The sequence below is a fragment of the Erpetoichthys calabaricus genome, chromosome 5 (genome assembly GCF_900747795.2).
Source record: "Erpetoichthys calabaricus chromosome 5, fErpCal1.3, whole genome shotgun sequence".
In the NCBI taxonomy this organism is placed as follows: domain Eukaryota; kingdom Metazoa; phylum Chordata; class Cladistia; order Polypteriformes; family Polypteridae; genus Erpetoichthys; species Erpetoichthys calabaricus.
In genome coordinates, this window is record NC_041398.2 from 74,957,357 (window position 1) to 75,029,445 (window position 72,089).

The window sequence follows — 72,089 nt, forward strand, 5'->3', positions numbered from 1 at the left end:
TGCTGTAGTGAGAAACTTTTAAGTGCCGGGTCTTAGCTAACATTAAATAAAGCCATGGACATCGCAACATCACACAAGACAGCGGCTCACGTGAACTGACTGAACGCAGCAAGTCGGAAACAAAGCACCGTGTAAACCTAAAGTTTAAATTAAGTTCATAGACCTACAAAAGGTTGCCATTGATTTGAGGCAAGATTGCTTTTCTCATGTACAACTATATGTTGCATTCTCAAGACTGTGCTTGCACGGCTTGGTTATATTACAACCGGAGTGCTGAACTGACAACGTGGTATACAAAGAGAACTATAACAATCGTAATATGTGTAAAATAAATAATAATAAATATATATATACACATATCTAGATCTATATATATATATATATATATATATATATATATATATATATATATATATATATATATATATATATATATATATATATATACATATACATATATACATATACATATATATATATATATATATGTATATATGTATATGTATATATATATATATATATATATATATATATATACATATACATATATACATATACATTTATATATATATATATATGTATATGTATATATATATATATATATACATATACATATATACATATACATATATATATATATATATATATATATCTAGATATGTATATATATATGTGTATATATATATATATATATAGATATGTATATATATATATAGATATGTATATATATGTGTATATATGTGTAGATATGTAAATATATATGTGTGTGTATGTATGTATGTGTATATGTATATATGTATATATATGTTTGTGTGTCTGTGTATGTGTGTATATATATATATATATATATATATATATATGACAGCAACACACATAACAATGACAACACAATTACATTTACAATCATGTTACGTTATTTTTAAAATGTTTCCTTTTCTTTTTCATAACCTCTTTAACACACTACTTCTCCGCTGCGAAGCGCGGGTATTTTGCTAGTGTTATATAATTTTTGACTTAGTTAATTAAGTATGTGGTTTGGTGTAATCTGTTAAACCATCTTTGCAATGTCCTGTTATGGTCTTGAGGTACTGAGAGCTTAAAACTGAATAAATTGTACTTGTAGATGGAATACTTTAAGGGAGCAAGGTGAAACAAACTCTGAGAATAAGCATAATAACACAGTTAATAACACAACCAAGTGAGAAGGTCCAAATTGAGGAACAAGCATCAAAGAAAAAATTCAAAGCCGATAGTTCAGAAACCAAATATCTTTCTCTTAAATAAATTACTATCCGAAAATCACTTTTTAAAAGAGTTTTTACCTGTATAATTAGACATGTTGATAATCATGCTGCCATCTTTTATAGGAGCTGGGCGATGACATTATAGATCATACATCATGTGATTAGTAATTGGATGTCTCAACAAACACCTTGGCAGTGCCCATGCATCCACACTACAAAATGGCAATGCCCAAAATAAATTATCACAAAATGGTGGCCGGATCACATCACTCTTATAATATTAAAAGTATATAATAATGAAAAATAAACAATAATTACAAACAAAACTAGTTCTGATTATATTTGTAAGTATAAAAAAGTTGTAGTAGCACATTGTATTTTATCTTTAATCATTAATTTATCTTTAATAAATAATTCAAAGCAGAGATAGATGGAAGATTGGTGGTGATGATAAATGTATTTAAATCTGTGAAAGGAATGAACATGTTAAACTGATCAAAGATTTTGATTTTGACTGGGATAAAGTTGATGGAAACACATGTCCAGGACAGAGATAACAAAAGGTTCACACTAGGGATTACCAACCAATGCGATTTACTTCTTGAACGAATCATCAGCATAGTCACACCAGACGTTTTAAGGCATAAACTGGATCTATAGGTCTTCTAGATAAGGTGATTAGTTGCTCGTGGACATTGAAACTGATTGAATTTATCCTCTAGCTTGTATAACTTATGAAACTATGAAGATACTATAAAGTAAACAGATCAAATGGTAATGAAAAAGGATGATATTGTCATTAATAATGCAGTTAGGGAAGACATATGCTCTTAGTTTAACATCCCGGCAGAAGCCTTATAAAAAAACTGTTTTGAAAATTACTTCTAGAGGTTCTATGCTGTATCTAGACTTAATACTATAATATTTTTCTAAATTCTTCATTTTAATGTCTATAATTTTTGTGTTGTTAATTGTGGCTTTATGAGTATAATTTATTGTTCTAGCTTTCCACCTAGTGAGTTTTTCATTATTTTTTTTCTTTTGTTTTGCATGATGGCTGCTATACAATGATGACACAGGGTGAGATCATGTGGTCCTGGAAGCCAATGGGAAATTAATGGGAAATCAGCAGTCAGCCATCTTGTAAGACAAGAAAACGTAGCAACAAGATACACAAAAAAGTGCATGGCCAGCTGATACACAACACATTTTTAAGATGAGCTTCTGTAATTTCCATAAGTGCCCCTGTAAGCACGCTAGCTATTACTTTATCTTTGCTACTGCTGCAGTATATAACAAGTTATGCCTTACAATCAGAAACTAAATACACCATAGTATAGTGATCCTTTTGAATAAATGTAGCCAAAAAATAGAATAGATCTAAAAATATACAACATAAACTATATTCACATACCAGTAGTGCTAAGTATACTGCTGAGTACAGTGTATTTTGGTCAACATGTCTTCCAACAAAGCACAGATGATTATAATGACTGAGATACCCAATAAGAAAACATCAGCAGTTACAAACTTTCATATTACTGCCCTTCACCCCAGCCCAGCCCACAGCAAAATGTCAACCCATCTTCTGCCCTCAGTCTGGAAGTTAAGCAAGAGAATGTTGGTTTTCCTCTTACACTGCAAAATTCTGGGTGTTAATTTAACTAGTGATTCTAACCTCCCTGGTGTTTCTGTAAGCAGTACTATAAGTGTGCAGATCAACTATCGAGTTAAAGCAATAATATTTTTTTCTTATATTTTTTCATTTTTCTTTTGATTTTCAGCTTTTCATGGACTAATATTTTATTGCTATGACACTGCATGTTACCAGACATACAAGCCTCATTTTGTGTAACACTGTGGTTGGTAATTGAAATGGGAACATATGTTACATGACATCCAGCCTTGTGCAAGTAAAGGAACGACATAATGGGAGAATTCCGTTCATGAGCAATATAGCAAAAAAATTAAAAAAACAACAGCTTTTGACTAGTGCTTGTTTTATTGCCACAAGTTTTGTTTTGCTCCAGAATTAGTTGGGCAATCTCTTATTTCAGTACACAGATCCATGAATGTCTGACATCTCTCTGAACTTGCCCTTTTAAAGTACTCCCTGCTACTTTCCAAAAATTTCCAACCAATCACATCAACTCAACTGTATTGAAACTGACAGCAATGGACCTTTACCCCACCTAGTTTTATTTACAGCTTTGTACCTAGTGGGGCTTGGATTGGCACTAGGCCACCAGAAACCCTGAATTTGAGAAAGTGGGATTAGAAAAAGATTAATGTATACAGCTAATTACTGTCTCATTGCCAAATACCTATGAATCTGATCCGTGATACCATATAAGCAAAAGAAATTAAGTATTGCTGAATGTAACTAAATGACTAACTTAAATATGTAACAATACTGAATATTTTTTATTTGTGTAATTTTAAAAAATGCTTCATTGTCCTGTTGGAGGACTCCGTTGCATATGAGTAAATATGGCAACAAAAATCTTCATTTCCTTTCAGCTAAAATCATATTGTCCTCACTGTCCAGATATGTTTACTTGTTTTTCTTCTAGCAAAGAGCTAATCTTTTCCCTTAAACATGTTTGAAATTAAAAATTCTTTAAACTTAATTTAGGGAAGCATTCCAGCGTATTACTAGCACTGAGATGTTAATTACTTTTAATTTAATCTTTCATTTCATTCCTATGACTAAACATAGCCTCTAATGTGTGTGATTTACAGGGTGAATTATTTTTTATTTACAGATCACCTGTGCACCTAACATTAAAGGTACCAACTAACCTTTGAGTTTCTTTTGCTTAAATAGGAATAAGAAGAAATGTCAAAAACACCTGTAACCTTTTACTGTTTTTCTGTTCATATTGAACACCATGTATTCAGCCCCAGGGGCTTCTAATGGCAAACTACTTGCTGACTGGGCTGTCTTTGCTTCCAAACCTTTACTTCCACCCAGTTTTACCACCAACAGAGGGCTTCACAAGAGCATCCTCTGTATCCCTTAGAAAAGGAACAGACAATCCAGATTCTTAGCTTGCTAGTAGCAATCAGACAAAAACATTGATTTAAGTTTTCACATAAAAATTATATTTATTTTAATCAAAAATAACAGCAGCAAAAATAAGCAATACAAACAATTATACAATCTGTATGAGCACATTCAGACACAGACACAAATTTCCTGATGGTGCATTTCATTAGTTTCTAGAATATATAAAGATTATTGCCATAGACCAGTGTTTCCCAACTGCGGTCCTGGGGACCCCCTGTGACTGCAGGTTTTTGTTTCAACCAGCTTCCTAATCAGTGACAACACCTAATAGCATTGATCTCATTTAATTAGCTGGTATTATTTTTCTTTTATTCTACATTCAGAAAAGCACAGCAGCATGTTTTTTACATTTATAAGACATTTAGAAATATTTCTGCTTTTGCTATAGATTTAAATGCTTAACTATCTTTTGTTGATTTCATTATATTTTGCCTTTTCTCTGTGCAGTTTTTCCCCTTCGTTGTATCTTATTAATGACAAATAAAAATGAGCAGAGCAGACACGCTGGAAAACAACACTGAATAATCAAAGGCTGCGAGTACTTTAGCATCAGACCCACTAATTAGTAAATAATGGATTAATTAAACAATTACAACACCTAGAAAAGTAGAATGAAAATCGAGATGAAAATATTGTTAAAAAGAAAAAATATATTATTCCCATATAACTGCTTGGTACATTTTAATATATATATATATATTTTTTTTTTTTTGCCAAATTTAGTTTTCTAATTTCTAGATTGTTCCCAAAACACAGAACTTGGGAAATAACACATAACTTTATTAGCCCAGGAGTCCAATTAAAAACAGAAGCTGGTTGGAACAAAAACCTGCAGCCACAGGGGGTCCCCAGGACTGAGGTTGGAAAACACTGCCATAGACAGAGTTCCTTTCCAAGTGTCCAGCAGGTAAGCACCAACAGATAGAAAGCTCAGTAAAAGTGTCCATTTCACTTAAAGAAATACTAATTATAAATGTTCATTTTGCAATTGAGCTAAGCTTTTCACAAAAGTATCAGAAAAGTAACAACTGAACTACAATCTCTATGAGCCTTTGTCAGCAACTGGACTGGTAGAAATCTTTTTGAGAAATGTTTAACAAAAGGAAGCCACTCTCCTACCCTTCTCGCCTAAAATGAAGATTCACTCACACCTTCTCTATTAGCAATGAGCTTACAGTTTCACAAAATACACAAAATATTAGTAATTTATTATCACAAGCACAAGGTTATTTTTTCCAACAAAAGCAGCTATAAGCTGCAAACAGACTAGAGCCTAGCTATACAAAACTAAGGAGCTGATTCACCTTCTAACTATGTAAATACATTAAATCCTGCTTTGCCATTTAGCTTTCCCAGAATACATTGCATTTCTGTTCTGTGTGAGGCAGCTTTCAGAGTAAGGCCTATTACATGAAATCTGTCAGCTGAAAAGGTTAAGGTATCTCATATACAAATGAACGGGTTGATTGTTTTTGTAGGTTGTTAGTGTTCTTCACCTAGAAATTCTTAATATCTTCTGACGACAACCCTTTGTTGGTAAGAACTGCCTGCTTCAAGCCAAGAATGAACATTGAAAGTGATCAAAACAACAGTTAATCTTTTTAAACACTTTCAGAATACACTGGTTCAAAAAATGATTGGACTTCATGCTGATAATCCAGCATATCACATTGAATTAATTAAATTCAGGATAGTCATTATTTAATATTGCTTTTAACAATAACATTAACCCCCATCCCTACAACCATGACACACCATTATTTATTTACAATAATATGTTGTTGAAACCTACATGCAAAATAATCTTTATTCATGCCTATTTTGGCCACAATTACAGAGAGCCCTGGCTGAATGAAGCAGTACTGGGCACAAAACAGTGGCTCAACAACAAAACAATTTTCATCTCAAAAAATGCCACTTCTTTTCTGTGATTAGTCGTTAGCAAATCTCTAATCAAAACAGAGTGTAAAACAGAAAACAACATGCGGCACACAGCTATTTGTTATTGTTACAAATTAATTGCTTTACTTTTCATTAGAGTACTTCACAGTCATTTATAGTATTTCCAGTGAAGTTCAAGAAAAAAAAGCCTACTAAACATATGTCCCACCATGAAATTGCCATATGGGAAATTATACTTTTGATTTACAAAAGCTGTTTATAACTGGAAATAGAAGAGTCCTCAGCTGCTGTTGTAGACAATTGTCTGAATTAAATGCTAGGCTCATTTGGAGTGAGTTTCTTAAACTGACAGTCCCAGTTCTTACACTTGGAAATGGATCTACACCTAATATCAAGCCATGGTCCAAACCAATAAGATTTATTATTTCATTTTTGCTAAAGACTTTGGAACTTAACTGCCACAAATTGTGCCTTTGATCATTTCCTAATTTATGTTCCATCTATTAAATCTGTCATTTTAGTAAGTGGGCTTCTGTGTTTTGAAAAGAAAAGTAAACTTTAGGAAACATTTTTTTTTATATTATAACAATAAAAGTCATGCTACCTATCAAAAATTGATAAAAGAATAAATGTAAAAATATTTGACATCTGTTGTCCTATGTGTACCTTCAATGCCTTTCCTTGGTATCCTTCTGTGTCTGAACCTCTCTTGACCGTCACTCCCTCTGTCAGGAGCGTTCCTGTAAAACCTGCTTCTCAGACTCTGTCATTTCAAGGCGTCTTGCTCATCTCCACTATGCTCTTATACTGCCCATCTTTGAAGGTAAATCTCAGTGTGCCTCCTATGCCTTTACTCCTCCTTTCATTTCTCAAAATCACACTTCCTCTTTTGATTGCATCACAAAAGCCAAACTGACCAATCAAATTGCTCTGAGAAATTGGACACAACCACAAACCTTGGCATTTTACTATACAGTAGATAATAGAGGCAAACAACCAAAGATCCAAAATGGAAGACCAGCAGGTGTTTTTTAAATGCAAATCAGTTGGTAAAGGAAATACAAAATGTCATTAAAATAAGAACATTATATAGTGTCCTGTTATTCATGACTAAGGAGATAAAACAATTACACTTTGAAACTACTTCAGGTTTCATGCGGAAATGTTGAGAAGTGTGCATGCCACCAAAATGACAATCCATCATACAAGTACAGGTATCAGTCTTTTATTTTTTTTCATCCTTCACGTATGACTGAAATGTATTGGAATGTTGTAATTTCCATTTGACAAGGATGTGCTGTTGAAAAAAAACTCTCAAACCGGATGTGAGGCAAGCGTGACAAGTCCGTATTGTAAAAGAACCTACACTGGGAAGTGGATGGGGTGATGTATCAAAAGTGCCCTTGAAGTAATTTATTTTATGGACATCAAAGTGAGGGAAAGGTTGTGAGGGAGGAGGCTGGGAAAGTTCCCATAAAATCCATTAGGTGGCAGCTGCTGTGGAATATGTTGGGTATTCCTATATACTTTAGAAGGTGGGCACTAATAGGACTACCTAGGTAACCTCATCCTTTACCTGTGCATTTGGGTTCATGGATGTAGGGGTATGAGTACGAAGGGATTTTTTTCATGGACTTTTTTTGTTGTTTATCGTGGTCCAGTGTTGGTCACCATACAGTACATTACCATTTTTTATTCTCTATTCTCCATGAAAATGTAAGAAAAATATTTCTGATAACACTACAATTCATGTGGGGTAAGCAACATATAAAAAACATCATTTGGGGTGGAGGATTCTTTTAAGTAGGCAAATAATATAAAGAGGAAGCACACATTTACAAATAACTGGTCATGGATACATTTAATGACAGCTGTTTTAACTTTTCAGTATTTCAAGTTACCCAATAATGTTTTTAATTATACAGGTTTTAAAATATGCTACTAACACAAATGATCAGATTCGTTCAGACTATATACATATCCATACATGTTATACTGTAGGTTAAGAGGAAATGATTGATGAATATCAAAAGCTTAATTTTAGAATAAAAAGTGACTTAGAGCATGCTTGTTGAGCAAGATAATTAATACAGTACACTATAATGTCAATTGTAAATGCAATGGCATCAAATAACAACACCAGAATCTCTGGGAAAATGGGGCAAAAGGCCTAGGGTAATGGCAGATAAAATGAATGTGTTAGAAGGTCTAAAATGAATGATTAAATGTTTCAACAGTGCACATTGCTAAATAAATAATGTACTGTACCCCAAATCTTCAGGAAGAAGACTATGAAATTCAGCTAAAATGCTGACAAATTGCCTTAACATAAAATGTAATTATTTTTACATGAACATTGGATAAAACAAATGGTTATTTTTGCTCAAATCCTTTTTTCAAATTTCTAGTGTTGACAATGAGTCATATCCAGCTGAATGTTCTGTGTAATCAATAACCATATTAGTTTTGTCATTTACAATTGCATATAACAGTTTCAATATGCACTTGTTCTATACATTGGAATGATTTTCTGTTAACAAATCAGCTTTCTTTGTTCCCGATGGGGCTTACTCAAAGCACCTGGAGTGGGCAGCCTGTTGTTGACTGTAATCATATATGAGACTATTATCCATTTTCTCTGTTAGTTTGAGAGCAAAGTGCACATTTCACATGGTGTAGCTGCCTTTCTGAGACTTTCACTGGCAATTTGTAGGCTACAGTAGAATTTATTGCATGACTTCATAAATCCTGGAGTTATAATATACCTCGCATTCAAAAACGGTAAATGGCCAAATTAAACTTTGTTGGGGAACCAACTGGCCTATAAAGGCTCCATCATCTTATTGGGATGGAGACTTCCTTTTTGCCATTATCCAGTCTGATCATAGAGATATGCTTTTATTCAAAAAGACGAGCAAGGTATAACTTAATATACATGGAGGAAGTTAAAAAGAAAGGATATATTCCTATCAACCTGCTTGTAAATAGAACTGTTGTAAGGTATTTTAGCTTAATCAGCAAGCCTACTTCATGAAATAATCCCGGGGAATGTTGTTTTGCTGAACTATTTACAATTCTCTTTTGAGATGCAGATAGGAGCTGGCAAATTAGTTGACATTTGGTGGAGTTAGAGTTTACTCATGATTGATGAGAAAAAAAGGATTGGAGTGAGATTAACCAAACAACTCTGCCCCTCTGGTGTCCTTGCAATCCTTCCCGAGTGGCATGTGCCACTGGTGATATCTCTGACAAAGTGGACAGCTTAAAAATGTTTAAACTCTTGACACTTTGGGTACAAAGAGTATTGGGGGTTTAAACCTTTCCAAGTTAACTTTAGTTTTAAAAAATAATTGATTTTTTGAATCTTAAAAAGATATCAAAATTTATTACATTCCCTTTTGTGTTTTACTATACTGCATTTTGTTTAATTTGGATTTATTCTCTCCTTGATTCATTCTATCACAGCACTTTTAGTGCATTAAATTGACCCTTTAAAGCTTGCAACATTAGTAGACAATAGTTCTATTACTTATCTTCCTTTTCCTTCTGTGTACCTTTACATTTTAAACATCAAACAACAAAAACATCGATAGGCCAAAACAGCACAGATAACCATTTTGTCATTTTATATAGAACCATTTACAGCATGCAACATTATAACATGCTTTACAATGTTACATCTTAGTATCAGAATGACTCATAAATAGAAGAACATTTTAAAATAATTATGAAAAAGTTGCTAGGAGAAGCTCTGGTGAGAATTGACATGAAGAACAAAAGTAATGCACTATGGAAACAGAAATATCCATAGAAATAGGAGCAAGTATAACACAATAGTTTAACAAGAGCACATTAAATCACAATAGCATAAATTACTGCTAGAATATTGGCACTTCAATTTTATCACAATAAAAACAATACATTTACAGCATATATTTTGAAATGTATTTAATCAGGTCAACAGACTGCCTTCTATAACTGAATTAAACCTAAACATTTTCTCCAATGTTTCTGGACAAGCTCAAGCACACCATATTTTGGATTATAATTGGATCAGAAGATAATAAAGAGAGCTGTCAAAGTAAACATGTTAACATACAGTATGTGATTAATTTTTGAAAGATATAAATTTTTTTCTTAATCGTTTTAATCGGCACTCCTTGCTATTCTAAGCTAATGATTTTTAAACTGAGGGCTACAGGACCCAGAAAGGTTAATATTATTAGATAGATAGATAGATAGATAGATAGATAGATAGATAGATAGATAGATAGATAGATAGATAGATAGATAGATAGATAGATAGATAGATACTTTATTAATCCCAATGGGAAATTTAAAAACACCAATTCCAATTTTAAAGATTGTCTTTAAATTGCCCAGTTTTTAAATAAATATGTAGGTAACTGAAGAGGTTCTTCAATTGTTACATAAATATAGTAATATATCAGTGTATCTCTCCTCGAAAGCAGTGCAATACATAAACAGAAGGAAACTTAAAAGGACTCACAGGGGCTGAACATGAATCTCCTTGCTCAGGTGTGGTTCGACCCCACCACTCTGTCCGACAGTGCTCTTGCTGTGACCCTCAAGTTCTATCTTTTAACACTGAAGTCTGTCAATGCTGACAATTGGTTGGGAGCAGGTGCCTCTTGTTTTCATACCCCACACAAAGACTGATGGATTTCTATGAAAGCGAGGGTCTCAGATATACAGAAAAATATTGGAATGCTCCATTTGTTAAAGGGCTGGTGAGTAAAACACAAAAAATGTTAGCTGGTGACATTTATAAGTGTTATGCACACATATCAGCCTGACGGATCTGCCTCCAGGAACACCAGACTGCCGAGTGAAGATTGTAGACAGTTGACAACTGAGTGGACCATTGATGGGAATTAAATGCCTGCATCCAGTTGTAAAGCATTATCCTTATCCCTGGAATAAGAAAACAGTGGTATTTTTGATTCCTGGTTGAAAGCTCCTAATCTGACTGTTTGTAAAAACTGTTGAGAAAGAGTCAACAGGCAGTCATTTGTTATGCAATAAAACAAAATAAAATTCCTCATTTCAAGTGATTTGGCATTTTTTGCACTGCTATTAAGAGTAAGGGACTCTAGGAATACAGAACTGGTCCCTTATTACACAGGCTTGGATAATCTGGCCTTGGTTAATAAAGAAATATCTGTTGAATTGTTTTAAATTAACTTGTCCTACACAATAAAGCCTTTGTAAATATGAAGGGCATTAAGTTCCCTGTACCACTAACAATTTTTGTTCATGCTGTTACCCGACGCTCTAATTTTAGTTGTCTGGTGGGAGATCTGAAGTGACCTTCTAAGAACTTTATTAGCAATGACATTACCATGGTAACATTTATTTTAACTTCTGTTGCATATCTCAGCCCAGTAAGTGGCACACAGGCAATCAAGAGCAATTAGTGATTATTAGACAGCTCAGGTGTGTGTGTGTTTCTGAGTTTGTGTTGAAACAAGAGAACCTGAAGAAACAAAGAAGAAAAGCCATAAAAATATGACCCTGAAGGAGGTCGCCAGACTGAGTTGAGTGCCACAAATATTGTGAATTCCAGTGAAGACACCTCATAGAAATTTGTAAAAGTTAAGCATAAAACAGGCAGAAAGCATAAAGTCCAGAATTTAATTTATTTATACTGAGTGTCTGCAGACCTGTGAATATATAGTTATGTGAATTCTGCACCTGCCAATGAATTTTATAAAATTTCTTGTCTATGTGGTATAGTGGGTCCATGGCTCAGAAAAAGGCTTGCAGTTTTTAAATGAATAAATAACTGAATGGCTGTCTCAATCTCCGTGGGTGTGCGTGTTCGCTCAGCTGTGGGAGGTTGGTGACGTAACTGGGGTGAGACACACCTGCACATGAGGGTACGGTCTCTCTCAATTCCTTCATCGGCTTTCTGGGGTGCACTATTGAGGCACTGCATCCATGGAGACACATACGGGAAAAGCAGCATGGGAAAAAGGGGGAAAGGAAAAACGAAAGAAAAAAGTACAGAGGTTAAAGAGAGGATTGGAGAGAGAAAGGCAGTAAGCGGAAGAAGCCAGTGCAGGTGAATGACAGCGAGAGAAGGCAGGCAGCTGGGTGGAAGTCCCTTAGGGAATGTGCAACCGCCGCTCAGGGGCTGAAGGAGGTCACTCCAGCTGTGCAATCTGGGAGGTGGAGAGTGATGCACTACTCAGTTGGAGAAACTTGCCACATAAGGCTGGAGAGAGGCTGCGTGGCTGCAGGGGAATTGGAAGGCTCTGCAGGCGAGTCATGAACAACATGGGTGCAAGCCTGCCAGCGGGAGTCAGATGCTTGGCATAGTGCCCTGCCAGAGCCACAAAATGCTGCAGGGGTCCAAGCCTAGGAGCAGGCACAGAAGGTGGGCTGAACTGCCGGTTAGTCATCCCCTCAGCTGCAATGACCCACTTAGGGTTAGCTGAGGAGATGTACTGTACATTTTCAATGAGATGCACCAGGGACTTCATTTTAAAGGATAAATTCCTGATATGTTTTAATCTTGCATATAAAGGAGTATTTATTTGAACAATTTTAACCTCCACTGAACACCTTCATTTTATTGGATTAATTATTTATTGGACTGGAGCCCTGCACTATATATTTGGACAATGTTTTTGACTGTTTTAATAAAAGCACCAAGGCACTTTTACACCTACTACTTGCTATGTTTGTGTGTTTTGTCCTCATCCACTGGCTTACAGTATCTTCAGGAACATTATCATTGGTTTCAGATTCAAAGTATAACAGTTGGGACAATAGAAGCATATTTCTTTATGTGCTTTTCTTAAAATATTTTTTCTGTTGCTTTCACATTAGAGGGTAGAAAATCAGTGCTTGATCTACCTGATCAAGTCTGGATTGGGTTAATGTAGGCTACCACAGTGCAAAAGTTACTGAGTTTTCTCCACATTTCCCCTGCCATGAACATTGATAGTTGCTGCATTGTGAACAGTGCTTAGGGTCTAATGTCTTTTTTGTCCTTCCACTTGATCACACTCATTTTATCTTTTGCTAAGCTGAAGCTTCATGTGACTGAATTTACCAAGCTTATCGTGGTTCGTTCATACGGTGCCATATGTATCAGTTTCACTATCTGTGGCAACATCCGATGACCAATTCACATTATCGCCATTATTGGTTGTATTCAGTTAATGGTTAATTTTCAGTTTGTTCTAAAACTTTCTTTACATTTTTACATTTACATGGTTTTGTGTGTGTTGGTTGAAGGCTCCACCCGATTCATAAATATTGATGAGTTATAATAGAGTGGCAAAACATATAGAAATATTAATGATTTTTTTTTCAGCATGATGTTATTTTATCTGTTAGATGGCAGCAGAATACTATCCTGAGTACTATTTTGTCTTAACACTGTACATGCCAATATTACAGTTATTGCTGAGAGACTCCTTCAGATTGTCATGTATTAGCAACTCAGAAGGTAACTGCCAACAAATAGCACTCTGAGCCAGAACAGGCATAATTAAACAGAATAGCATAATAAAATAATGACTTGAAATATAATCAATTAACCAAAATGAACCTGAAGGTACAAAGAAACTGCATGATCCAAAATCTCCAGATACACAATGAACAAATAAATTAATGTAAAGATAAATGTTAAATAAACATAAATTGTTTAAAATGACTTGATGAGATGTTGATATGGCACTCGATGGCACTCGATGATAGGTCTGTCATTAACATTACGGCACACAAAGAACCACAGGCAGATGAAATAAATGACTAAGCAATGAGGTAAAGAGTGGTACTTTAGGGATCTTCAGATAATGGCTTGATGATATTTTGGAGAAACTGAGTTTGTTCATTTAAATAGATTCATTTTTTCAAAAACTGTTCTAATGTTGTAACCTACAAAATGCAGATATCAAAGGGACAGTGTGATTGTTGTAGTTGTAGAATAGGCTTAAGAAATGAAAATACCAGAGTTTATTGTAAAGTAGAGGCAGTAATTGCCCCAACTTTCCTGGCTCTCCCTCCCTGTTACTTAGGTTTTTACATTTTTTTTCCTTTAAATGAAAATAGTATAAACTGCATTCATGCATTTTAATACACATATTCCTTGATTTAAACACCAGCTGATCTTACACAACAAAATCACTCGTGTTAACTTTATGACTAGAAAAGTTAATTTATCTCTTTAAAAATATTTGGAAATCAAATATACAGATGGTAATTATACAGTGTGCATCCCCAAAATAAGGTATAGAAAACAAGATTGATTTGAAATGTTACCAAACACAGGCACTCAAAACACGTGACTTTTAACAGGAGGCTATCAACTAATAACTTACTGAAGTTGCTTTGCACTCCTGTTGAGCTGCATTGAATTGATTCGAATAAGTTACTGAAAACAGTCGCTCAAAAAGAATGAATCATTCGCTAATCACACATCACTGCTGTTGGGCTGTGTCTTGGAGGGAAATGTGAAGAATGCCTCGATAAACAGTTGTTTTAGGTTTCATTAGCAAGAAGAACAGAAGTGCAAAATGTGCCATAGTCTGATGTTGGCACTGAAAATTTTGGTTATGCCCCAATGGCAAATGGAAACCCTGCTGTTAAATGTGTCCACTTTAATGATGACTTTGCTTCCAACGCTGTTACTGAGTGTAATAATCTAATTGAGGACAGATTCACTCATGTATTTCAGACTGGAAACATGAGTATAAGGTAAGCATACACAAACTGCAAGGAATGGCAAAAAGGTAATTTAACTGTTTGCTGTTATATAATGCTATACTGGTCAATTAGCTGTTTGTGCCATCCTGATGCCATCACTTCTGGTCTCATCCTGATGACGTCACTTCCGATCACATCATGATAATGTCACTTCCAGTCCCATCCCGATGATGTCACTTCCGTCTTTCTGTTATGACGTCACTTCCAACTATACTTCCTTCTGGTCGCCATTTTCTATAAAAAGCCACAACCAACCTCTGTATTTTGTCAGCTTCTTGTGTTTTTGATAACTTTCACATTTATTTTTTCACAAGGCCACTGGAGGTTATAAGGGGACAATTCCCCAACTCTTCTTGAGTTTCTTTGTCGATTCCTTTTTACTACAATAGATAGATAGATAGATAGATAGATAGATAGATAGATAGATAGATAGATAGATAGATAGATAGATAGATAGATAGATAGATAGATAGATAGATAGATAGATAGATAGATAGATAGATAGAATTTTATTGTATTTAATAGACTAGTTAAAAAAGGGCTGCCTATAGTCAGCAGTAAGCTTACGTAATTAGCATTATATAAAGAATGTTATTTGACTTTATGTTTGTATTTAGTCATATCAGTACATTTGTTAAGAAAATCCAAGGAAATGGTTAATCAGAAATAATGGTACATCACAGCTGCAAAAGCTCATTTCTCTCAAAAGCCAGTGTCTATGACTTTCATGCCATTTGAAGCTCTTACAATATTAAATAATATCATTATGTACTCCATTCTCTGTGGCATAAATATTTAACAACTGTGTCTAATTTTTGAGTACAATGAATTTTTAGATAAGCCACAATTTTCTCCTTAACAGATGTTTTTTGCATTATTCTTTAGTCTGTTTCTAAATCTTCCAATTTTGCTTCTGTTTCTTTTCTTTCTTCTTCCTTTTTTATTACACCATGTTTAAGGCCAACTGTTACATAGATGGTTAGCTGTTCTGACATGCACCAGTTTATCTGGCTTTTACATTTATGCTTTAACTTTATCAATACCAGCAAATGATTTTTTTTTCTCTTTCTCACTATGAAAATTCATTAAAAAATATAAGAAACAGATAAAAGCAATACCAATTTATCTAATGTTGAACATGTATAGTTACTTAAAGATGCACTGAACTGCAAGTCAATTAAAACTAACTAAGGTGTTCACGCATAACCATCTAACACTGTCACTGTTTAATGCACACTGTAAACAGACTCACAAGAGTGGAAATCATTTTGTACTAAGTCCTTAGCATCCCATATAATTTAACACAAGCAACTCTATTAACTCAAAGAACCCAGTAATGTAACATACATTTGATTTGAGTCTCTAACGAATCAACAAAACAAGTATGATTTTGTTCAAGAATAAAACTGAATAAAAACCAAATTTAAAAAATCTCACAATTTCCATTTTTGCAACTAAACTGAGCTCTTTATCAAAAGTTTTAGAAAAAGAGTAACTGAATTAAAAGCTTCATGAGTCAGTTTCAGGTGAATTTAGAGAACTCTTTTTGAAAAAAAAAGAAAAAAAATGTTATCATAAAAGGCAATTACTCTCCTCTCTTTGTGCTCAAAATGCTCCTCAGTATCTCCAATCCTTGGTCTCTCCTTATGTCCCTTCAAGAATTCTCTGTTCTGCCACAGCCTGTCTGCTGACCGTCCCTAATCTTGTTAGACTTGCCAAGACTGGACAATGTTTCTCCATTCATGCTACAAGACCATGGTATGATATCTCTTTATCTATTTAAACTTCACCCAATTTACTTGTGTTTAGGACTCTTTTGAAAATGCACCTTTTCATTAAATATTTTGGAACTGCTAAGTTTCTTTACTACAAGATAGCTGCGGTTGCACTGACAAAGTGTTTAAGATACTGCTTTTTGTGTTACTCTGGCTATAGGTATAATTATGTAGTAGTTCAACTCCCTTGTGCTTACTTTTTAATCTTGTTTTCTTTTGCTTTTGATGTTTCATTCTTGTATGTATTATAAGTTGCTTTGTAAGTTGCCCTGGATAAAGGCATCTGCCAAATAAATAATAATAATAATAATTCAAACTTATAGTCAATTTCCAAGGGAATCAAAAGCTGCACTTTCTAACTAAGTAAAATACCCAGCTATAACTTTCAGTTTTTTCAGCTTGTGTTCACCATGACAAAAATTTCAGGGCTCTTAACTGAAATCAATCAGTTGCAAAGTATTATAAAAACCATCCACATGAATAGTGTCTTCCTTCACAGTCTCAGGAAAGGTGAGCACTGACCCTGCAAGAAGCCCACTTTTAACACATAATATGGTAAGTGTATTCTGTAATGCACCATTTTTTTTTACAGTTATATGCAGTAACATAACAACAACAATTTATTTCTTACATAGCCCAAATCACACAAGGAATGCCTCAATGGCCTTTAACACTAGAATTACCAGAGCCTACAAAAAAACTCGTAGATCTGGCCCACCTTAAATCCGTTCACACCTCTCCCTCAGCGTCTTTTGTCCTGTAAATGTGCTGATTAAGACAAGCAGCCAGCAGCCTGCTATTCCATCCCCCACCGCCGCAGAACGTGCACAATGTTCTCCCAGCTCATGCCTTGATTGATTATCTGGGATTATCTGGAGTTTTAGAGTGGAAATAATAGATCGTTATTTGGAACACAAGCATTTCATGTGTGTACCATTTCTACAATAATCTGTGTAAACGCATTGTTAAAATAGAAACGTTTGTCATATTTTAGTAGTAAATGACAAAATGTTGGCATAAACTATATGATGTGTGAAGCCTAAAGTCCAAAGATCAAATAAACACTTTCACAAAAGGTTCAAGGAGGATACAACAGCTTCTGTGGCGTAGCGGTAAGATTTGCTGACTTGTAATCAAGAGTCCTTGGTTTGATCCCGTCTGCCTCCTGTATTTGCTGTTTTTAGTAGTGAGCTGCTCTTATTGTTAATATTATACAGTACACACATACATTTGGTTTGCGTCTATAACAGACGGTGTACATTTATAGGACTTGTGAAAGTTACAGTTTTTTTTTTTCACTTTTATTCTCTCAGTCATGATCACAATATATACTACCACCCTAGGGATCTGATGCTATTAGTTTTTATTCTAAACTGGGAGTAACTGTAGATGTGAGTGGTAGTGCTAAACTGAAGTAGTGAATCTTCAGTTGGGAGTTAAAAGCTGAGACTGAAGGGGCTCCTCTTATAGTAGCAGACAGACCACTTCACAGCATCAGGGCTCTGTAGCTAAAAGCTTGAACTCCCACTGTTATTTTGTTAGTCCTTGAGATCATAATCATACTGGCATCTTGTGATCATAATGTGTGCTCAGGCTTGTAAGTAATGATAAGTTCAGATAAGTAACCAGGGCCTTAGCCATTTAAGGCTTTATATATTAAAAAGAGAATTTTGAAATCTGCTCTAAACTTAACTAGGAGCCACTGTAAAGACTTGAGAACAGGAGTTATGTGTGTGTATTTTCAGGTTCTTGTAATAATTCTTTCAGCAGCATTTTGAAATAACTGCAAAGTGTATAAAGTATGATTTGAACAGCCAGTGAACCCTGCATTGCAGCGGTCAATCCTACTAGAAATTAATACAGGAATTAATTTCTCAGTATCCTACATATTTAGAAAACACCTATATTTTCCTACATTTTTAAGATATATTTGCAAAAGCTTGAAATGTTAATTAAATTAGTATATTGAAATGTATGCATTCATTAGAAAAATATTTTTACAAGTGATTTGATCAGAAAGATATGTAAATTGAAGATAATAATACTAATAAGACTCTTAACAGTTTCCGGACTAATGGAAAATATTATTTATTTATTTTTTAAATTTGATTTTTTATTCCTACTGTTCCTTCGATCAGTGAGTGGTGAAAACAGTATAACAATCCTGAAAATACAGATCAACAATTCTGACTCACAGTGGGTACACAGAACCCAGTAGGATGTCTGTTGATGCTGAAAATAAAGTAATGATAAATGATGACTCTGTATTTGCAAATAAAAACCCAGCAGTACAAATAAATTGCTTTCTATGTGTCTGGGTATGAGACATCAAAACAAAATTTACTGGACTTCTAGTCTGATTTTGCTAATTGAATACAAGACTATGTAGTACAATACTAGCAAGGGATGATCCGCAAGTCCAACTGTTGTTGCAGTAAACAAAAGAAGACTTGAACTAAGTTTAACTAGTCTACTTATTGTCTTCAAGGAAGTGTTTTTTATTTTACCCTCCTTAGAAATCAACTTGGCCTTTGCTTCTGTGAACCTGTTGCTTCCTGTATTCCTACATTTTGGTTTATTTACAAGCAAGACATTTTCTAATATAACCCTCTGATTCCCAAAAATTAGTCAGTCAGTCATTTTCCAACCCGCTATATCCTAATACAGGGTCATATATATCTTATATAATTTTCACTGAAGTGTTGCTGCTTACAAAAGTGTTTCTCAACTAATGGTTTGCTGTCATTGGGTTACGGCGGGACACTAAAGCGGGAGCATTGCATAACTGCACTTGTTTTAATAAGTTGGATCCCCCTTCCTTTACCAAAGGGGGCACTCGCCAACTACCCACCTTGCTCTTGCAAATGCACTCATTTCACCAATGAGGACAAACCAAACCCGGTTCTCAATTGCTGCTTGTGGGTTATAAATCAAATTAAAAAGATAAAACAGGGTTGCAAGTCAATTAAGTGTGAGATGTATTGGTTTATAATATCTTGTAACAGATGAAAGGGTTTTAATTTCAGCCTATATTTACTTTAACAAAAGTTGAGGTGCCTATTAGAATGTGTAGACTCTTAATATTTATTGAATATATAAATGTTCCATGACTTCATAATTTCTTTTACTATTTAATATTTGTAAAAATGTATAAGTGGAATACTGTCTTAACTATAAATTAATATATTTAAAATATTACTTAATTAAAACAGATTGTTATAACGCAGATAGCCATAATCTTACAATTTCACATTAATAATAATTAAAAGTTTAGTCATGTCTAAAGCTTCCAAACGATTTTAGTGTTACTTTGTTGCTGTAGTGCCAGTTAATTCAGTTTCTACTTCTGCAGTATGACAAAAGCATACAGTATTTGAAGAATTTGATTTGTTAAATCACACTTGCAAGTTCATAATCATTAATGGTATTGTATTGTTTCACTCCAGTATGTTTTACAAACTCTCACATGCTATTTCTGCTCTTTATGTTAAAGAGTTGAATAGACAGAAAGGGTTAGGTTCAGTGCTTATAAAATTTTCATTTTTTCAACAGCATAAAAACCTCTCAACACTTTTTACAACATTGTTTCAGTAGAGTTCATTGAATACTATGAGTAAGCATAAGTGCATCTTTTCTGTAGTGTAATTAGTCGATACTTGAAGCCATGGTAATTTCTAATTTTAACTATCAAGAATGGACTTGTACGAGAATGATTACAAGAAATTGGGTAAAAAGGCTTTACTTGTTATTGGTTCAGAAAATATTCTTTTCATGCTGAAAAATGTGGCTTTTGTTTTCCAGATGAAAACACATTAAGTGTCTTGATGTCACATATGTAAAATTGAAATTCTGAAAGCTTTGCTTTGCTGTTATATTTTGGTGTAAAGGGCAGACTTAATGTAACATTTAAAAGTGAATACTAGATGTGATCCTTTTAATGTGAAAATATAGTCATTATTTAGGCCTGGTAAGGTAATAAAGTAAAATTAAGCAAGGTAGCTTTGAGTTTTTGAAAGAGATTATCAAACTGAATCACAACATGGCATTGTCTGGCAGTCCAAAAATAAAGTTTAACTAAATAAAGTTTAAAAAATTAAAGTTTCAGAAAGTGTGGAGTTTTGAAGATATTTTTAATACATATCTGGAACATACTGTAGAGGTGCATTATAAAAAAGGATTCGAGTTATCATAGAAAATGTAAAATTTAACGCCTGTAGGTGTCTCTAATTCAGATACTCTGGGCTTCACAAGGTTTTTCCCAATAACAAACAAGCTTGAATGCTCTCTAGAAATATCTTTATGTTCTTTCTTTAATCTCACAGAAGGACTTTCTGTTATGCCCACTTGGGCTGATTGCTTCATAATTTTTTTAACTATTTTCCTTCCACTAAACCTGGCCATATTAGAATTTCTACATAATCCTTTTATCCATACATGTATTTTTAAACCATGTTTGGCCAGCATCCATTTATGATACGGATTAAATCTTTATTTTGAGATATATATTGCCTTCTTGAACCCTATTAATGCTCTTTTGGATGTTCAAGTGTAAGTAATGCTCTTTTTGACATTTCTATTTTAGCTTAATACTTAATCCATATATAAAGCACAATTGCCTGTTTGTAACATCTCCAACCTTTCTTAGAAACAGCGCACTACTGCAGAACCTCCTCTCCACTTTCCTATTTCCAGTTATTCATGTACATTTTCCAGAAAATACGTATCTTCTCACTCTCAAGCCAAATTCCAGTAGTGGATGGTATTGTATATAAAACTCAATTATGACAGAATATTTGGTGTTCAGATATTTTACACTTACACATTAACACGATGTGAACTAATTAAATTATTCAACAGGTCATCCCTCAGCTGTGTGTACACAAAAACCTCCCAACCTCTTCTTTTTGTTTTGTGTCTTATATTGCATACACTTGAAAACCTATCCAACAGACTACAAACATTTTTAGTGGTGATACGGTTTTATGAATTTCTTGTATTCCTTTAAATCTTTGTCTTCAACCTAGTGTAATAGTTCTTTATTTTTACTCATCAGGTGGTTAATATGCTACAGATTTTTCTAATAAAACTCTTTGCAATTGTATAATAGGCTCGATTATTAACTGTTACAGAGGTGTACATCAAAGAGTAAGATACCTATTTAAAGTCATAATAATAATAATTCTTTGCATTTATATAGCGCTTTTCTCACTACTCAAAGCGCTCTGCAATTGCAGGTTAAGAGCCTTGCTCAAGTAGTGATAGGTCATAATTATGCTGTTTCAACCCTCAAATAGATAGATAGATAGATAGATAGATAGATAGATAGATAGATAGATAGATAGATAGATAGATAGATAGATAGATAGATAGATAGATAGATAGATAGATTCTTAGCTGCCACTCTGTCTGGAGATGATACTGTTTAGTGGATGCAGTGGATTCTCCATGATTGACAGGAGCCTGCTGAGCGCCCGTCGCTCTGCCACAGATGTCAAACTGTCCAGCTCCATGCCTACAATAGATCCTGCCTTCCTCACCAGTTTGTCCAGGTGTGAGGTGTCCTTCTTCTTTATGCTGCCTCCCCAGCACACCACTGTGTAGAAGAGGGCACTCGCCACAAACGTCTGATAGAACATCTGCAGCATCTTATTGCAGATGTTGGAGGAAGTATAGTCAGCTCTGTCCTCTCTTGCACAGAGCATCAGTATTGGCAGTCCAGTCTAATTTATCATCCAGCTGCACTCCCAGGCATTTATAGGTCTGAACCCTCTGCACACAGTCACCTCTGATGATCACGGGGTCCAGGAGGGGCTCCTTGGTTTTGCTGGTGTTCAGGTGTAGGTGGTTTGAGTCGCACCATTTAACAAAGTCCTTGATTAGGTTCCTATACTCCTCCTCCTGCCCACTCCTGATGCAGCCCACGATAGCAATGTCGTCAGCGAACTTTTGCATGTGGCAGGACTCTGAGTTGTATTGGAAGTCCGATGTATATAGTCTGAACAGGACCGGAGAAAGTACAGTCCCCTGCGGCGCTCCTGTGTTGCTGACCATAATGTCAGACCTGCAGTTCCCGAGATGCACATACTGAGGTCTCTCTGTAAGATAGTCCACGATCCATGCCACCAGGTATGAATCTACTCCCATCTCTGTCAGCTTGTCCCTAAGGAACAGAGGTTGGATGGTGTTGAAGGCGCTAGAAAAGTCTAGAAACATAATTCTTACAGCACCACTGCCTCTGTCCAAGTGGGAGAGGGATCGGTGTAACATATAGATGGCATCCTCCACTCCCACCTTCCCCTGGTTTGCAAACTGCAGAGGGTCGAGGGCGTGGTGGACCTGTGGCCTCAGGTGGTGAAGCAGCAGCCGCTCCATGGTCTTCATCACATGTGACATCACTGCGACAGGCCGGAAGTCATTCAACTCACCAGGACGTGATACCTTTGGGACTGGGGTGATGGAAGATGTTTTCTAAAGCCTCGGGACTCTCCCCTCTTCCAGGCTGAGGTTGAAGATGCGCTGTAGAGGACTCCCCAGCTCCAGCACACAGGCCTTCAGCAGTCGTGGCGATACTCCATCTGGACCCGCAGCTTTGCAGTCTTCTCAGCTCTCTGCTTACCTGGGCTGCTGTAATTGTGGGTGGGGGGAAATTCTCTCCTATGCTGGTATTAGTAGAACGATGGGTGGAGGGTGCAGTACTCCGAGGTGAGAGTGGGTTAGGGTGGTCAAACCTGTTAAAGAAGTTGTTTATCTGGTTTGCTCCCTCCACATCTCTCTCGATGGTGGCACCCCGCTTCAAGCTGCAGCCAGTGATGATCTTCATCCCATCCCACACTTCCTTCATGCTGTTATTCTGCAACCTCTGCTCCAGTTTTCTCCTGTACTGCTCCTTTGCCACCCTGAGCTGGACTCGGAGTTCCTTCTGCACGCACTTGAGCTCATGTTGATCACCGCCTTTAAAAGCCCTTTTCTTCTGGTTCAAAAGGCCCTTGATGTCACTTGTAATCCATGACTTGTTGTTAGCATAGCAGCGTACTATTCTTACTGGAACTACAATGTCCATACAGAAGTTGATGTAGTCAGTAGTGCAGTCAACAACCTCCTCAATGTTCTCACTATGTGATCCCTGCAGGATATCCCAGTCTGTAGTTCCAAAGCAGTCTCTCAGAGCCTGCTCTGCCTCAGGGGACCACTTCCTGAATAAGCGTGTGGTTGTATGTAGCTCCCTCACTCTGGGTGTGTAGTGAGGCTGAAGCAGGTTATGATCTGCTTTCCCAAGCACAGGCAGCAGGGTGGCGCTGTATGCGTCTTTAACGTTTGCATACAGTAGGTCAATAGTCCTATTTCCCTGGGTGTTACAATCCACATACTGGGAGAAGGCAGGTAATGTTTTGTACAGTGTCACATGGTTAAAGTCTCCAGCGATTAGCACAAGCACCTCGGGGTGTTGCATTTGTAACTTAGCAACAGCAGAATGGATGATGTCACTCACTGTCTCCACGTCTGCCCGAGGAGGGATGTACACAATAACAACAATGACATGTCCAAACTCTCTGGGCAAGTAATAGGGTCGGAAATTTACGACCAACAGTTCAATGTCCCTGCAGCAAGTGAAGATTTTGACATTTACATGTCCAGAGTGGCACCACCTTGTATTCACATAGAGAGCAAGTCCTCCTCCTTCCCGCAGATATTTGTGTCTCTGTCCGTTCTAACTGTGCTAAACCCGGGTAGCTCCACATTAGCATCTGGGATGGTAGTTGTTAGCCACGTTTCACAAAAACAAAACAAACTGCATTCTCTGTAGGTCCTGACATTTTTCACCAGCACGGCCAGTTCATCAATCTTATTTGGTAGTGAGTTCACATTTCCCAGGATCACAGAAGGCACCGAAGGCTTGTATCGCCACTTTCTCGCAAGCCACTTCACCTTTAGCTTAGCTCCGACTCTGCTGCCATGATCCCACCTTCTTACCTTGTCAGGTAAATAGGGAACCACACCAGCGCGGGCATTTGTTCTCAGCGCTTGAAGTTGACTACCTGAATAGACAAGTCTCGGCGTGTAAAAATCCATGTCCAAGTAGTAAAAAGTGTCCAGGGAACGAGTCCATATAAAAGAAAGTGGTAGGAGTGATCAGTGAAATAGATAAAATAGATAATAGAAACAGATAAAAAGGTAAAAAGATAAAGTAGTACACAGAGCTGCTAGAAAGGCTGCCACTTGCGGCGGCACCTGAGTCATCTAAAATTGTACTATTACAGGATACTACAATCAATCAATCAAACCTTTTGAAGAAATATTGCCTTTGATCTTCTTTGTAAACTCATCCCAATATCTTCTGTATATTGTCAATCCCAGTTTGCCTCTCTTTTAGAAAACTGGCATAAAATAAAAACATCTTCATTAATCTGTAGATTTAGAAGTCTTCTTTCTTATTAGACTTTTTCTGGTGGATCTAGGAACCATAGTAGAATAATCTCTGTTTATATCATGATTGTGCACAGAAGCAATCAAGAAATCTAATTGGATTTCAGGTTATATAGTGTATCATAATGTGTGCAGTAAAAATCACGAGAGATTATATTTAAGTTATATAATGAGGCCTCATCTAGAGTACAATGTTGTGTTGGTCTCCATATTACTAAAAAGATGCTGCATGAGCAGAGAGAGTCCAGAGAAGTACAATTTGGCCAACACCTGAACTGAGAGGTATGACCTATTAGGAAAGATTGAAGAAGGTGAAACTTTTCAGTTTAAGCAAACAGAGATTACTATATGATATGATTGAAGAGTTTAAAACTATAAGGGGAATTACTTCAATGGTTCCAAGCAGTTGCTTTGAAATGCATTCTTCAACAAGAGCAAGGGAACATGGTTGGACACTTATTAGGTTATTCTTCACAAACTAAGCCATAGATAGATGAATAGCATCAGCATGTTTACTGGGCTGTATAGCTTGCTCTCATCATGATTGTTCTAATGTCCTGTCTGTATTGCATCAGCTGATACTCAGGCTGCTGCCATTGTTATTTTTTAACTCAACATGAGGTATAACTTCTACAGTCATTTTTCTTGTCTTAATATAGAAAAAGTATGTATTCTTTCACAGTATCCTTCCGTTACTTAGTCAAGACAATAGATAGACCAATATGACCTTGCATATTTCTGTAAAAACGATTTAAACAATAACCTTCTCTCTTCTGGACAATAAAACACATCTTTATGACCTTCTAAATACAAATTCCTGGCTATTCTAAAGGAATAAAAAAGAAAAAAGTACTGATTGATGGAAAAAAATATGTAGCAAATATTTGATTTTGGACTGTTTCCATTTCCACTAATGTTAACAGCAATGAAGACTGTCATTTGTCAAATAATATTCTGACCATGAAAAATAAGTATACCATAAAACAACATTTATTCCATAAAACACATGTATCATATTTTTTATAAAATCACATTTAACATGAATATATGATATATAAATATTTACAAAGTGAGCATGATCTTAACAGCAAATACACAATCACAATATTCTGAAAGAGAAGCAGTAGTTTAACTTATTAACCACCCAGGCACAAAGTAACTTAACAACAAACACAGTTTCAGGCCTGAGTGATTCTCAGGTTCATTGTGTCTTATAAACTAAAACAAATACTGCCTGTTTCACTTGTTCAAACCATAAAAAATAAGTCTAAGGAAGCAAAACATAAAAAATGTCCATCCATAAATATTTGCTAAAAATTCTCCTATTTCATAGACTCTTTCCCTCATTGAAACACAAGTACCCTTTGTCTCTCCAGATGAAACAGATTCTTATTTCATAACAGCATACATTTCCTGCCACCTTCATAATTGACTAGTCAAATCAAAGTCAAAGTGAACTTTATTGTCATCTCAACCATGGTCCACAGTGTAACAACATGAAGTGCACATAAAAAAAATTAAAATTAGACTTAAAATTAAAAATCCATCCATTTTCTAACCCACTGAATCTGAACACAGGGTCACGGGGGTCTGCTGGAGCCTGTCCCAGCCAACAAGGCAGGAACCAATCCCAGGCAGGGTGCCAACCCACCACAGGACACACACAAACACACCCACTAGGGGCAATTTAGAATTGCCAATCCACCATGTCTTTGGACTGTGGGAGGAAACCAGAGCACCCGGAGGAAACCCACGCAGACACGGGGAGAATATGCAAACTCCACGCAGGGAGGACCCAGGAAGCAAACCCAGGTACCCAGATCTCCCAACTGCGAGGCAGCAGCGCTACCCACTGCGCCACCGTGCCGCCCTAAAATTAAAAATGTAAAATTAAAATTAAGATTTAAAATTAAAACACAAACAAGACAAGACATTGTGCAAAGACAAAACAAAGAAGTAGAAGCAATATTGATGTGTAATAAGCAATATGAATATTGATGCAATGTATGGTATTTGCAATCTAGATACATAAATATAGTCAATAGATATGTAATATAATAAATAAATAAATAATCAATATAGATAATACAGAAATTATCAGTGTATGGTAATAATTGTTGAAGACATGTGTAAACAATGACAGGTCAGAATGTTTCACAGCAGAATGATATCAAGAACATCAAAATCCTTCAAGGTCAGAATGAGATTTTCAGTTCTTTTTTACCTGCACACTCGTCTTCACAGGAAAGTGGTTTTCATGTATAAAAGTTCTGTTTTTAGAGCTGGTTGGGGCCGTGTGAAAGATCCCAGGTGGCAGCATGGTGTTAAGGAGTCTAACAACTTGGGGGTAAAAACTCTCCTGCAGCCTGGCAGATCTGGCTTTGATGCTGCAGTATCGTCTCTTGAACGGCAGAAATGTGAAAAGTCCATGTGAGGGGTGTAAGGGGTCCTGCACAATGCTGCAGGCCTTGCGGACACTGCGTTTGTAAAATATGTCCTGTAGTGAAGGGAGAGGCACCCCAATAATGTTCTCTGCTGTCTTCACTATCCTTTGCAGGTGCTTGCGGTCGGATATGTTGCAGTTGCCATACCAGACAGTGATGCAGCTGGTCAGAACACTCTCAATGGCGCCTCTGTAGAACATGGTGAGGATGGAAGGGGGAAGACTTGCTCGCTTCAGCCGCCTCAGCAATTACTACTATATCCCTCCAAATGCAATCTCTGAATACTAGAATTCAGTGGTCGGTGACCTGTTGCATGTATGCCATGAATGGACTGAGGCTCTACTCCTAGTTCTGCCATTAATTGTATTTCAGACAGGGTGCCATTCCTGTTCCCTTTTATTGATGGTCATTATTCCCTAGCCCCTTTTGTTAAGCAATATCTATTATTTTCCCCGTGATGCTGAAGGGCAACTAAGAATGAGATGCTTAGAGTAGTTGTTGTCTTGAAAAATTTGTGTTGTTAAGCTGTGAACCAGCCATCACTTGAGTTTTAATAGTTTTATAAGTGATTTTTGGTATTTTTGGACATTTGTTTTGAGTTTTGGGGTTTTTTTTCTCAAATTCTTTTGTCTTTCTTTTTATTTATTTATGAACATCTGATTTATCTCTTTACCCTTTTGAATTTGTAGCTGTTCTCTTGGCTTTAGTTAACCATCATTTCATGTATGTCTTTCAGATCTGCAGTTGGGTTTGCACAGCTTGTTGTAATTTGCATGATGATAAGCCATACAATTTGCAAGAAGTACTTGCTTGCTTACAACCCATACAAAATGTGTACCTCTGCCCACACACCTCCTCGACAGTTAATACTCTTTAAGTCAGCATGCTGTTAAATCTCTAATATCGTCTAGATGTGTGGAGCTAATAGATACTCTGGTGACTCCTATGTTTCTCTAGCATCACGTTGTCATCTCTCTCAGGATAAATAGCCTATGACTGGAAGCAATATCATGCTAGATCATTCCATGGCTTTCATGATAGCTTCTGCATGTCCCTCCTGTAACATGCAGATATTCCTGTCCATCACTTAGCTGCTGACTCTCCATATTTCCCTTTCTCTCTACAGGACTCTCTGAAATCACTTTTGTGACAAGACTTGCTTAATGTTCCTTTGTATTTCCCTGAAGTTTCTCCAAGAACTACCCAAACTGAGTTTGCAGCTCTTCTATAAAGCTCCTCTGTTAAACAAAACTTTAAATCTTCCACTCACACTTACTTACTATTTTCACATCCACCTTAACCATAGATGCAGTAAGTAAAACCAAAAAAAGACAGAAATTGAAAACTTGACTGATGAGTTAATTAAACAATGTAGGTACTGTTTGGTGTATACTTCACTTCTAAATTTTAAAACACTCTAACTAGATGTAAAGTCAAACTAAGAGATAAAGTTTGAAGAAAAATTTAAGGTAATCTACAAAGATTTTTTTTAATAATGCAAAGAATGCCTTGCGGGGATTACAATCAATCACTGATTATAAGCTCAAGAGATACAACATGACGGTTGCTAATGAACTTCATTTTGCAAATTACCTGAATAATTTATACTGCGAGTTTGATTTCAATGAATAGATAATGGCTATCAACAAAGTAAGAGATATTTCAGCTGATGATGATTTTGAAATAATATTGATATAATTGTTGATGCTGTTATGTTACAATTTTAATATATCAAACTAACAAAAGTTAATGACCCAGTTGGACTCAAGTGTAGAACTTTTTTATGATACAGAGACTTTATAATCAATGTTTCAAGATCAACAGATAATGGAGATAAAGAGTAATAACCAAAGAGCAGTGAGTAATCCATGTATAGCAAGTTTACCTTAAGTCCATCCATCCATCATCCAACCCACTATATCCTAACTACAGGGTCACAGGGGTCTGCTGGAGCCAATCCCAGCCAACACAGGGTGCAAGGCAGGAAACAAACCCCGGGACGGGCGCCAGCCCACCGCAGGGCACACTCACACACTAGGGACAATTTAGGATCGCCACTGCACCTAACCTGCATGTCTTTGGACTGTGGGAGGAAACAGGAGTACCTGAAGGAAACCCATGCAGACACAGGGAGAACATGCAAACTTCCCACAGGGAGGACCCGGGAAGCGAACCCATGTCTCCTAACCGCCCCTACCTTAAGTCTAAATTTAATATTTTGACAAACTAAATTTAAATTACTTTCTTCTGGAACTAAACACCTTTCAGAAGTAAACCATTACATTGAGCACCGAATTGTGTAAATGACATTCTTTAAATTATGCTAATCTATGTGTTTCCTTTTATCTAAATCTTGGTGTCACATTGCAGAACTTCTTTTGAAACACTTTGATGTATTATTATTTAATATGTTTTATTTTTAACGTTTCTTTGTCTGTTTTTTCATTGCCATTTTCTTTAAAAGTTCTTGCTCTGGGATCCACAATTTGTAATTTTTTTGTGGCACAGTTTTCCACCACATGACACAGCAAGTGGCAGTTGTGTGATGTCTTGTCCTGACAGAATAAAACATGACAGTGCCCTATCCTCCTTGTTTACACTTCTGGATTATTTTCTAAAAAAATGTACATGTGTTTAGCTATTTAATATAATTACTAGGGAGTCAGGAGTTTGCATGTTTTTCGACTTTGATTTTGGTTTTGCAAATGGCGGACTGGTAATTGGATAAAGACTTTTGGTTTTGACCTTGGCTGTTTATTTTGAGTTTTATAACTCTCTTCTCCTGGTCATGTTATTTTGTGGTCTGCCTTTCTAGCCTTCTAGAAAAATCTACAATCTGTACAATGCCAAAAATATGCATAGATATTTTATCAGGTCATTTAATACTACTGCATTGGCTGATTGTAGCAGGAGTCAGAACTACTGGATAGTCAATAGAACATTAATCGAATTGTCTAAGTCAGTAGATAAGTTAACACTTCTATAGTGGCTGTATATGCAAATTAAGTAAGTTGTCATCTTTAAAAACTGTATTTTATTCCTTTTTTGGATTAACTGCTGATGATGAATTTTATACACTTTATAAAGGTAAATTCATAGTAGTATGCTAACTATAAACCTATTCCAAACACACAGTGACTAAATTAACACACTGTATTACAGATATGGCTAAGAAAGTTCTATCTCATGTTAACTTACAGGGGGTGAAAGGCTACACCATAATCTATAGCTATAAGAGAAAATTATATTCTATTTAAATTAAGCAAACACTAATATGAGTTTAACTTAAAGCATTAACTTTCTAAGATTGGCTCTTACAGTATACACTCAGAAATACTCTAAACGTCTTATGTTTATGCTTTCATATCAGATTTGATTTGTTTCAATACACCTGTATATAGGGAAAAATAGTAATTTTGATTTAATTATCCAATTGAATAGTGGCCTAAATTTCCAGACTAACTCTGAAATAAACAGTGTGTCATGGAAAAAATTACAATGATTTTTCCTTATTGTTTAATATATTTTAATAGGATAAGCAAACAACAAACAATTCTTTATATGTTTAACTTTTAACACTTTTCTAGCTTTTTATTTCAATTGAATTCAACCATTTCTTGTGCTGCACAGTAAATCACAATCTGGGTGATTACATTATTTTGATTCCTTGGCCCTGGCTATTGCCCGTGTTATGAAGCCAAAAATAACCTGTACTTATTTTGACCAGCTAACATTCTTCTTGTTTCCACCTGTGTCTGGTTCTTCTCTGTGCCACTTCATAATTTAGCAACTAATCAATCAGCAGTAATTAACATTCCCATTCCAAACCAGAAAACAGACTTCAAATTCCCAGCAGAGAGGCTGTCATTAAAAATCCTTTTCCAAGCAAATGGCAGTCACAGCAAGAAAAGAGACTTTCTACAGTATATAATGACCTTCTCTTTTCTTCTGATTATGGTCCATTTCCTCTGTATATACTTGTGAGCATTTCAGCAGCCACTGACAGCGGTTCTCAGGAATATTAAATAATGCCTTACTGTACTGTCTAACAAAGCTGCTTTATGGTTTAAGATTACTTCCTTTGCTGATAAGAGTTTTCACACATCTCTGACTCTTACTTCCTTAGTCTCCTGTTAACACTCACAATCTCTAAATTACAATAAGCAATTTATTGTGATTATCGATGCCATAATGATTCAAAATTATGAAAGTTTATTATGACATATATTGTCACTACAATGACCAAAAGGAAGAGTGTTTTAGTTTCCTACATAAAGAAAATAGTATATTCAAAGTAAATAAAGAATGTTAATCCTTCTTTGAATTATTATTTTTGTACTTATTCAGATAATGATTGTGGATCATCCAGATTCTTTTTAAATCCTTACAATAATCTCAACTGCTTTCCTGTTCAGTCCATAATCTGACTCTTCCTGTGAGCTCTTCAGTTATTTATTGATTATGATCATGACCACAATGGTTTCCAGGGTTCAGTTACCAGGACAGAATTGGTGGTTACCTAAAGTCGTCCTTTGTTCAGAATTGTTCTTCCGAGATGCGCCCAGGCTTTAGTGCCTAAATCACTTCCATTCTGATTCTGTTCTAGTTAAGGCGAGTCCTCACAACCATGATTAAACAATCTTATACACTCTTTCTATTCTGTTTTTGCTTTCTAAAAGCTTCTGCCACTGTCAGTGTGGAGTTTATATGTTTTTACCATCTCTCTGCGTGTTATTTGAATAATTCCCTAATAGGAAATCTAAAACTACAAAACCCTCCCAAAACACATTGCTAATGAATATTTGGTCCTTATTTATTAAGAAATAATAAAATTAACACAAAAAGAACGAGAAAAAAGAGACAAAAATTACTTTTAACAATGAAATAAGCAAGATGTTGGGTAATCTCGTGTTAATAACAGCTGAGAGTCCCTTGCAGTGATTCCAGTAAGTATTCTTTATTCAACAGATTTAAGGAGCCCTGCCACATGAATTGTCTGAGTTCAATATGACAAATGTTATCAAATATGAAAATGCTTGCACTTATTAAGACTGAAATAATTTGCATAACATAGCTGTAAATTAAGAGAATGGTTTGGTCCATCTCACACTCTGGATCTTGTATTGATATGAAAGGTACTAAAATATCTGAATGTTAAGATTCTTTGGTTAATATCTTACCATTGAACACTGCTGTTAATGAAATATATAATATGATCTTATAACCTGCATTGTGGAAAGTGTTTATTACACAGAAAAGTATTCAGACTAATGCATAAAGATAAAATAATTAAACTTTTCGTCATATTAACTAAGAACACGGGTAGAAAAAAAACTAACAGAACCCAAAAAAAAAACTTAAATTAAAAAAGCAAATAGATTCAATTGGGAAAAGAAGTAAGAAAAAACTAAAACACAAAGTATGTAAAATGAAATAATCTAAAGTGCAAGCAATAATATGCTAGACTCTAACCTAGACCAAAAGAGAAAAAGTAAGAATCAAATCTTCAACACCAAAAAAGGCAAACCAGAATCAAAAATGTAAACAAAAATTAAAAAAATAAAAACTAAAACCAAGAAAATTAATACTAAAAATTATATTTGTAACTACGAAGAGACTTACTCAGAAGATTTAGCAAAACTTCTCAGTACAGAATTGTGGCCAAGGCCAGAAATTTCTTTCTGGTGACTGCATTCCTAATTACCTGGATGGGCCACCAAAGGGCTCATTGATTTCCAGTTCCATGCCACGCTAAAATTAGTCTTCATTTCATTTGACTTAATGTGGTGTAAGCCACTAAGGGGCGTACTGCCGCCCTAACCCCATGACACAGACAGGCAGGACACAGGTTCAACTCAACACCTGTGTTTATTTACAGTTTATACACCAATCACTAACACCACAATATACAGTCCATTCCCTACCTTGCCGCCAGTCCTTCCACCTCCACTCTTCCTCGGGCTTTGTCCACTCCTTCCTCCTGATTTTGGCCCCTGAACGGTGGGCTGGCCCCTTTTTATAGAGCACCTGGAAGGATTCCGGGTGTGGCGGAAGTGTGGCCAAATAAGGCCCTGAAAAGGTCTGTGTGCCCCCTGGTGGTGGCCTAGGGTTCCAACAGGGTTGAGCTCCCATGCTCATAACCCGTGGCCCCACTGGAAACCAAGGGGGCTGCCCTCTATCGGGCTGGGGGAGAAACTATCCCACAAATACTCTCTCCACTGGTTCTTAAACATTCTGGACATCCTGGCTGGGTAAGGATTCCGGCCACCTGCCACAGTGGGTTTAAAAAAAAACTGGACTATTCATGGAAAATACAAGTGAACTCTGTTTTCAATTAAAACATTCTCAAACCTGACTATTTAAGTTCGGGGTTGTACTGCGTGTGAGTCAATATTAGACATAAGAAAGGTTAAGGTGAAAAAAAAAACAGAAATTATAGCTATAAAATGAGTAGAAGAGCAAGAAATGAAAAAATACTAATTGTATGGAGCAATTGCGTTGTAAACAGTGGCAGTAAGTGGGTATAGTAGAGTTGTAGAGAGGGGGCTGGGCGGTCTCATGGTCTGGAACCCCTGCAGATTTTATTTTTTTCTCTCCAGCCGTCTGGAGTTTTTTTTGTTTTTTCTGTCCTCCCTGGCCATCGGACCTTTCTCTTATTCTATGTTAATTAGTGTTGTCTTATTTTAATTCTTACTTTGTCTTTTTTTTCTTTTCTTCATCATGTAAAACACTTTGAGCTGCATTATTTGTATGAAAATGTGCTATATAAATAAATGTTGTTGTTGTTGTTGTGTCTGACGAATCACGTATCTCTATCCGTTTGACTCATTTGTATTGAGAATCTGTTCTGGTATAAAGAGTGGCTGTCAGACATGTAAAATATACAAGAGTGAAATATACAAAACATACAAGTTGAAGCTACCCCTCTCAAGTTAAATTTGAAGAGGTAAGTAATACGTAATCTATAATAAGATAAACAAGTCTGAAATTTGACAGTGGTTTTCAATGGGAAGTTTTAAAATTTCAAAACTATGTACAGCGTGCTGTATTTGAGATATCTCAAAGAAAATGGAACCAAATTTCAACAAATCCGTTCACTGAGAGCCAATTTGTTTCTTTGCAGACTAACAGACAGACAGTCATGGTAATCACAATAATTGCTTTTTGCATTATGTTCAAATGCAACAAAAAATCAATTAAGAACAGATACTGGGTAAAAGCCTGAACCTGATTTATATTTTTAAATGCTCAAAAATGTTTTCTTTCACAAGACAGTCATTTCCTTTATTTTAGACAACCTCCTGACATATAGGTTGGGAGCATGCACTGATTTTACAGAACATTGCTACACTTAACACACGATGAACTACCCAGATTGGGATCTGAGTGCAGCCATGCAATGGGTGACACCTCGGCACCACAATGGAAGAGTGTGAGGTTTTTTTTCGGTGGCTTCAGTGCCAATCCTGCCACCAACCCCTAAGTTTTCCTTTCTAGTTGTAGGACCTGCTTGCAGGGCTGGATGCAGTTTAACATCATACCAAGGATGAAGCAATTATAGGTTAAGGGCTTTGCTCAACGGCCAAATAGTGCAGAGTCATTTGTGGTGTTTACAGGATTTGCAATGGCAACCTTCCGATTGCCGGTGCAGAACCTTAACCTTAGAGCCACCATAGAATGGCAACTGTGGTATCACATGCCAACTCATGCACAATCAAACAAGTTGATGATTATAACAATACATACTACAAACAGATAACTTGGCAAAATTGACAAAAGACTTGAAAATATGAACAGAACTGCTGGAAAAATTATATTTCTAAATACCAACTGTATAGTATTTAAAGATGACAAAACAAAAATCACATTATATCCAGACACAACTAAAATGCAGTATTTCTTAAAAAAGCAAAGGTCCAAAAATATACAGAATTCAAGAATATATGAAAAAAAGTAGATTTTGAAAAGTGCAAACATACACAATGCTAGAGTACTAACAAAGGATACTTAGTCAATACCTGGGCTGGTATATGAACGTAGAGGTGCTAAAAATCAATAGTTTCTTTCTGTTTTTCTAGCCTTCCCATCAAGTGACTGAAGAATAATTCAAGGTTTGGACCTTACAATTATAGTTATTGTCTCACACAAATGAGAAATTTTCTAGAATAAGCAACAGCCTTAAAATTGCTTGTTTAACTGAAGGTATTTGTCAACAAAAGTCGACATACGGTGTAGAAACCAGTTAACATTGGTACAGAGGTTTGTTTTGATTTTGTCTGATAAATCACAGTTCAGACCGCAAGATAAAATGAATCCTGCACACTTCAGGCATCAGTTCTCTTTACAGCATATCATTAGATACTAGCTCACTCTTGTCAAAAAAAAAATACTTTGCAGATGATGTTTTCATGTTGTTGATGATGCTGCAATATCAGATGATGATTTTGAGCTGCGAGAAAAAAGTGACAGTGAGCATGGTCCTGAAACTTCTATTAGTGATAGTACCTGTGATATAACTGCAAAAAAAATTTACTGCAACTGTTGTGTTGAAGGACTATCTAGTGATTGACCCCTTGGAGCCCCCTTAGTGGACAGTATTGACTATAAGCCAGTTGAAAATTTAAAGATACTTTGAGTACATACGTATATTAAAAAAAGAGATGGAGGGTTATGTGGCACTGTAAATTGAAATGGAACTTGACTTGGTTTAGTATATAGTAAAATATAATTTGTGTCTTTTTTTCATCAGCTCTCTCACAGCTGAGGTTCATTGGTTTTATTACAAGTGAATGAAAATGAGGGGCATGTGTCCTATATGGTAATTTTTGTATACAAAACCTGATTTTTTTCTTGAGTTGCAGCCCAAAGGAATGAGTGCTTAAGGCACGACTAGGTAAAACTGTAAAAATGTGCCACTGCAACTGAAACCAAACAACCTGAAACTAATGTGGCAGTTTTTCTACATCCATATAACATGGGGAGACTTATGTGGCAGAATGTAAAAGGAGTAACATGTTTCACCACAAAGTGTTTCACCAGAAAGTAATATGTCAAAAAGGTGTTGAATACCCTGTGACAAGTGAAGAATCCAGTGGAAAGTTTTCTGGATCAAAGGTTAGGGCAAATACTTTTTCCCACAAGTGGAACATACTGTCTGTTACCAAGTGCCTAAAGTTGTTCTGAAGAATGAATTCACAATTTACAAAGAAAATGACTGAAGTTTGCCAGATTTCAAAAGAAAATTGTGGATGATTTGCTTTCTGGGCATATACTCAAGTTGAAATTGCATAAGGTTGTGGACCATCTGTAAGAGATGGTCTGTAACTTTCGGAGGATTTTAAATAAATAATCACGGCCCACAATGTGCAGGCTTCAATCAGGGGAGGGTATGCACAATCGCACTCCGCTCCATGGATGATGGAGGTGCCTGGATGATTGAGTATACCTGGGCAAGTGCGAGCATCAGTCAAGTGCCTCAGAGCACCATCTCACACCTGCACCCCATTAGGAGAGACAGTATGGGAGGAGCCGGCACAGGACAGAAGGGGGTCAGAAAAAGAAAAGAAAAGAAAAGAGAGGTTGAAGAAAGAGAGCCGTGAGAACAGCATTGGGCGGAGAGGCAGGACAAGCCAGCTACCCAGCAAGTGTGGGAGAGGCAGTGAAGTCATTTGGCCATGCGGAGGAGTGAAGGTTCTGTGCTCTAGGGGTGGTTTGTCCTCACTGATTATTTGTAGAGGAGTGAATGTGATCGAGGTGGAACCCTACCCCAGAGATCCATGGTACGAGAGGGGAGTGTGAAGGATGACAGGAGGACAACCGACCCCAAGCAGTCTGGCCAGCGCCGCTTGAGGCAGCTAAGATGGTGGTCAGGTGGTGAGGACCGTGGATGCTGGAGTCTCTGCTGCCTGAGTGAGTAATGGGTAAGCCAGGAAAACGAAGAGGAAGTTGTGCTGATCAGAAGGGACACTAAGGATCTGATGACTGTGTTGGTTTTACTTTCGTTTTAATTCTGGAGTTTAACTCACTGACTGCCACTGTTTTTATTGGATTATTTAGTTGTGAAGGTGCGCTGCACTATTTTGGACACCTTGTTTTTGACTTTGTTTTAAATAAAAGCACTGAGTACTTGTACACCTACCCCTTGATGTATGTGGGTGTCCTCATTTGCACTGCTCATTCTTGGTTACATTATTAACGGTGGCAAGTTAAAGAGGTCCCTGGATGGAAAAAGGTGTGTGGAGCCAACCTGGATCATCACACCATCCCAGAAAGTATTGTCAAGCAGGTGTGGAAGGATACGTGTAAGCAAGATTTATCGCATTGTGCAGCCTTTCCCTTAGATCTTCAAAAGGCTTTCTAAACTTGCTTTGGCTGCTACTGATTTTTATCACTTTTATTGGTCAGTTATTTACTGTCCTCCTCAAGACACACCCTGTGGGCTTAGAGACAAATTTACCTTTTATTATTATTTATTTTTGTAGGAGAATCCTTTATCCAAGGCCACTTACAAAGCAAGTTATAAAACATACATGAATGAAGTTGTCTTCTTCATTTTTGATTATAGTTATTAATTGTTGAGACACTATACTGGAAATGAGTAATAATACATAAACAATACTCATGCATATTTCAGCAAATGCCTTTAGTGTCTCCTGAAGTCAGTTTTTCACTGCATTATTTTAAAAGAAGTTCTGTTATGCAGCTCATTTAATCCCACACTCCCAATATATTTCATTTCTTCACTCATGCTTTGAAAGGTACTTATTCACTGTTTACCCTCTGAGCTACCACCCTGCATGTGAGAGACAACTTCAAAGTGGGCCGGGGAGCAGACAGCACACCTGGAGGGTGTGGCTGAGCAGCATGAGGACAGCCATAATAGTGCAGTAGCAGCATCTAAATGACTCAGACAAGCTATGCATGTGCCTTATTTTATTCTATAAAGCCCATTCCTGCTTGCCAATTCACAGTATACTAAATATTTGTAGCACAATTCATTGCTGTTTTATTTGCTTTGCTATTATGTTTGCTGGTAAGTTGCTGTTTTTGAATATAAAGCATTCAATTCTTCCACCTACAAGCACTACTGTTTTCAGATTGTTGACATTTCAGTTTTGTCAGTATGAAGTTGTAGAATTCGAATTTTACAAACACCTATTTATTTATGCTTTTTACTTTAGATTTCTTATCAAGACAAAAAAATCTACATATCTTATTTTTTTTAAAGATATGGCATCTGCAGTCATTTATCTTGTCTTATCTTTCATTTGCTGTTATATGAAAAGCACTGAAAATCTAATAGACTCAGTGTCAATCTGTAATAGAATTTTGAAAAAGGACAAACTGACTAATAAAGGGTAGAGAGTTAGGTTATAAATAAATTTAAAAATTTTAAGTATTCTTTTATAGTATTTAAATAGCTGCATAAACTGAATATGCAGTGGTGTAGCTAGAGTTTGTGCCGCTTGGGGCAGGGTGGTGCTTCAATTTGCCGCCCTCCAAGATATCTGAATATGTTAACCCATTTAATTAGAAAATGAAAATGACATATAGAGAAAAATTAGAAATTTTGCATAGATTTATTCACATATAGAGAAACAGCAATAATTTTTCACATATAATTATTTATAAGCATCAACTAGACAAGGATATAGTAAAGACACACTGATAAGCCGTGTTCTAATCATTAGTTTAATATAATTACGCTGCGAAAACCACAACCAGTGTAGTGTACAAGTGATAGGTGGGGATGTTTTCTGCGCAGAGCAAGAACGCATTCGGAGTGATAATGAAACAAAATTATAAGTCAGTTCTTTATCTTCCTAGAAATTATTATTGGTGTAATGTTTATGTTTATTTTTGTTATTGCCTCATAAATTGAAACAGCTGTGTCTGATGCTGTCACAAAAGGACAGTCTGAAAATTATTTTTGAAGTATTTGTGGGTAAAAAAATCATAGAATTTTACTTTTTTTATTCATGAGTGATATTTTTCCGAACCCTGCTGCTTACACATGAATTGTACTGAGACTTCTGGCCAATAATGCCGCCCCCAAAAATGTGCTGCCCGGGGCGGACAGCTCCATCTGCCCACCCCTAGCTACACCACTGTGAATATGAAACAAGATCAGAAGCTCAAAAGAGTTCTGACCATGCCATTGACTGATTACATTTTTTTCCAGAGAGCATATAACCTGGTATAACAGGAGGGTAAAACATTAAAAAGTTGTGTTATTTTACTTTATGACCACTGGCCAAAGCTCATATAGATAAATCATTAGTGTAAACACAAAAGATCATGCTGCTCGCATTGTGAAGGGGGGGTCTGAGCGCACGCTAAAGAGATGCAGGGGGGGAGCTGAACGCACGCTAAGGAGAAGTGCTCGGATCATCTGCTGGCTTGCTGCAGCTGCTGCTGGAAAGCTGTGTGTTCTGCTTGTCATTGTTTTAAGAGCTGGGAGCACCTGAAGTTTGCCTGCCAAAAGCATTCCAACAACTGCTAGGTTAGATGTCAGTGAACTTGTTTTAAATTGTTTGTAAGTAGGGCGTGACGTGCAAAAGTCACTGTCTCACGGGTTTTGCTTCCTAAGGTTGTAATGTCTAGTCTTGCGTGTCGTCAAAGTGTCTCTCCGAGATGATCTAGTCTCGATCGCTTCGCTCAACCCCCCTGGAGGCGTGCTATGCTCCTGCCACTTCGCGTCTCACCCACTCGCGTTGTGAAGGGGGGGAGCTGAATGCACGCTAAGGAGAAGTGGATGAATCAGCTACCAGCTTTGTGCTGCTTCTGCCAAGATGCCTGTTCTGCTTGTCGCTCTGCGCGTCGATCATTTAAAAGCCTGTACAGCAGCTGTTCTTCTGTCTCACTGCCTTGTCTTGCGTGACATTAAAATGTTTTATAATAGAGAGATGTTACTCATATCCTTAGCCTGACATCCACATATCATGTGTTTAAAGTATGTGGGAGGGGTATTTTAAGGCTTAAACTATAAAAAACAATATGGTCTTTCTATAGCGTGGATTTTCACCTATCGCTGATGAGTCTGGAACGTAACTTCCGCGACAGGCGGGGGATCACTGTAGTTACTTAAAAACAATTTCAGTTAGTTCAGAAGACTCTTTAAAAATTATGTTCATGCATATCACAGCTCTGTTTATAAAATCCTGGTTTTGAGCTGAACCATTTCTTGGATAAAAGGAAAGAGAACAGAGGATATGCTCACTGTGATAGGTCAGATAAAAGCTTAATTGCACACAAGCTTTCATTCTGAATAAAGAATGTGACTCTGCAGTACACATCACTTTTTGTCCCTGGCCACTGAGATATTGGTATATCATAAAGCGATGGAGAAGGTCAAAATATTTTCAATAAAAGGTCAGAACAAATGGACCATTGCTTTCTGTGGCACTCTGAATATCTGTGACTAGATCAGAAAGTACGAGCTTTAATGACCTTAACGGATGAGATGACCTCCCATGTTAGACTGTTAAAAATGATTGTTCAGGAAAATTAAATTCTCCACTACCTCTAAAATTGGCCATTGATGAATAATAGTGGAAGTAATCTTTGGTCTCATTTATAGCTTTCTGCCTGTCTGGTTGTTTAACTGACATGGAATCACAGATTATTTAGGCTTATCATTTATCCAGCTCATTTACCATGTTCTTGTACTCAGGCTCATAATTTGAGAGGATACACACGAGTGTGGTGTTGGCAGAAAGCTTGACCTCTGTTATAGAGTCTGCATGTGCTGAGGAGATTAGAGATGATATTCTTCCCACTTCATGGACTTCTTATTTTCAGGAGCGCACAAGGGAGGAAAACACACGGTGGAATGCAAAGTACCAGAAGGCAAGAAAAAGTGACTGAATGTACCAGTAGTTATTGGAGTCTTCTGACAGTTCTATCGAGGCACTCTCCTTTCTCGACTCTTTTCTATTTCTGTCTCCCTACTCCTCTCACTCATTTTGACAGCAGGTTGACTTCCATCAAATCACTTTTGGGATCAAAGGTGGATCACTGTCTGTCTATCTTAAGATGTGAAAATGTGCAATTTTTAGCCAAGTTAGGGACTTTGTGCTGCCATCTAAACACCTGGTTGCCTTTATGCTAGTGATCCCTGTCCTGCTGGTTTATGTTCATTTGCTGCCCATCTTCCATAATTTCACTGTGGCCTCACAGCCAGCTTTGGTGCGTTTGCATTTATAGTTCCTAGGGAAAATTTGGCATGTGCATGGTATACCTGTTATGAGTCTGTACATTTTTTGATTAATGGTTACTTCTCTATTATGTTTTGTAAGGTGATGAATCCTATTTTTGCATTTATTTTTATCATAGAAATTGTTATCAATTTTTAGAAATTATATTGTGGCATTTTCATTGCCATGTTGTTTTTTTTCCTGGCAGACACAATTTTGTGTACCTATTGTCATGATTTGTGGCCCCTGAATTTATGTGATTAATGTCATCCAATACATTGCTACAAGAACTGGAGTGCCAGATACGTTATTAACCAAATTATGTATATCAAAGAAAAAACATTTCTTTGTGCTTGTCTTAGTATTGCTATTAAGATTTTCTGGTTCCTGACTTTTTCCTTGATTTCTGTTACTACCATTATTGGTTTAAGGTTTGGGTATTGGCACTCGATAGGAGTGATCATTGGTTTTGACTTTCTGCTCTTTTTTATGTTTTCTCTCTTAGTCACCACTTTAAACTTGGTAGCTTTCCCTGCCTAAAGATAACGATACCATGCTCAAACTAGACAGTTCTTTATGCATTGACATATAGATATGCACACCCACTGGCATGGCAAGATTTCATCTTTCTCTTTCTCAGGGCTGTGCTAAGCTCTGTCACTGTCTTGCGCCATTCCTGTTTCCCTGAAAAACACTTGCAAAACATGCACCCAATTCTAGCAGTATAATTTTGTGCATTTTAAAAAAAGTATTGCCTGTGAGTGCCACAGGAGATTGATGGGTGTCCCAGAGGGTGATTGCTTGCATGATAAAAGAAACTGAAAGGATAGGTTCTGAGCAGATGGGACCAAGAATCCTTACCAGGTGGAAGACCAGTATGTTGGAAGGACCCTTTGATTCAGGTCCCCTTTGGACACCCACAGGGGATTGTGGGAGTTGGAGTTCTGAAATATAGCCCTATTGAATTCCATGGGTGCCACCAACGGGCGCATCAGGGGGACATGATTCCTATTTTGTGGGACTTCTGTCAGACCTGGGAGTGCTTCTGACGAACCATGTCTTAGCCCTGGAAGTTCTCCTGGGTTAAAGATAAAAGGAATTGCTTCACCTTGACCCGGCAGTTAAAGTTGGAGCTGGGTGAAAGAGGACAAAGCTTGCATGGCGGAGTGGAAGGAAAAAGAAAAAGAGAGAAGAAGAGAACTGTGTCTGTGTTTATAATTACAAAAAGCCTTTAGTAAGGTATTTGTATAAATGAACCTGTAGTTGAACCCAGGACTTGAGTCTGTGAGATTGTGTTTGGGGTACTTCAATGCAAGATGTGATGAAGTATGTTTTATTTTGAACACATCAGTTAAACTCCTTGTGTTTCAGCTGTTAAAATAATTATATATAATTATATATTATATACAGTATACACACACACACACACACACACACACACACACACACACACACACACATATGTAATATGGATGTACACTTACAATATGCTTTGAGCAAAGGAAAGGCAATCGGTAAATAAATGTATTACATTTTTATTTTAATTTTAATATAGTACTGTTTGTGTCAATACATAGCTTAGGGCACAGATCTGATCTCTAAACACAAGACACCAGTTCTTCTATATAAAGTCATTCGCACATAAATAGATGGCCTAAGGCCTGAAAGCAGTGGAGCTGAAAAAAATAAGGTACACTTTATATTTATATATATATATATATAAATATATATATAAAAATACACATATATATATATATATATATACACACACATATATATTATAGTCTACTAAAGTTCTTATTATCTTTTAAAGAGGCTTTAAAGAATTTTTGGGTTTTGTTCACCTCTTTTAAAAATGTTCCCAATGATGTTTAGTAGAATTCAGTAGGCATATTTTACTTAGAAAAGACAAACGGTAACTAAATTGAAGCGCCAGAGTACGGAAGGATGAACCTAACTGAGAATCTACTTATTTTGAAGTCAATTCTTTAAAAGCTGCCAGTGCCTTTTTTTTAATGCTTTATACTCTGCACACGTACTGCCTCACAGTTTTAACTGACTCATTTCAGAAAGAATCTGAGTAGTTGCTAGGAAACCTTTTTGTGTTCTTTTACTTTCTTACATAGCATTAGCTTTTTAGCTGATGAGGCTGTGAATCCAGGTACAGGGGGATTTAGGTTGAATCGGGCAATGACAGTGAGTCTGCTGCATAGATAAGCAAAAAAAAAAGCTACATTCTTTATGTAGGTAATAATAAGGATTAAAAGGAAAGAAAGGACACATCTGGTACTCTTACTGAATAGCTGACTATTTTTTTTTACTAATGTAAAGTAAAACGTATGAGTTATAATGTGGACTTACTTCTTCCATATTCATATGTGCAAGGTGTGTGTGTGCCTCTGTCTTGACAGAGACAGAGGGAGTGAAAAAGATGGAGAGAGATAGAGAGAGTTAGATTGATTAGTTTGTATAGTTTAAGTGTATTATTTTGGAAGTTGGAGTCAGGATGCAGAAATGACTGAAGGAAATTGAACTTTTTCTCAAAAATGACCATCTGATATACATAAACGTCAGATCTGAATGCCTAAGCAAACGTGTTATGTGACCTTCAACATCATAATCATATGCTCCACCTATAAATGTGACACTTTACCCTTGTCATGGATTACTAAAATACAACCACAACCAAAATGACAGGTCATTGAATATTTTGATATAAACATGAATTACGTTTTTTGGATTGCATTATCTAAATCATTTTTAGCTAATCATACATCAATTTTTTATCTTCTTTTTTTCATTTTTCAAAATTTGATAGAAATTGCAGCCTATCATGGAAGCAATATACAGCCGGTAGAAACCAACCTCAGAGATTAAAACAGTCATTAACAGCATATACTGTGATGGGATATGTGAGTTTTCGGAGTTAGCACTTAAGACTTCTCAATTTCACACTTTGTTGTATTCACATGAATTTTCAATTAGTGTTTTGAGAGACATGGAAGGTCACTGCTGATTTGTCAAAAGGTCTGCACAAAAAGAGGTTAACAATTAGTGTTCTTTGGGAAAAACATATTGCCCATTTATTTCATCATTCTAAGTACAGTTTGACTCAAAAAGAGCTATTTTTGGCTAATTTAGCTCTTTGTTGTGTTTTTTTTTATTTTATACCTACCAACATTTTGTAAAAAAAAAAGTATTATTTTATTTTGATCTGGTAAGTCACTCTGGAAAATGGCAAAATATAAAATAAAGACAAATATAAAATAATTGTAATTCTTTGCAAGGTAGCTTACAGAGACATGGCAATATTGCAAACTTTATTCTTGGGGTTTGGAATGTTGCTTCTGATGGCCATGCTGTCAGTGTGCAAATTGTTTCCAAGTGATGAACATGGCTGTGCATCATCAGTGTGCACTAAATAAGAAGAGAGAAGTGCTGTGGAGCTTAAATTCACAGCAGTATACACACTCAGCATGAAGACAATGGCTTGTTTCATAGGTATGTGTATGACTAGATAGAGCTTTTTAATTATTGTCAAACAGATGGGACAAATGCAGAGATCTTGGAACAACAAAAGATGTTAACATCAACCACAGGTGAGAAATGGGAAGAATTTAGGGCCTTCATCTCACTGACTGAGGAGTAACCATTGAGGGAATTGCATTTTAACTAGAAGAGGGTGTCACTTTGCAATAGATGATGAGGGAGCAGAAGCCATGCATGCCTGGCTTAACGTGTAACCAAAAAAGAAGCCTGTAGACTTCCTGGTATAATAGTAAGGAGAAACTTTACACTTCATTTGACAAATAATGACATTGACATTTCCCTAATATAAATAAACAAGTGCAGAAGAAATATCTGAAATGCATACTAGGCCAGTTCAGAGCTACCTATCTGTGGCTGGAATGCAGATGAAATCCACAGAAGAAGTACGCATGAACATGAGAACACAAACAGACTCTTCAGAAAAGTGTCAAATCAGGATCCAAAGGCTGTGAGCCTGCAAAAGTGTTTGTTTTGTCAGCTTGCTGCATTATTTACTTTGTGATCTTTGTTTTTTTTCTTTGTTACTTATTCTTTAATACTATTGTCTAATCTTATTTGTTTTTCTTTTCTTGTATCTTTCTCTTTGACATCTTGTAAAGCACTTTGAGCTACACTGCTTGTATGAAAACATGCTATATAAATTAATGTTGTTGTTTGCTTTAATCTATTCATCCATTTTCTAAATGGTTATTGGTTGCAGAAGGCAGCACCTATCTTGGCAGCATTGTATAAAAGGCAGATACCAGCACCATCTTGCAAATTTGGATGAAACATTAAAAGCCTTTAATTTCTGAATTCATTGTTTCAGATTAGGGATTCGGCAAAATGTTGGTAAAGAGGTCAATGCTGCTGTCTTTACGAGAATAGGTTCTAAATCCAGTCTGGCTACTTTCTGTCTGGAGTCTGCACATTTTCCCAATGTTTGTACATTTCTTTAATAATAGAATCTCACTTAAATGTCCCAAATATTAACTGCCAGAATGTGAGAAACTCTGGGTGTGTGTATAAATGTACACTACAGTGAGCTTATGCTTCATGCTTAGGGTTTATTCCTTTCTTACTAAAACTGCTGCTGACACCCTGTCCATAAACTAGGAAAAAAGGTTTAGTCAATGGATGGATCATTGGTTGGTATCAATCATGCAAAAATTGGTGCTGTGTGAAATGATATGCTTGTTGTGCGCTCTGTTTTAACGAATGACCTAAGAATTATCTGATGTTCCCTGTAGCCTGTCTGTACAAAAACAGCATAGCGTCAGCGTAAGCAGATGGCACCTCAGTTAGGCTGTGCCTTTGCCTTTGTCTTGCCCCGTTCATTGCGTTTATTGAATATTTTTTTGTTTTTTGTTTATTTTGTGACACTAGTTGTACGCAATTTTCCAGCCATGTTAGTGTACGATCGCATGTCATTGATCAACATTAGATCAGCAATGGAAACATTTTCCCAGCATTACAACTATACCTTTTCTCGTCCCCTGTTTGTGAATGCTGCGTTGTTCAGTGGCTTTTCCCTGATGTTGGTTAACAGCGCCCGTGTCAACCTGCGGGCCCGTCGGAAGAAGTGTGGAAAAAGGACAGGTGTGCATGCAAGGTTTCGGCATCTATGGCGCTGTGCTTTTGGTGTGGATTCACAATCTCTGTTTGAGGATTACCGGACCAGGCCGGCGTGCTTGAGACCTGTTCTGCCTGGATTACCTGACGTGTTGCGTCACTCCCCCTGTCCGAGACTCCAAGTTCGCCGAGGTAGTAATCCCGGACTGCTCTGCACTATCTCTCATATTCCAGGAAATGCTACTTTGACGGCTGCTCTTTTTATGACTCTACCATCTAAAAGGTAGCAATGATTAATGCACGCTCTATCACAAACAAGTTGTTTAGTTTGAATGACTTTTTTAATAGACATAAGTTGGATTTCATGTTCCTGACGAAGACTTGGCAGTGTGATTGTGATTTTATTAAATGGATGGATTGATGATAGAATTGTGCCCTAAGGATTGCTCTTTCATTAGCACACCGTGGCACTCCGGCCATGGAGGTGGAATCGCCATGGTTTTTAAGAAGTTATTTTTATGTCATTCTGTTACTTCCATTTCATATACGACTTTAGAACTTTAGATGGTTAAAGTTGGTTGTGTAACCCCAACATATTGTATTTTAATTTATCGTCCACCTTGTGCGATTAGTCCTTTTCTTGCTGTTTTTCAAGGTTTTGTATCCACCATTATTAAGCTGGATAGAATAATAATGCTTGGTGATGTTAACATCCATGTGTATAATATTTTATGTAGCGCGGCTTCCGAATTTTTGTGTATCACTGATTCTTAATTTTGTACATGTTGTGTGCCTTACCCATAGCGGGGGGCACACATTGGATTTGTTTTTTTTTTCATATGAAGTTACCTTGAATGATGTTACTATTTGTGATGTAACCTTTAATGATCATAAGTGTGTTTTGTTTTACTTGTCCTCTAATTTAGAGTTGTCACCTTCATTAATGAGTCAGTGATTAATCAGTTTGTTGATTTGTTTGTGGCATCTAATTCCAGCAGTAAAGTTGATAATGTTGAGTTAGCAGTTCATTGTTTTAATGAGCATTGTACTGATATTTTGAATAAGATTGTTCCTTTTAAAATCAGGCAGTGTTCTGTTACCCACTCAGTTCCTTGGATGAATGACTCCATTCGTAATTTTACGCATTCTTGTCGAAAAGCTGAGCACCTATGGAAGTCTACTAATCTGGATTATCATTCAAATCTTATTCAGACTCACAAGTGTAATCCCAAAGTGGTATTTGATACTATTCACAATATTATCTCCCCAACTCAATCTATTATTCAGGTTTTTTCTGATAGTGACTATAATAATTTTCTTAAATTTTTAATTGGCAACGTTAATGTTGTTTGGGCTAATATTGTTCCAGCTGTCTTACTTAGTGATTTCATTCACTCATGTTCTGATTCTTTTGTGTTCTCAGAAGTTTCACTTTCTCATCTTTCTGACTTGCTCAGAATTATGAAACCTTCATCATGTCCTTCTGACCTGTTAGGTTAGGTTAGGTTAGGTTAGGTTTCTTTATTTAGTCATGTTTACACAGGAAAACATGAAATTTGCCTTCTCAGTTGCATCTAATAACAAGTAACAGACAGAATGAAATAAAACATACAAATAGAAATAAGAAAGGTTAAGGTAAGGCAGTTAGATAAAACATATCTATACAAAAAAAAAAAAAAGGTAACAGGATATATATCAAAACCTTAAACATTATCTCCGATATTTCTTATTGAAAAGTCGTATGGCACTAGGAAGAAAGGAGTTTCTGGAGCGATTTGTGTGGGTTTTCAAAGCAACTATCCTTCCTGATTTACTGAAGTTTAGTTCTACATGTAATGGATGTCTGTCATCAGTTGAGATGATTTCCAGTTTCTTTAACATTGCCCTCTGACACACACTAGTCAAATCATCTACATCAGCCCCAATAACTTTAGCTGCATACTTCGTAATCTGCTGGAGCTTTTTTGAGTTTTGGTTTGTCAGACTATTAAACCAGGCAATAAAACTGAAAGTGATCATGGACTGGATCATACTACGATAGAAGGACAACATGAGGTCCTTGTCTACTTTAAATAGTTTGAGTTTATGGAGGAGAAAAAAGCGCTGGTTGCACTTAGAAAATAATTTTTTTGTATTTTTATTCCAGTTAAGATTGTTAAGTTAAGTTAAGACTGTTGCCAACGTCATTAATGTTAAAAACTATTAAGTTGTATAGGTCCATGACTTTTGAATATCATAAATTGCTCTTTGAGATCTGGTGTGGTTCCATCATATTTTAAGCATGCTGTAATTCAACCACTGTAGAAAAAATCTAATTCTGATCCCTCTATTTTGAGTAATTACAGGCCAAATTTCAAAATTGCCTTTTATTGCCAAAGTTTTGGAAAAGGTGGTTGAACAGCAACTTTGTGCCTTCTTAGAGGAGCGGCAGTTCTTTGATTCTTTTCAATATGGTTTTTGGAGGCAACATTCTACAGAAACATCCATCCATCCATTATCCAACCCGCTATATCCTAACTACAGGGTCACAGGGGTCTGCTAGAGCCAGTCCCAGCCAACACAGGGCGCAAGGTAGGAAACATACCCCGGGCAGGGTGCCAGCCTACCGCAGTCTACAAAAACAGCTTTTCTTAAAGTTTTCAATGATCTTTTAATTGTTGCTGATGCAGGTCAATGCTCTGTGTTTGTACTGTTAGATCTTACCACAGCCTTTGATACAGTGGACCATCAGATTTTAATTAAGAGATTAGAGCTGTTAGGTGTCTCTGGTTCTGCTTTGGACTGGTTCTCCTCTTATTTGTTGAATAGGAGTTTCTCTGTTGGTGTGGCTGGATTTTCATCTGACTCTGCTCCTTTAACATGTGGAGTGCCATAGGGCTCCGTTCTTGGACCTGTACTTTTCTCTTTATATATTCTTCCCCTATCACAGATTCTTAACTCTTTTAAGGATATCTTGTATCATCTCTATGCAGATGATATACTGCTTTTTTTTTCATTTAAACCTAACCAAATTAATCCTTTGGTCACTTTGGTTGATTGTTTGTCTCAGGTTAACGCCTGGCTCAGTAGTATATACCTGCAGTTGACTTCTGGAAATACTGAGTTACTAATTGTTGCTCCTCCTGTTCTGTATTCTGAGATTAGTTTAAAATTATCAGAATTATTATTATTGGAAAAAATCAAATTCTCAGTTAGAGGATCTGTACAGAATTTTTTCAAAACCTGGCAGGATCTAATCAATAATATTTTAGAATAAGAAGAAATAATTATTTTTGCATTTCTTTTCCTTCTCCGTTTATTTATTTATATATATATTTAAAAAAAAAATTTTTTTTTTGCTTATTTTTGCCCTATTAAAAAGCCCTAAGCAATTCTCCTTTGGCCATGCTCTCCTTCTCAAGGGTGGGGTTTGAATTTTCAATTCTTTTTTGTATTAATTAATCTATTTGTATGGAATGATTACAATAAAATTAATAAATAAAATAAAAAAAAAAAAATTATCTTCTGTCTCTCCTATTAGTTAAGTCGAGTTTACGTAACCTTGGGGTTATTTTTGACCAGTCCCTGACACTTGATTCATATGTAAGATCAGTCAGCAGCTCATGTTTAAGAAATCTTTCTAAACTAAGAAATGCTATTTCAAAGTCAGAATTAGAGATGCTTGTTCATTCTTTTATTTCCTCATGACTTGATTACTGTAATGCTCTTTATACAGATTTAAGCATGTCTTCTCTCTCACGTCTTCAGATAGCCCAAAATGCAGCCACCAGGCTCCTAACTTGTGTTAGTCGGAATGATCACATCACTCCCATTCTGCACACACTGCATTGGCTCCCAGTGTTTTATAAAATTCATTTTAAAGTTTTGTTACTTAATTTCAGAGCTTTGCATGTACAAGCTCCTGAGTACCTAACCAGACTGCTCCAACACTAAACAGCTTGTTGAATTCTTAGATCTGGGCAACAGGGCCTTTTAGTTGTCCCACGCACTCGGCTAAAAACCTGTTGGGATTGTGCCTTTCACTCTGTGGCACCAAGACTATGGGATAGTCTGCCTTGTGGTCTGCGTGCAGCTGAGTCTGTTCTTTTAAAAACTACTGAAAATATTTCTTTATAAACAGGCTTTAAATCAGTTCTGAGTAGTTCCTGTTTATTTATTATTTTTATTGGTTTAGTTTATGTTTTGTTTTAACTGTTGTATTTGTATTGTATTGCTATTCAGCGCTCTGTGACCTTTTGTCTGTGAAGTGCGCTATATAAATAAACTAGTACTACTACTAATACTACAAAAAGTATTGCGCTATTCTGTTCAGACATTTTTTTGATTCTTCTGAGTCCTCTGCTCTAAGTGTTGTACTCTCCTTGATCTGTAATACTAACTATATTCTTAATGCAAGTGATTTTGTCATTTCTCACATTCTTTCAGTTTTTTGATTCATCAAATGTAATATTTAATTTAACTCTTTGAGAGCTGAATATTTTTTACAGGCAACTCCGTTTTCTGAAAAGCACACAATGCAAAGGTTTCACATGTAAATCAACATAAAATGTCTGTTGCTGTGGCTGCTGTTCAGTGTCTCTGGTGGTTGTGTAGGGGCAGCATGATGGCCAGTAGGAATGCATGGTGGGCCGGCTGCCTGGCCTGTCTTCACGTAGCAGTGCTACTCAATCTGTTTTGTACCTCTTGCCATCATAAGCGGCGGTCCCCCCAGGCGAATGTTGCCATTGGTGCATCGGCTACACAAGCGTGTTCAACACCACGATCAACTGGGGACAGATCAGCTGAAGCCGGTACCTCACTGAATAAAAACTGAAGTCTGGCAAGTCAGAGTCCAATTTGGCGATAATAATACACAAAATGTCGTCCATGGAGTATTTTGCTTTGTGCTTTGCTATTTCGCTTTGGACTCTCGTCAGATGTCGATGTTACTCATGCATGCACAGGGAATCGAGGTCAAATCAACAAAGCTAACTTTCCTTCTAGCAAAGAGAGTTGAACTAAAACATAATGAGAGTTTTGTCGTCGTTTACAGCTGATTACCATCCTCTACCCCTGAATTTCGACAAAAGTCAACATCAGCCCTGAAAGAGTTAAAGCTGAATACTCAGTTTCTTTAGCCTTACTCTTTAGGCATTCTCAGCAGTTGACTCACTTGTGCTTTACACTGCTACTAAAGAGCTAAATATAATGTATCCAATGTAGCCATTATTGTAATACATTTACAATGGCTTCTTTTAATACTCTTTATCAATTTGAAAAGTCAAACACTGGTAAAAGAGAGAACAGGAGGCCTCTAAAGCTGGCACTGTATGCCTGCAGTTTTGTTTGAATGCTTCAAAAGAATTCCATTTGGGAGGAACTGATTTTCAGAATATGGAAGACCATATTTGGACAACATTGTTGTCAGACTCTGGGAAGAGGAATTGATACAGAATTTTCTGGTTTTCTTTTCCCACACTGGAATGCTTTTTCATTAATTGGAGCTTGGTAGTACCATCTGTAGATACCATAAGCTTTCACCATAGGGTCAAAGCAGCCTGGTGAAGAGTATCATTTTTGGGACTCTGTTGACACCAGTCCATTTATTTTCCTCATCACAACAGAAGCCAGAATTTTAATTTTCACATCCAGATGGACAAGAGATATTTATTGGGATTATATTTCTTCTTTATTTTTGTTGCTGTATAAATATTTCTGTGTTTATTCACTGTGTTCTTGATATTTTGTCCTCACAGGTGGCGCAGTGGTAGTGCTGCTGCTTTGCAGTAAGGAGACTGTGGAAGATTGTGGGTTCGGTTCCTCCCTGTGTGGATAGCGCTTTGAGTACTGAGAAAAGCGCTATATAAATGTAATGAATTATTATTATTATTATTTTAGTACTATTTGTATATAATATCCTTAACATGTTCACATTAATTGAATTCTGAGTATTGTTTGAGGGAAATCTAGGCTATGATAATAGAAGAATGTTACCAAGTCCACTCCTTAGGTGTGACAAAACAAGTCTAATCTTGTGCTGTGTTTATATGGCTGAACTGCAACACTTCATTTTCTGAGAGTCAGAAAAGCTGTTACCAGCTGTGTTATTATCTCAGACACTGTATTGCACATTAATGAAAACATAGTCCTACTGAATTTTACTCCTTCACACTAATACCATATCAGAATATAATATATGTATATAAGTTTTTATTCTGAAGATGTTTCAGTCTTTTGCATAGTTGTAATGTGAAACTGACACTTTAAACATGGCTTTTTTGAAGACTTGCTACTTTTAACAAAAGGTGATTCAAGTTATTTATGGACTGTTACACTGTCCTCGATTTTTCCTGTCTTTTGTGCAATCATATTACCCTCTGGCACCCTACAACCCAAAAATGGGTTCAGTGGTTTAAGTAAACAGAGGAATGTTTTAGGTTGAAGGTATGTTCTGGAACTAAAATTTTAAAGTATTATAAGTACACTTTAAATCAGAATTACTAGAAATTTAGACAAGCATGAAGAAAGGTTTTTCTAAATATACACCCATCACATGTTTATTTACACTATATACAATGGTTAACACGCACAAAACCCAGTGTCGCAGCACCAATCACCCCAAAGTCCAGGCCCTTTCACAATGCCTTTCACATCTAGTCTGCCTCCACTCCACTCCACTCCACTCCACTCCACTCCACTCCACTCCTCTCCTCTCTTCTCCTCTCCTCCGAGCTCTGTCCTTCCACCTGACTCCAGCCCTCGAATAGAGGGAGGCGGCCCATTTTATAATCACCCGGATATGCTTCAGGTGCCTCCTGATATCTTCTACTGGCACTCCCCAGTGTGGCGGAAGTACCAGCTGCGCACCCGGAAGCACTCCGGGTGTCCCAGGTTGTCTTCCCCCCAGTACTTCCGGGTGTGGCGGAAGTGCTGAGGACCAGGCTCTCCATGCATTGGGGCACCCCCAGGCGGTGACCACGGGCCCCTATAGGGTTGAGCTTCCAAGCTCAGTTCCCATGGTCCCCAAAGCAACCAGGGCAGTCACCCTCTCGTGGTCTGGAGGAGGTGCCTGGCTGGGTACCACCCCCAGACGATTGCCACACTATCTATCTATCTATCTATCTATCTATCTATCTATCTATCTATCTATCTATCTATCTATCTATCTATCTATCTATCTATCTATCTATCTATCTATCTATCTATCTATCTATCTATCTATCTATATCATTTCTGATTTTTTAAAACATTAATTGTCACCACTCTGTCTACAAAACGAAATATATCAGTCAATTGATAGATTGTTCTTACCAATTTTCATTATATTTATACAGCTGGAATGCACACCATAGGTATTCTGTTCTGACTGAAGTCCTAAGAACGTAAACAAGTATTGCATCTATCATAGATTAGTATTACTGTGCAAATCCTACTTGTATCTTGTAATATTTTAATTTGTTTTCTGAAAAAAATGACTGATCAACTTGGACGTCTTTATCATATTTGCAAACCTGGTAAAATAAAAATAAAAAACCTTCAATGCACGGATTTAAAAATATAAACTAGACATGTCAGAAAAAAGAGAAAACCGCATAAAGCAATGATTGCAGAAATCAGCAAGACTTCATGCATAAAAGGTGTATTTGTGTCGAGTATGAAAAAAACAGTGTCACAGGGGAAAAAGGTCTAATCAGAATGAAATAGGCTTCTTACTGATTGTGTAAAGGAAAAAAGAAAATAAGTGACTTTTGTTCTGATGGAAAGACTGGTTCATACAGCTCCCCAAATTGTTACAATTTATGTTAAAACTTTAAATCTTTTCTTATCGTTTAAATAGAAGGACAGGTACCCTCCAGCTGTTCTCTATGGTGAACTTGTATTAATAGCAGCAATAATCAGACATGACTGCTTTACAGCTTGAATTTGCCTGAAGGAAACTGAGCATGGCTACACACAAACAGTATGCCGTGGCTGCCATGACAAGACTTGAGAACTCATTACAGGCACATCATGAAGTGGCAAATGAGCAGTGAGTGGAAAACTGGTAGAATTCATAGTAAATTCTGCAGAGAGATAGATTTAAAAGACACTGAAAGGATATGGCTTCATCATGTAATTCATGTGAGGCCTGAAAGCCTGGTTTTGCAAGGGTTTTACTTTCTAGAGTATTCAGAGGGACATTAGCAGATCTGAGGTATTGGGTGAATCTAGCATTCACATCATCACTATTTGCCTTAAACATCAAATATAACACTTCTTTTACCAATTTGCCAACCAGTCAACAGGGGATATTAAAAGGTTATTTAAAGGCCAAAAAATAAAATAAAGAACCTAACAGAGAATGCAGTGCATGTGCAAATAGATGGTTACACCAATGCATTGTAGTAGATAATTAGGTAAACGGGGAAGAAGATTTCACAGGCAGACAAGACCAAGGGGCAACAGTTCATCCATATTAAAGAGGTGTCTTGAGTTCATATTGGGTAGCAGCACCTAAAGTAAATTAGAGTACTGGAGCACAAAACAGGAACTCTGTACCACAGGGCAGGTGACTCAGCAAACTGGAATTCCTGATATTTGGAAGGAAACAGGTACAATACATCCTGACAACCAGAGCGCAGGCAACCTAACATCTGGTATGGGGGCTTTACTTTTTGTAAAGAAGGTACTGCAGAAAACACCTCCTACCTCCTAGCTGGCAAACAACGAGGATAGAAATATGTAAGACTGTGAAGTCCCTTATATAAAATTGGTAGCATGGGGATTGAAAGTGATATGTAAACCTGTAAGGGCCTTGGACAGAACAATGGTACAGAGACACAAGGGGTTACTAGAAGGAAATTTAGGCTGGTATCACTGTTACAATTAGGATGTTTTGCTCACCCTGTAGTTATCCTTTGTAGGGCTTTCCTAACACAAGTTGAACATGAAGTGGGAAGGAGAGTAGGGAAACGCACTAGGCTGATAGGAGGAATAGGGGCCAATGCATAATGAGAGAGGGGAAGGAGCTGAGAAGAAGAGTGTAGCAGGCAATAGTACTGTGATGGACAGGATGATAAGCCACCTTGTGTGTAATCAGGGCCTCAAGGCCCATGCATGCAGGCCTAAAGTGGTTAGCTATAACTGTGCAAGTGGAGATGAAGACCTAACATAGGATGGGATTGAACTTGCATCAATAATTTAGTTGCAGAGCTGATGCAGGAATATTTTTGCTTTATTAGTGTAATGAAATATCAGCATTTTCATTTTAATTTTTATTGACAAATATGTCAGGAAATTATTCACACAAGCCCACCTGAACAAATCAAAAGGGACATAACAGAGTGTTGTAAGCAAGATCAGGTCAATCACATACAGTATCTACCAGTTGCCCCTGTAGTTATGAAAATGTTGATTCTGAAGAGGATGCCTGGTATCCAGGGGCCTCATGTATAACGTTGTGCGTAGAACTCACACTATAACATGGCGTAAGCACAAAAGCGGGAATGTGCGTATGCACAGAAAAATCCAGTTGCATAAATCTGTGCATACACAAACTTCCACGTTCTTCCGCTACATAAATCCCAGTCAGCGTGAAAAGTAACGCATGTGCACACGCCTGCTGCCATTCCCCAACTCCTCCCAGAATTATGCCTCTTTGAATATGCAAATCACTATAAATAGCCCTTAAGCTCAGCCTCATGTGAAAAGACAATGGAAAAAGCACAGGGGATAATAGAAGAATTTCAGCGAAATCTAAGTGGAGGCAAGGAAAAATGTACTATTTGTTGGTTTAAACAGTGATATAATCAACAAAAGGAAGTTGATCGAGTGACACAGAGTGTTAGAGAAATTCGAAAGCTCAAGTTCGCAAAGTCTCACAGAGCCCGAGATAAAAAAGAAGTCGTCAGATATCAAAGTTGCCATGAAAAGGCGAGTAGTAGCCCACCGTCTGTGTGTCATATGAAAGCTTATTAGGGTACAGACAAAAAAAAACTTTAATCTGTAAATGTCCACTTTAATCACGTAGTTTATTTTGTCATTAAAGTAGAACATCATAAACTTCATCTTAAAATCATTTAATTTACTAGTTTCTCAAATCCCATCGTAACTGAAGTAGCATGTTAAATGCTTTGTTTTGTATTTGATCTTCTATGTGCTCTATGTGTGTGAATCACTACGTGCTTCCGGGTTTTCTCTTCCTCCGACAGGACACAGAATCCATTACATTCATGATATTACAGCTCTATGAATAATTAAAATACTGAGATGTATACATGATATAATTTTCATGATGATAGGAGTTAAATCATGTTATTAAACATGGGAACACGGTGGCCCAGTGATTGTTCATGTCTCACACAAGATGCTAGCTGCGCCATGCGCGACCTTCGATGAAATACTTTATTGTAGCAGTACTGTCTCTTTCAAACGGACTAACCCCCAATTCCTGTCCTTACTTTTCTTTCTCCAAATACCCAATCGCCATACTATCAGCTCTGTAATAGACGTTAAGCCATCTGTAAGCTTAGAATGCTGATTCTTCAAAACTTTTAAGGAACATTGAAATATTTTCGTAGTACGTGTTTAATTATTCTATCCATCTATCCTTCCAGTGTCGCGCCAGCACAAGCAAGAATGCAGCGCAAGGCAGGAACAATCCGTGAACAGAGCGCAAGCTCCTAGCTAGCGCTGCGGCACCATGTCCTGGCATGTTTAATTATTAACAAAATAGATTATTTAAATGAAGTTAAAGTTTTATCTGTATAATATAATAAACATATTTTGCTGCATTTCATCTTAAATATGATATCGTCATCATATGTAAATATGCACTTTATAAAGTGGCACAGGTTGTGCAATATTATAACTGTAGTGCAAGTTTACAGTGAGGTAATTGTACTTATAAGTACAAACAGTTCTACAAGGAGCACCTGATGGACTGATTGAGTACGTTTATAGTTCTTGGGATGAAACTGTTTCTGAACCGCGAGGTCTGTACATTGATTCCGCACTCAGATACAGTGATATAAATACTCTGAGTTGTGCAGTGAGAGTAATATGAAAAAAGATGATCTGCTGTGGCAACCCCTAACAGGAGCAGCTGAAAGAAGAAGAAGAAGAAGAAGGTGCAGTGAGAATAACAACGCTAAAGCAGCTATTGTATTTAGAATAGTTTGACCATTCTGTGGACCATTATATTGTTACTGGTTAATTACAATCAGATGCATTAAACTAATAAACAATATGCGGTTAATTTCAGTGTATTCATAAAGACGTGTCAGGGATGAGGATCTGAAAAAGAAAGGGTAACCAAACAGGAACAGTAGGACTGCTTTGATGCTGGGTGCCGCCAGTCTGCAAAACCGAGCGGAGAACTTGTGTACGCCAGGGTATGAGGTACCGTGGAAATGTGCATGGCTTTACACCAAGTTTAGGTTTTATACATCACGATTTGAGCATGGAAACGTTTGTACGCAACATTTCTGTATAAACGCACCGTTTATACATGAGCCCCCAGGTCTCTCTACCTGTGCATCTACATCACTCCAGCAGCCTTTAAAAATGTCTCCAAGAGCTTCTTAATTTCTGTAAGACCTAACCGGCATTAAACAGGCTTTTCCTTCTGGAATCACTTCCTGTTTCTTGTGATTTATTTTCACATATCACAAATTGCTGGTCTCAAGAAGTTCCAAAGAAAAGTTCAAAAACTCTCCTTCAGTTAAATCGGCCATATGTTCAAGATTTGTTGTATAGTGCACTTAATAAGACACAGCAGGATAAGAAATGATTGTAAGGTAATTTATATACTGAATAACTGAATATTAGAAATTCAGGTTTTGTATGGTTTGCCATATTTCAGATCTGTTGGGATAAACTAATAAACTAATAAACTAATAAACTTTCAAGGTGCCTCTTAATTTTGCTTACTGTCCAAGATTGATTAATAAAGGCTAGGACCCAGTAGGGAAAATAAAAATTAATAGAAGAAGCTGAGACAGCAGAGATGTTTTCTGCTTGCCTCCTTGGTTATGATTAACTGCTTTGTGTCCTCTGGTGGTCTGATTGCCATATGTGTGAAGGAATCAACAGGTTTTGGTGAGATGATTTAGTCTTAAGCTCAGTGTCAAGCATGTCCAGTGTGCACTTTGGATCAAACCAGGTTTTCTTTCTGTCATATACACACCAGTAAGATCAACGTATTGGTATAAAAAATTGTGAAATACAAAATAATTAGTTTTGTATTCCATTGTGTAAATGTATAACTTTTTGGAAATGTATAAAATATATACTGTAACTTTTTTATCTCATGTCCTACTATAGCACAAATTGTAAATGTGGGTTCATTCCTCGTTGTTTCCTACTGAAGATGTTTTTTCTCCATTTTGTATGGCAGTGCACTCAGTCAGTGTGATATTTAAATGTATTTTCGTAAAATAAATCACAATATCTTAAGTGCTTTAGTATCAAATATCTGTATACATTTTTTGTTTATAAAACAGCTTAGGTGATAGATAGATAGATAGATAGATAGATAGATAGATAGATAGATAGATAGATAGATAGATAGATAGATAGATAGATAGATAGATAGATAGATAGATAGATAGATAGATAGATAGATAGATAGAATTTTATTTGTCCCCGGGAGAAAATTTGGCTTTTTACAAAAGCTCTTTAAATAAATAAATATGGTCTGAACACACACCAGAATGACTAAAAAGGGAGAACATTTAGAAAGAAAGAAAATTTACTGTTTTGCAGTCACAGTCACAATGAGGCATTATTCAGGCATATTGCTGATGGTATAAAGATGTTCCATTAGTGTTTCTTGACACTTCTTCTAAATAATGTGTTGGCTGAAAGTCCTCGGTGATAGTGTGTCAGAGAGAGAATGTGCAGCATTGTTCATATTGGGACTCAGTTTTGTTTTAATCCTCTTCTTTGCTAAGATCTTCAGTGGGTCCAGAGTGCATCCAATAACTGAGCCGGCCTTTTTCAATAAGAGTGTTAATGCGCTTGTGACATAGTCAGTGACATACCATGAATAAGAGCTTGGGAGTAATGAGACAAATGTCTTAGGTATTAGTCCGTGCTTGTTTCACCAAAAATAAAACAATGGGTTAGTGGTTAGTGCTGCTACCCCAACCCACTCACTTCCAATATGCCCGTTGCCTGTGAGAGCTTTTCTCCCATCTTGCACAGTTAGAAAATAACCCCATGTAGGAGTGAGTGTGAAATGAGGTATGAGTGTGTTTTGTGGTGTACTGGTGCTCACTGCTCTAAAGGTAGGCTCTACCTCACCCTGACTCATTAATCTGATTAAGTAAATTAACACTGCAACTTAGTGCAATGTTTTAAGTAAGAGTTTTTTATAATCTGCTTTTCATATGTGATTTAGCTTTTTATAAAAGATTAAGATTGAAAACCTGGTAGTGTTTAAACTTGTACTTCTACAAGAAAACCCAGGTGTCAGATAATTCACTTACAGCTTTGTCTTCCACTGATCAAGTGGACTGACATTATCTACTGCTGCTTAATGTGAACTGTGAATTGATGTTATCACAGGAGTGTTATATAGTCCTCTATTATTCAACAAGTTCAGAAGTCCTATTTCAGTGTCTGCTGCTTTTCACAATGAAGGAACTACCATTGCAAGATTGTGCCTTGGGGTTACACTTAAAAAAGGCCCAATAACTCAAGAATCTGTTTTAAGGATGGGCCCTTGAGAGTAATTGTAAGAGATGACAAGAGTAGAAAGAGAAAGAGATAGAGAGACACTGAGCTAGAGAAAAGAAGATTACCAGCAGATCTACAAGATTCAGAAGATCAGCTACAAGTAGGTATAATATATATATATATATATATATATATATATATATATATATATATATTTGCCATGTGCAAATTCCATTTCCAAACATATATCTGGTTTATCTCACTGTATAAAAAAATAATTTTATTGTTCAATTTTTAAACTGCCTTTTTGTGTATTGTTTGCAGCATGAGCATCACCGTTTAGAATTTGCGCTGTTGTTAGTTATGGCTCTCGTTCTTATCAATTGAAGACTGGAACTAAAGACACATTACATCATTATACTAGCAGTATAAACAATCGTGATGGGCTAGAAGCTACATCCAAGTTTGGCATTTTGAATTTTCTGGTTTTGACCCTTACATTATACTCTTCATCTCATAATCTGTTTCTATTTTACTGTAAAATAAATCTGCCATTCTTTCATTTTCAGAGTAGCAGGAATGGAAGTGACCTGTGAGACTGGTACTCTTAGTGTTGTGTTTCAGCCAGGATTTTCCTTTGGCTGGTGTTCAAATGCTGGTTTATTTATATACTGTATATATAAAATCCTAAGCTTAAAAGTACAACGACTTTGTGCAACAATTTTATGTCATGTTTTCATGTCACTTTTTTTGACATGCTTTAAATCAGGCTTATTTTAAAACCTACATATATATGTTTGGTATCATTCTTTTCAGAATTTATGTGATTGAGAATATGATGCTGTTAGATTTTTAGATTCTTATTCCATTTTTAAATTATAAACTAAAATATCAAGAACTCATGTCCCGCGAGACAAGACTTTGTGCCAACAGTTTTAACCACGCCCAGGGGCAGAAATAAAAGACAAAGAGTAGATGACAAAGATAGCTGCTGTACAGGCTTTTAAACATTCAAAGTGCCACGCAAGATACAGATTACACAGCATGGCAGCAGCAGCAAGCCAGCAGCTGATCAAGCAAAGAGGAGTTAAAAAAACTGTATTTGTTTCCCATTGTATCACCGTTTAAGATTTTGGAGGAGTGACCGCATCTTCTTGGGGTGCGTTCAGTCCCCCTCTTCACAACACGAGCAGCAGAGACGCGAAGTGGCTGGCTACGGGGGTTGGTGAGCGAAGCGAGCAGGTGGTAAGCCCCCTACTATATATATATATATATATATATATATATATATATATATATATATATATATATATATATATATATATATATATATATATATATGGTTGAAATAGTTTACTGTCAAATAAATGCAAAGAGGTTCGACTATTTCAACCTTCTATGATCTGCTCCTCACAAACTGAGGGCACCGTGGCGGATGTTAGCAGATTGCTGGCCAACCACAAGCGTTACCTGGTAGGTAACCACCCATACAATCAGATTGTGACACAGACTACGAATGCCGTGAATGTAATTACCCCGATCTACATGCTGTCAAATAAACGAACCACACGCCGTGGCGCAACGTTAGGGGCGTCGCCTCTGGCGCTGACGTCCGAGGTTCGATTCCCGAAAGGGAGTGCAGTAGAGTGTGTACACCTGATGAGCCCAGAATGAGGGCGAAACACGTGTCGTGTACTCTTTGCATTTATTTGACAGTAAACTATTTCAACCATTCTATGATCTGCTCCTCACAAACTGAGGGCACCGTGGCGGATGTTAGCAGATTGCTGGCCAACCACAAGCGTTACCTGGTAGGTAACCACCCACACAATCAGATTGTGACACAGACTACGAATACCGTGAATATATATATATATATATATTTATATATATTTTGTGACAGTTAGGGGGCACTATCGCTCCCTTGAACCCTCAGACTCCACACCAGACACCAGATAAAAGTCCAAAATAATATTTATTCAGACTGTAATGTGCACAAAGCACCCTCCTCTCCACAATACTCATATAAACACAATAATAACTACAATAAACAATCCTCCACTCTCCCAGACGCGTTGCCACCCTTCCACCCAGCTCAGCTCCACTCTGGGATCTCCCACAGTCCTTTATATATAATCCGTGACCCAGAGGTGATCCTGAACCCCTGTCCATGTGACTTCGTAGCACTTCCGGGTCAGATCCAAAAGTCTTCTTTTCATCCCGGAAGTTCGTCTGTCTTTTTGTTCATGTGATTATGACGCACTTCCGGGTTGTATGAGAAAGTCTTACTGCTCCTCCCTGCAGCGCCTACTTGGGGCCCCTGTGGTATCCAGCAGGTTTGTGGATGAAAACTCCAATGTCCATAATTCCCTGCTGGCATTCGGGGCACCTCCATGCTGCAGGGAGGGCTCCATCTGGCGGCCTGGGAATATTGGCCGGGATGAAAGGCCGGCCATATCCCACTAATATATATATATATAGCTGTTCATTGGAATGTGCTGATGGTGTGATGAGATTCTGGAATTTGTGTATTTTCTTTTGTGTGTTTTGTGAATTACTGGGTTTTTGACGTCTGTTCTCTATTTTTCAAACATTCTTTGGATTTGTGATTGGGACTTATTTGCCTTGGATTACCTTTGCCTTTTCAGCCATTTGCTTTTGTACCTTTTGTGCTCTTCAAAGTTTCATGTTTAAAATAGCATTTTTGTAAAGATAAATAAGAGTCTTTCTTGTCCTTTTTTACTAACCAGGGATTTTGCCAGTTTTGAGCACAAAAACACAGAGAAAATAAGAAAATGACACATAAATTGGAACCACTGGACTTTGAACCCACAACCCCTAAGCGGTGGCCAAGCAGCAACACTGAACACTCTAGCACTGTTTCAGTGGGTTCTCAGAAGTTGTACTGAAATAAAAAGAAGGAAATGAAAAATCATATTATTGCTAAGGAGTAAACATTTTATCTTCAATTGTGTGTTGCTACAGCACCTTAATGGTTAAAGCATTGAGAAAAACCTTTCTTGAACTGCCCACAGAGTATTTCATAGTTATTAAAAATATTTTAATAAAGAAGTACATACTGCTACACAAGCTTTTGTGCAATTGCATTTGTCAGCACTATGTTTGGAGCAGATTCCATTTTGGTAGAAAAATTTAATCTTAAAAATAATTTAAAAATATTGATATTATGAAATACACACAAAAGAGGAAATATTACAGTCATGGGACTACCGATTTTAAAAGAACAAAAACAGGCACTTAACTGCACAATGTGGAAAAAATAAGCTAGATTTATTTTCAATAAAAAAAGGATTTAAAAAATACTCCAAGGCTGTCACCATAGGGCAGTGGAAACATCAGAGTGCCACGGTGTATAAAGTCTGGAACAGCTGATTATGATCCAGTACTTTTTTAAAGTTTTAAAATATGCACACACCTGCGGAACTACATAACAGAGGGTGTTTACATTGAGGTAAAAGAAATGATGTGCCAACTTGAATAAATTAATGGGAATGGAGCAGCATTTTTTAGAAACAATGTTGACATTTTAGCAGTTAATAATTTTTTGAATTTATAGTTATGTTGTGCTTCAGTGATAAGGTGGTGTTATTAAACAAATTTTGTTTTGAGAGGAATACAGTGAAGGAGATATTTATAGAAGTGTCATACATTTTGCTAGGAATTTCTGTAAACACTAATGACCCTTTGTGTAATAAAGAAGGAAGTTTTAATTTGAATGCAATGCATATGCCACTCAGGTTATGAATGCATATGGAAGATTATGTGTACTCTGAGGCAGAAAACTAAATAGTTTTTTTTATTTTTGCTTCATGTTTGTTTTATTAATAAATACACTTTGTTTCAAACAGACAAACATGCATGTTTTAAAGAAAGTATAGAGAGCATAATCACTTGTACAGGTAATTTTTTTTATTAATATTACTGAGGCTCAGAGCATCAGTTATTCATTGTGCATTTAATAAAGAATAGGCAGAAAAATAACTGGTTCATAACAACAACTACTCTTAATATACTGGATTCCTGGTGCAGAGTACAAAATTGTCCTCTATTATTCAGTGGCATAGTAATGCTTCTGCCAAGGTTCCTTACAAGAAAAAGAGGGGACTGGCTGACATTTTCATTTGAAGGGCAAATGCATGGGTTTGCAGTGGTCTGCAATGGTGTGATAGCATTTAAATAAAAAGTCTCTTTATACATGTTAGGGTAGAGAATGTCAAAATGAAACCATTATTTTAGAAAAGGTAGCTGCATTTTAAATACAGAAAGGGAGATATTTTGCAGGATGAAGCATAACAAATGATGAAGAATTTTGTATTTTGCACTGGGCTTATTCTGATGTTTTGAGATTATGAGTGGGTTTCTATATACTGCAAAGTGCAAGTGATAGCTAAGCTGTTTGCTGGTTTTTTTTTTACATTTTTTCATTATTCTTTGGAGAAGAGCAGTGATAGTGTAGGACCTGAAAAAAAACACCTGAAAAGACACTCAGTAAAAAGGGTGACTGACCAAAGGGAAAAAGAGCAAAACAAATGGCTCGATGTGTGTGGATGAATAAAATAGTGAGGATTTAATAAAATTTAAGAATACATAAAGAATTCAATAGTGCACAAAGAATATATAGTGAAATTAATGTGATGCTGGAAATAAATGTAGATACACTTTGAGTTACAGTAAATATAATTAAGTTGATAACAATAAAGACCCTTTGAAGGCAATGCATATGCCACTCAGATTGTGAATGCATAAAGAAGACCTTATGTATTCTGAGACAGAAAACTAAACAATTTTTTTTTGGATAGATCAATGTGTCTGATGATCAACCAATGAAGAGATATATAAACTGAAAATGAAAGGAGAGTACATTTTTATGGATAAATATACAGACTGGTGATATTCTGCAAGTTCAATGGCAGGTGTACTAATTTATGCTGCGATCTGCTGAAACAGTACTGCCAGCTAAGAGGATGTCACACACCTAAATAAACTGATCCGGGACTCACTGGAAGCAGTGGCATAAAAGTAAATGATGGCAACACAAGTGCGCATGGGAGGCAGCTAAAAGGACCAAAAGAAGGTAATTCCATGCTAGGCCAGGGGGTGGCTGGGTGCAGTAAATCTTTCCCTTTTATCTGTGCATACCAGACACAGGAAACTCTGCCTGATTCCGATGACATCACTTTCAACCCCTGATGATGCCACTTCTGGCTCCGGGGCAAGAATGGCACTTCCGGTTTTGTCCCCCAAGAGTGTCACTTCCAGTACCTGCTCCAGATGACATCATTTACTCATAAAAGAAACCCCACCACCTCTTTGCAATCATTTCTGTTCTGGACTCAATCTGTACACTTCTGTGCAACCAAAACCTCATTTTGCACCCTGAATGAAGTATACGGGTTGCTGCCCCAAACCTCTTTTGGTGTCAAGGTCTATTTATTTCACAGTTGATAATCCTGTCCACTTTGCATTCTCCTAGAGCACCTTAGTCACAGGCTTATTCAAACATGGTGTGCTACAAGGTGTTCATTTTTGTCTGCAATCAACAGGCTTCCTTCCACTGTGCATATCTTCACACTATCTATTTATAACAGACACATGGGTATAGTGTTAGTATTTGTTACAGCACCATACATTATTCAGTTAGACCACTCACATATACACAGTACTAGCCGCGGTTCCGCCCGCACATTAGTGAAACAGGACAAACTTTAACAATCAATAAACAAACAGGTATTGCTAGCTAAGTGGATGCAAGGTACACTCCAAAACACCAAGGTACAGTGACTCGAATAGAGGCTGGCACGTAAGTGAGGAGGGCCCTGCCCAGCTCCCTACTCCTGACATCACGGTCTCCCCTCCCCTCGGCCCGCAGCCTCTGTCTCGGAATAGTGCGAATATTTTACTCCTGCAAGTGATCTATAATTCATAGCGCAATGAGAGAAGCTGTAAAATCAACTGAAATGTTCAGGCAAATTCTAGAAAAAAAAAACAGATCTAAATCCGTTAAGTAGTTCTGTCGTTCACTAGCTAAGTGGAGTTAAGGTACACGCCCCGAGGCTGGAGCGTGAGTGAGGAGGGCCTCGCCCCCATCCCCTCGGCCCACTGCATCTCTCTCGGATTCACGTAAATAAATCGGTACTGCAAGCGAACTATGATACTTAGCGCGATGAGAGAAGTTGCGAAATCAACTGGAATGTTCAAACAAATTATAGAAAATAACCCGATCTAAATCCATTAAGTAGTTCTCTCATGAAAAGCGGACAGACATACAGACAGACAGAAAAACAGATGTTGATTTATATATTGTAAAGGACAGCCGGGTCCCATGCCCGGCAGGGACGCCTCTGCTACATCTGTTCCGGGGGAGCAGCCATGGACTGTTCAATACCTCCCCCGGGACGCTTGGTGGCAGCGTCCCTGGCAGCCAATGATTCCCCAACCCGGTGCATGGCTCCATGGGAGATGGAGTCCTCCACAGCCTGGTTGGGGGCTCAGATGACCGCCAGGGGGAGCTGCGTGGAGTCAGCAGCCTGGCTGGTCATACCTTCAGCCCCACCCGGAAGGGCAATTAGGACCAGGTGGCCAAGCACCTGGACCGCTTCCGGGTGGGATATAAACAGGGCCAGCCACCACCACTCAGAAAGCCAGAGTCGGGAGGAGGTGGACTAAGCCTGAGGAGGAGTGGTGGTAAAGGGAGAAGAGAGAGCATTAGTGTGAGTGTTTTGGGACTGTGTTGGGCCTGTGGGACACGGGGAAGGCGTGCCCCACGGCTGAAGAAATAATAAAGAGCGTTTTATTTAAGTACGTGCCTCTGCCTGAGTCTGTGCCAGGTCGGGCGCTATATAGCGCCTTTTACAATATATATAGAGAGAGAGATATATGTGCACTTTGTATAATGCACGTATATTACTGTGTCTTGCACTTGCGCATAATTTTGCACTTTGTGGCTACTGTTTTCTACTACATCTATTTACACTTCATATTCTTTGTTGCTGATGGGGTATCTATCTACACAAACACACTTACTTTTATTACATTAGACTTCAAAAGCGGATGTTAAACACAATGATCAAATTCCAGAGAAATAGCACTACTACTCTGCTCTACTTGCAACATGTGCTTTTCTGCACTGCTGGCTCTGGTTCCAGGCACCCTGAATTGAATTATGTGGCCTTGGTAATGGATGGCTGGACTGATGTATACTGTAAGTTTATTGGGTCACTATTGTCACATATACAGAGCACAGTGAAATTCTTACTTGCATGTGTAAAGCATCATATCATCTCTGCTCAAGAATTCACTTACCCCTTATCTACTCATGCTCCTTAAGATGACACCAGTGTCAGGACTCAAACTCATGACTTTCTGCTTACAGGGCAGCCTTCTCTGCCTCTGTACAATGCTCAGTTAGGCTGCTAACTATGAACATGTCGCTTACACAATAGCAGGTTCAACTTTGTAGTGCACACCTCCCTCTCCTGCCACACTTGTCCTTCCTCTGAGCAAATGTAGGTCACAGTTCCATTTATCTTTGCTCTGGAATTCACTCAAGATGATACCCCCAACTCCCCACCCTCCATCTTGCCATTAAAGCTGTTAACTTCGAGACAACCTCTTACTTAGTGGCAGTCTCTCTCTTGGTTAGGCTCGTCTGAGACTGCCCTTCCTGTTACACTCTCTACTACTATTCCTCCCTGAGGTGGAGACAGTAAGACTTGGGACCTTTGCTTTACACAGCAGCCTGCTTTTCCATTGTCCCGACAGAGACCTCTTTTAGCACAGTGGCGGAGAAAGCTGTTATGTAATTCAATTGCCCTAAACCAATTCCTGAGCAGAGACATTTACAATCATTTTTTTTCTACGAAGCAATTCTACTGTTCTGGTTAGTAAAACTCAATATTCCTGTAAAACATCTATTCTTTTAACCATATGTGCTGACAAAGCCAGTTGTACATAACTTATAAGAATTTGCCGTCCATGCTATTTGATAAGGTAATTAAAGCTGAGCTGACTTACTAAAAGCAAATATCACAACTTGATAGAAAATGCTCTGCTGCTTTGTATTTCTGTCCTAAATGTATGTTGTGAATCCAATTAGTTTTATTTAGGAAATGCCATCCTTGGAATATTTGTTCCCCTGCACTTTTGTAGGCTGACCTAAACAATTAAGTCATTACAATGAAACACCTGTTATAGACAGACCAGGCTTTACCATTCCCTGGGGACTCTGGTGTTCCATTTCTTTAATTCAGAAATTCTCCATTACCTCCCACTGGAGTTACTAAAAAGCAGAAATAAATGAAGTATGCAAATATTTGCAATTTATTTTAATATATGCATCACTCCCCTCCGGATTCTGCCTTTCTTGTTTCAGTGGCAATGGTTGCATTCTAGCTAATCAACTCTCTCTTTATCAGTCTTTTAAGAGAAAGATTATAAAAAATAAAGAGGTTGTAAAAACAATAATTCCAATTTTTTTAAAAGCACCCTTAATAAGATGCAAAAAAGTTGTTAGCAGCTCAGTTGATGTATTTTAAATAACTTATAATAGCTGTGATATATTTGGCATTAAAGATTAAAATAAAATGGTGTAGATTGCACCTATTATACAGTATTTATGTTATTTAATAATTTACTAATTTACATTAAAATGTAACATTCTCAAACTCATGTAATCCAATTCTGGATCGTTACAGGCTGAAACAAATCACAGCAGCACTATGTACAAAACAGGAAAAACCCCTGGACAGAGCGCCAGTCCATCTCAGGACTCACTCAGGCACACACACTCCGTGGAGCCAATGTGGAATCACTAATTAAACTAACATGAACATCTTTAGAGATCGGAGAACGAAAGTGGAGTACTGGAAGGACAAATCGCACAAACACATGGAAGAAAAGCAAACTCCAGGTGGACAATGACTAGTCATGGGGTTTGAACCTTAAATGCTTAAATTCTAACCGTTGTCTCCTGCCTTTACTCAAAAAATATAACTTAAATTTCATGTTTCCAGTGAATAACAACAGAATGCTCAGTATAGACAAGGATCTTTTTTTAAAGAAATCTGCAAAGCTTAATGACTCCTTGCCAGTAGCATTTTGCCTACAAGAAGAGCTGCTAACAAAAAGAGTTTGGTCAAAAATCTGATTCTCTTTTTTTAAAGGGCAGAAAAAGTGCATTTTACCACATTTTTACTTTTTGTTTCCCTTCAGCCTTGATTTTTGAGATTGTATCAGTTGCTGAACAGTTGTTTGAGAGAAATTTACTAGGTTCACATATGTCAACTTGAACTGGACTTGCAGTTTCAGATATTTTTTGAAATGCCTAAGGGGGAAAATCTAGCATTAATATCAAGTTTCACTGGCTGAGTGCACTTTCTTTACCACACATTGTGTTGTCCAAGGCAGCAGAAATGTCTGTTACGTGGCAGCAAAGGGCAGTTTTATTTGAGAAAATGGCACAAGAAATTGTACATGTTACAAGGCTGTAAAACTTTTAGTTTGATCAAAAATGCAATTGAAGAGGACATATATTTCAATCATTCTTGATAGTATTTTAAAATGTCTATCAAGTTGCTTTTGTGAAACAGTTAATCTTTAGTCTGTGTTGAATTTCAGTATTTTAAAATGTCTATCAAGTTGCTTTTGTGAAACAGTTAACCTTTAGTCTATGTTGAATTTCACAGAGAACACCTTGCTTATAAAAGTATAATATAAAGATAACATAAGATAACAAGCTACAATAGAAGACAATTCAAATACATGAAAGAACTACAGGAAAATACTGAGTCAAGATAATGTTTGTTAAGCAGCATGGCAGAGACAGGATTAGTACTGTAAGTAACCAAAAAAAAGTATTTTTTTCACAACAACTCAAGGTTACAATGAATACATTTGATTCATAATGAAAGACATTTTTCTTATAACTATTTGCTAGTTTATTGTGTGTAATGCAAATTTCTTTGGAAGAACTAGATAGTTCTAGTTTTTTATATCCAGTTCCAGTCCAATTTTTTGAGACTTTTCACCTATGTATTCTTCATTCTTGGACAACCAATCATTGGGTGGGGTGCCTTTGATGAACAAAGAGGTTAGAGCAAAGTGGCAGTGACATAGGAAAAACAAGTTGAAAGATGAAAGAGAATGAATAACTTGAAAGATGAAAGACAGTAAAAATGAAAGATGAAATGAAAATGAAAGAGGCATTTCTGTCTCACAGATCCAGCATTCTGGGTTTGAATTCCTTTCCCAGTCATTGCCTGTGTGGAGTTTTGAAGTTCTGCCTGTATCTAAATGGATTTTCCTCTGTGTACTCCCACTTTTTTTTCCCACATCCCAAAGCAGCTCTCTTTAAGGGACAGCCCGGTCACTGCTTTGTCAACCAGACATGATAAGCCATCTTCTGCTGACCCAGATATCATTGATTCTTGTTTGAGTTCTCCATGTGCCCACTCCTGTTCTTTTTCTCTCTGGTAATATTACTTATCTCCTCCCAAACTACATATCACTGTCTACTTACCAGGAAATATTGCAAAAGATCTGAATTATGTTTGCTAGAAAACTGAGGTAATGGAAACAATTCACCTTTCAGCAGGACAATGCAGGTTAAAGCAAAATTGGAGTGTCTCAAGATTACATGGCAAATATTACAGAATGTCCATGCCAACTTCTCAACCTCACTTCCATCAAGAATCTGTGGCACACGGTGATCTTCAATCACTGCCCTAGGAACAAGAGTGAGCTAGAGTGAATGAGTAACACCTTCATACTGAAGCTGCAGCAAAAGGTGACTCAAACATGTATTAGTTAGCCTTTCTAGCAAGTAACAATATTTCAGATAATAATTACAGTAAGGAAATGTGAATATTGAGTAGTGCTTTTACAACAGTGAGCAGGATATAAAAGAATATGAGCATTAATATGACAACTAAACACATATACCGGATGCATGTGTGATAGCTACATTGCTATAGGTAGTGATGAGCAAAACGATTTGCAAACAAACACAGTGTTTTGCTTCACAAACATTTCTGCAGAATAAATGGTCTTTTGTTTCAAGCAAAATTCATGCCACTGATACAAGAAAAAAGGTGTTTATTTTCTGTATGTAAATATTTTCAGGTATTAATTCCACACGTCTGCCTGTCATTTAGAATTTAAACAAAGATCTCTTGTGTAAAAAAAAAAAATTCTTGTCACGTGTAGACATTCACTTGAGCCATCAGATGTATATTGTGATTTGTGTTGTTAGGAGGACAATCTTAGCAAATTTTATTATAAATACTGTATATACTCATGTATAAGTAGGGTCTTGAAACCTGAAAAATCAATCATAAAATCAGACCCCGACTTATATGCTTGTTCAAAAATGCAGTACTTACATTTCTTCTTGCCTCCTCCAATCTTGCAACAGTTTCTCAGATGCATCAAATTTTATTGTAGCAGCGCACTTACCAATTTCTTTTGCTACTTCAACAACATTTAATTTAAAACCAGCTTCATATTTTCTTTTGATTGAACGCTTCATCGTAGATAAAGGA